At 38.4% G+C, this 72,089-nt stretch overlaps 2 protein-coding genes across 4 annotated transcripts; both read right to left on the bottom strand.

Moving 5' to 3' along the window:
* Window positions 1–22,472: 22,472 nt before the first annotated feature.
* LOC121985942 lies at window positions 22,473–37,081 on the bottom strand. 3 transcript variants are annotated; one of them, XM_042539679.1, is made up of 8 exons: window positions 36,259–37,081; window positions 36,118–36,173; window positions 35,500–35,662; window positions 34,981–35,069; window positions 31,416–31,548; window positions 30,757–30,849; window positions 30,535–30,637; window positions 22,473–22,903 (listed from the first exon to the last, which is right to left on the bottom strand). In XM_042539679.1, exons 1-8 carry the CDS (start codon window positions 36,442–36,444, stop codon window positions 22,542–22,544), a joined length of 1,185 nt encoding a protein of 394 aa, XP_042395613.1. In that variant the 5' UTR covers window positions 36,445–37,081; the 3' UTR covers window positions 22,473–22,541. The 3 variants fall into 3 exon arrangements, with proteins under 3 accessions (XP_042395613.1, XP_042395614.1, XP_042395615.1); XM_042539680.1 differs by having other exon boundaries at window positions 22,760–22,920; window positions 36,259–37,078; XM_042539681.1 differs by lacking the exon at window positions 22,473–22,903 and adding an exon at window positions 24,602–24,624 and having other exon boundaries at window positions 36,259–37,078.
* A 231-nt stretch (window positions 37,082–37,312) lies between these two features.
* Window positions 37,313–39,583, bottom strand: LOC121985944 (serine/arginine repetitive matrix protein 1-like). The gene has a single exon (XM_042539682.1). The coding sequence runs from the start codon at window positions 39,436–39,438 to the stop codon at window positions 37,570–37,572; it is 1,869 nt and encodes a 622-aa protein (XP_042395616.1). The 5' UTR covers window positions 39,439–39,583; the 3' UTR covers window positions 37,313–37,569.
* Between the last annotated feature and the right edge of the window lie 32,506 nt (window positions 39,584–72,089).

A 72,089-nucleotide genomic window follows, 5' to 3' on the forward strand; every position in this document is an offset into this window, starting at 1 on the left:
TTAAAAGAGATTTTAATTTTTAGAGATAACTTTCTTTTTATCCACATGTTTAAAAGAAAGATTTTAATTTATTAAATTTCTTTTTTATAAACCAATCATGAAGGGATTAAATTATTGGAGAAATTTTATAAATTTCTGGAGACAAATTAGGAAGTTTTAATTAATTAAAACTCTCCTTGTTTATAGCTTGATGGTGGCCGGCCATGTAAATTGAGAAAAGGAAAATTATTTTTAATTAAATAAATTTTTCCTTTTCATGGCAAAAGAATTAAGGAAGTTTTTAATTAAATTTCCTTATTTGTCAAGACCAAGGATTATAAAAGAGGGGGTAGAGAAGGCTTCATAGAGAACAACCTCTATTATTTCTCTCCCTCTTTTCCTTGGTGTTGTGGTCGGCCAACCTCTCTTCCTTTCTTCCTCTTGGTGGTGGCCGAACCTTCTTTTTTGGCTTGGTGCTCTTGTGGTGGCCGGATACTACTTGGAGAAGAAGAAGAAGAAGGAGAGAAAGCTTGTATCCCTTGGAGCTTGGTTGGTGGAAAAAGATCTTCATCTTTTGGAAGCTTTGTGCTTGGCCGAAACTTGAAGAAAGGAGAAGAAGGTGCTTTGGTAGATTCTCATCTCGGAAGATCGTTGCCCACACAACGTCCGAGGTTAGAAGAGGAATACGGTAGAAGATCAAGAGGTCTTTCTAAAAGGTATAACTAGTAATTTTTCTTTCCGCATCATGCTAGTTATTTATGGAAATAATACCAAATACAAGAGGCTTACGATTCTAGTATTTCGAAAATGTTTTTCGAAGTTGTGTTCTTTTGTTTTATTTTTCCTTGTGATTTGATTGTTCTTTTCGGTTAACCTAAAGTTATTTTAGGAAATTAAATATTAGATTTCTATAAAAGGTTTTGTCTAGTCGGTGGTGGTTGCTCCCATATCCAAGAAGGCCATGTGCCTCGCCACGTCAGTACTGGGAACCAATTATGGAAATTAATATTTAATGGAATTAATAACTTAAGGTGATTTGGGTCGAACGTGTTAAGTTCCGCAGGAGATCCAAGTCAAAACCTAAAAGAACAAATAGATTAAGTTTTGGATCAAACGTGTTAAGTTCCGCAGGCGATCCAAAATTTAATTTAAAAGAACACATGGTAGCTAGGAAAAGGTTCAGACCTTTGTACAAAATTTTTGTACAGTGGAACCTCTAGGCTTTCCGAGTAGCAACCAACACCTTGGTAGGCGTGTACGATGTGTTCTACGTGTCTATGTTAAGCAGATACCTACTCGACCCGACACATGCACTGACAGATATCTCGGTTCTTTTCAGCTTGACATCACTTATGAGGAGGTTCCGGTACGGATACTGGACCGGAAAGAGCGTCGGGTGTGGAACAAGACTATCCGGCTGGTTGATGTCGGATGACAGCATCATATAGACGAGGAGGCAACTTGGAAGCTCGAGGATATTATGAGAGCACGATACCCCATCTTTTCACTTGAGGTGTGTGATATTATTTACCGTTCAGCATTTATACTCTTTACCTGTTGTTAGTATTTGCTGATGGTAGATAACAAAATTTGGGGACCAAATTTTTATTAGTGGGGGAGAATGTAAAATACTGAAAATTAGCGAATAATGATAAGGGATTTTTCCGAAATTTTTAGAAATTTTTCTGGAATTTTTCGGAGACTGTATGACTTCGGTTACGGGGATAAAAATGGGGCACCGGGAAAACCTGTTTAAGCTACCCCATTGTAACGAGGAAAAGTTTTCTTTTCCTTTTTCTTTTCTTTCTTTTGTTTTCCCCGCGTGCCCGAGTTCTTTTTCCCCCGATCCCGATTCTCTTCTTCCTTTCTTCTCTGCCCTAACTGCTCCACCAACCGGCGCCACTCCTCTTCTCCTCTGCGCGCCGACACCGATCCAGCGCCCACGCCGGTCGAGCCACCTTTCCGATCCTTCCTCCCTCACCTCTCGCGACGCCGACCATGTTCTGCTACCCTATCCCTTCCTCTATTCCGGCCGAGCAGCGCCGAAAGTTTTCTTTTCTTCGCGTTGCCCGATCGCCGGAAGGAAGGGCCAATGTCAGTCGGCCAAGCTTCTTCCTCCCTCGGAGTCACCTTCGGCCAAGGAGAGGTACTGTGCTGAGCCTTGCTCCGACTGCCACGACCTGATCTCTTTGCGTGCCGACACCGTGTGTCCATCGCGTTGTTGCTCTAGTTCCCGATTCGTGGTCGCCGCCGCACGGAGCACCGCCGACTATCTCTGGAGATTTTCTATTCGCGTGACCTAGATTGCTTCTTGCTACCGAATCCGAACAAAGCAGCAATGATTGTATCAGGAAGGTGCCACAATCCTGATCGGTTGGTGTCACTGTTGTTTGCTGTCATTGCTAGAGAAAAAGGTCAGCAGCAACTCCTAGTTCCGGTCACTATATTCCCAAGGCACGTGTCTCCGGCAGTGACTCAACAGCCGAATATACAGATTTGGGTAAGTTATGCTCTTGATCTCTAAGGTTTCAAAACCCTAATTGCCTACTGGTTAGATGTATAAGCAACTCATGGATATGTTTGGTATCAACAAGATGAAACTGTTGTGGAGATGATCATTATTCATATACTTAGGTGAGCATGCTCAGTGATTTTCTTTAGATTTCTGTAGAGGATGGTTTGTTCTGTACAGATTTTGTATAGGTTATTAGATTTCATCTGAGTTGATCCAATTGGAAATCTTCATTGGAACGAGGATTTGAATTGGTTATTAGGAGGATACATTGATGGTAGATCCTTAAATTTTGTTTCGTATCCTGTTCTTGAAGGATTCATGCAGAATGTGATTTAGATATGTATAACATATGTAATTGATAAGTTACATATGTGATATAGGACAGTGATTGGGGGATTTGATTTGGCTAATTAATTTATACGTAATTAGCTAAATTTATATATGCCATGTTGTTACAGGACTGTGATTTGAGACGGACATCTCAACGTTGGATTTGATTGGATTGGACCGGATACGATCCTCTTATTGGAGGCGGGTACCTCTTGACTTATCTTTTATGATATTGTCATTTGGATATGCATAGTATTTTATAACTACAAGCAATGAACATGTTTGCCTTTGGTATGTCACTGTTTGATATCCATATCATGTTAGGTTTGTCGCCTGTGATGTATCCGTGCTTATATCTCGTGATTTGTTGCCATGAGTATCTTATTGCCATGAGTATCTTAGTTTCTAGAGTGACATACCATGCTTTACTGAGGTTAGGGTTAGGCTCTGGATTTTTTGTTTCTGGCATGTGTATCCAAATTATCTGATACTTAGGTTTTTATGCCATGCTTGGATTGTGTATTTCTATTGGTATATCGTATATGATTCATGTACCACTATGGTTGAGCACATCGCCAGTTACATGTACTACACACACCACCACTCATGGGTTAGTGGTATATCAGACAGGTGTGTGGCGGTTCTGCTGTTTGGCTCCGTTGGTCTGAGGACTCAGCGTTGTAGCCGGCAGACAATTCCGCTCTGTTTGGCTCCGCTGGCATTTAGTGTAGCAGCGTAGTAGCCGGCAGACGGTGGACTCTGTTTGGCTCCGTTGGTCAGGTGACTCAGCGTGGTAGCCGGCAGAGATACCTCCCCGCCATCGTGTACCGGGAGTTGAGAGCATTGAGCTCCCCCATTTATGATTTTGGGTCACAGGACAGGAGTACTCCGACAGCATCCCGTCCACTCGGTCACTCATCAGGAGCAGTGACGACAGAGTGCACGGTTGTCACAACTCTATCCACTCGGTCTTGCCTTTTGTGTGTGAGAGGACTGACTGGCGTCAGGGGTGACCAGGACACATCATTAGCATCATATGCATTGATGTATTTATATTCTTATGATTGTGTTTGCTGCATTTGGTTGCTGCATTTTGGTTGGATGCATTACTTTTGACCTCCATACAGGATTATTGACACTTTCGGTTTGACGACCCTTTTGTCTGGATAGGAGTTCCTGGTGAGTACAGCTTCCTCAGTTACCTTTCAGTTTTGCATATTCCCTATATATGATTAGGAAGCTGTATTCCATGTTTGTTGCTGTTAGATATATCTTACTACTCATGTCCATTGGTATTCGCTGAGTTGTTGAACTCACCCCCGTTGACACTATCTTTTTCAGGTAGCAGGTTGTTTATGGAGTCGCTTGGAGTATCCTGACTGCCGGTCCCCACATCACATTAGAAGACCAGTCTTCGCGTTTTGTTTATGTTTATCGTGGCGTATGGTATGTGTGTAGTTGACTTTGTGTTCCGATTTTGTTTCCCGGAGTATTGTGATGTTGTGTGGTGTAAGCCTAGCCGGCTAGCAGTCATGTATTTTGGATTTCTATCGTTCTTTTGCTGTGTTTTTTATATTTTGTTCCAGCCGAGTGGGCTGATGATATATATATAACTGCGTGGTTGTGTGTATATTCCAGCCGCCTGTGGCTGATGTATATTGTGTATGTAGAAAGTTTCAGATTGTCCGCCGTACAGGGGAGGTGCTGCCGAAATTTCTTCGGACAGGGACTCCTCCGGGGCGTGACAGTAATCCCCTTGGACTATTAGAGGTACATGAAAAAACACATCAAAAATCCTAAAACTACTCTTTCTTGTTTCTACTTCTTCCACCACCACCGCCAAAAACTAACTTGAGTGCCGAAGTGGTTGCACCGGGGAACCCAGTGACTATCATTGTAACTCTTTTTCTTTGGTCTTCTTCTAACCAAGCTCTAGTAGATGTCTTGCCAATACTCTTTGAAGCTAGGCGATTGGCGATAAGTTAGCACCTACACCAACTTACCGATGGTTCATCTGTAGTATTTCACGTAAGATCATGCGATATGATAACCATATCACTACTGATTGCACTAGCAGTGATCATAGAAGGATTGCTTACATTTTCTCAAAAGATATTTCCCTAACCTTAGTGCTCCCACTATCTTCAATGAATTTAACATTTCATATTTCAAAAAAGGATATGTTAGAAGAATCATAAAATTTATATCCCCTTGACTTATCATAGGAACCTATAAAATTATAGCTAACTATTCTTGAGTCCAGTTTCTTTTCATGAGACTTAAAGGCCTAGCCTTAACTGGATAACCCCAGACATGTAAATGCCTAATGCTAGACTTCTTAGTCGTTCCCATCTCAAATGTGGTTTTAGTTACTGTCTTACTAGGTACTTTGTTAAGTAAGTAAACTACAGTCTTGAGTGCTTCACCCCACAAAGATTCAGGTAAAGAAGTAAAAGTCATTATACTTCTTACCATATCTTTTAGGATACAATTGTGTCACTCAGTTACACCATTTCGATTAGAGTATCAGACATGGTATATTGAGACACAATCTCACACTTAGCAAGGTAATTCGTAAAAAAATTTTGGACGTTGTTCACCTGATCCATTATATCGATCGTAATATTTACCCCTATGATCGGATCTGACGACCTTAATTTTCTTACTAAGTTAATTTTTAACTTTGACTTTAAAAATTTTAAACATGTCTAAAGATTGTAACTTCTCGTGAATAAGGTATAAATAGTCGAATCTAGAGTAGTCATCTATGAAACTAATAAAATATGTATGTCCATTCAAGATGCCTTAGGTAATAGTCAACATATGTCTAAATGTATTAGCTCCAAAATGCCCCTATAACGACTAGCCCCCTTATTCTTTTTGTTAGAGGTCTTCCTTTTAACATACTATGCAAATATCAAAATCTAACATGTCAAGGAAATCGAGAATTTCATGTGACATTAGTTTTTCTAGACGTTATTTGGATATATATCCTAAACGCATATACCATAACATGAAACAATTCTCATCAGTTAATTTGTGTTTCATACTTATACTATGCATAATCACATTTTTATCCGGAGTTAAGGTGTTTAATTTATATAACTTATCAACCAAAGAACCATTTCTAATCAACACTAAATTTAAAAAAAATTACTAAACATTCTATTTCTAAATGAATTAAGAATAACCTGATTTGTCCATACAAGAAATTGAAATCACATTCCGTCTAAATAATAGTATAATAAATATATTTTCTAAATTCAAATAGACATCGGTTCTTAAATAAAGCTTGAAAACACCTATGAACTCAACTTTAGCTTTCTTTTCATTCCCCGTATAGATGTATCTTTCAGTATCAAGTGGAAGATGGCTCTTGAGACAACCCTGCATAGTGACATTTATGTAAGTAGTAGGGGGGCCGCTAAGGTAACGGATCTACCTTTTTTTTATGTAAGTAGTAGCACCGATATCTATCTACCATATGTAGTGGATAGAATAACAAAATTAACTTCTAAACTAATAAAGTTGAGAAATTTACCTTTCTTTATATATCAGTTGGCGTATTTGGAGGCAATCTTTTTTCACATGATCTTTCTTATTGCAAAAGAAACAGTGGACTTTTTATCCTGTTTCTTATGCTCCTTATGACCATAGACCCCAAAATCTACAATTTGTTTACCCTTTGTTTTATTGTTGATCTTCTTTCACTTCTTGCTCGAGCCTTGAGAACCAGATGTTAGGTGACTCTCCTCCTCTTGCACGCATATACTATAAGCTTATTCAATGTCAATTTTTCTTTTTGAGTATTGTAAGAAATCTTAAACTTAGTAAATTGTGCAGTAGAGACATCAAGATGAAATGCACTAACATACTCTCAGACATTTTGACTTTTAGTACTTTCAGACTTGTGGTGATATTGGACATTTTCATAATGTACTCCCTGATGTTTCCTTTGACATTATACCATATAAACACTAACTTCGAAAGAAGTGTGGTAGTCTCAACCTTTGCGTTTGCAATGATGGTTTGCTAATTAGCTTAGGAAACTCCTAGTTGTAGGGAATCTAGTGTGGCCGGTTAGAAGGGGGGTTGAATAGACGGCACCCCCAAAACGATTGCTTCCTACATATTCGTTAGTGCGCAAGCGGAAATCCAATACTAATATGAATTCAAAGATAGCTAAAGACAAAGAAAACAAGCAAACAACTAACACGATGATTTACATGGTTCGGAGATAACTCGATCCTACTTCACGGTTACTCGTATCCTACTTCACGGTTACCCGTAAGGTGGACAATCCCTCAATCTATCGGTGGATTAATCCCCGAAAACTCCGGCTAACACAAACGTCCTTGTCGGTGGAGAAACCTCACCACAACTCGACCAAGAGCACTCGGATTGCTAGGGCACTAATTGACTACTAATTAGGGTTAACCACCACTAATTTCGTCAGCCTTAACCAAGCTCCCAAGACTTGGTTATATAGGTCACGGGTTAGAAAACTCCGCCTATCAGTCAACTGGTGAAAGTGCAGTCGACTACCTTCTGTGGAGATTCGATCGTTACAACCCAACGGCTCAATACCAGTAGACTGGTGAAAGTACCAGTCGACTGTTCCACACTGACCAAGCAAATAGAAGCATTCTATTCGCTCCCAGTTGACTATACCAGTCGACTGCCATTTACATCAGTCGATTGGTACCCCGAGTACAGTCTCTCAGCACTCGGGCCCTCACCCTTATGACTCACTTAACTCTTTGTTGCAACCTTGACCTCTTTCCTTCAAGCATATTTCTTTTGGCTCTCATCCCTCGGATGCACCCAAGCCCGCGGCTCATCCCAATGTCATCCTTCGCATATGCCTCGAAGTCGCTTTCCTCGGCCCTTGTCCTTGCTGTATTGTCCACGGTCCCTCGGAACCTGATTCATATGTGTATCCTGCAAACATGCACAACTCAAATACACATATCAAATACAAGGGTGAACCTAACTTAAACTGTTTGCCCAAACACCAAAACATATGGTCGCACGGACCATTGGGATTGCTCCAAACACTAGTATCTTCCCCTTCAATTATTGAGTCTTTAATTGGTGCCAGAATAGAAAATCTCATGATACTTAAACTCATATAGATTAATCGCTCACACTTTTCAAATTCAGCCCTATGTTCTATAAGGCTAGCACTAGTCAAGGGTGATGGACGATTGTGTCTTAATACATAGTCTAAGTTATTGGTGCTGGAAGCATCCGACGATCGAACCTGTGTTTTGATAATGGCAAAGGATTCAAAGTTAAGGTTATGTTGTGATCTAACAGTTTGAATGAGCTTGCAGGAAAGTCCTAAGTGTACTTAGGCAAAAGTCCTAACCGAGGTTAGGCAGGTGGAAAACCCTAGGGGGTGGTAACCCTAGGTTATAGGGGGTGGTAACCCTATGCGGAAAGTCTTGGTGGGTCGAGGGCTTCAGGTAAAAGTCCTAGGTGTTAGGACCAAAAGTAGCTAGAGGGGGGGGGGGGGGGGGGAATAGCTCGTCGCGTGCTAGTCGCTCGGCGTGGCTTGTTTCTTCAAGGATATGCAGCGGAAAATAACAGAAACAAACACACAACGCTAACAAGGTTGGTTTACTTGGTATCCACCTCACAAGAGGTGACTAGTCCAAGGATCCACACCACGCACGCACCCTCCACTATGAAAACACTCCTTTTCGGTAACTACCGAGGGCGGAGAAGCCCTACAAGACTCTCAGTACAAGAAGAAAGGAAAGGGAAACTAAATACAAGCGCAAAGCTTACAATGAGTACAGAAAACCCTAACCCTAGCTTCTCTTCTTGTCTTTGATCCGCCTCTTGACTTGGAAAGCTTCCAAGATCCTTCAAGAACTGGCGATCTGATCTTTGAGAGCGCTGTGGAGAAGTTGGCGAAAGATCTGGAGTGAATCGGAGAAGAGATACCGAAGGAATCGTGCGCCTGCGGCCTTTATCGACGCCAACGGTCGGATCCCGATCGATTCGAATGTTCCCAATCGATCGGGAGATTTCGATCGATCCACGGATCGATCCGGAGCGCCTCTGTGCTGAACGCTCGGATCGATCCACGGATCGATCCAGCGCTTATCGCGCAAAGAAGCCCCAATCGATCGGCCGATCGATTGGGACCTCGATCGATCCACCGATCGATCCGCAGGTCTGTCGGGGAAGATCTCGATCGATCCATCGATCGATCCAAAGACTTGGTTTTTGCCCAAAACCAAGTCCCGAACCTCCCAAACCAACATCCGTCAACCTTGACTTGTTGGTACATCATGCCCAGCATCCGGTCACCCCTTGACCTGCCAGACTCCCAACAAGTGTCCGGTCAATCCTTTGACCCACTTGTACTTTTCTTTCATGCCAAGTATCCGGTCCACCTCTTGACCTACTTGGACTTTTCTTTCATGCCAAGTATCCGGTCACTCTCTTGACCTACTTGGACTTTCACCAGATGTCCGATCATCCTTGATCCATCTGGATTTCCTTTGCCTGGCTTCACTCACTGTGACTTTCACCTAGCTTCACTCACTAGGATTTTCATCTGCCTAACATCCTCACTAGGACTTTCACCGGCTTCACTCACTGGGATTTTCTTCGCCTAACATCCTCACAGGACTTTCACCTGGCTTCACTCACCAGGATTTTCTTCTGCCTAACATCCCAGTCAGGACTTTCACCTGGCTTCACTCACCAGGATTTCCTTCTGCCTAATATCCCAGTCAGGACTTTCACCTAGCTTCACTCATCAGGATTTCCTTCTGCCTAACATCCCAGTCAGGACTTTCACCTGGCTTCACTCACCAGGAATTCCTTCTGCCTAACATCCCAGTCAGGACTTCCCAGTCAAGTATCCGGTCAACCTTGACCTACTTGACTCTCCTTCAATCAGTATCTTATTGTCAAACATCTAAACCCAAACCAAGACTCAGCTTGGTTAACCAGGTCAACCTTGACCTGAGGGATATTGCACCAACACTAGGGGGTGGTAACCCTAGGTGGAAAGTCCTGGTGTCGCGAACCAGGTGGAAGACTGGACGGGTCGGGGAGCGAGCGTCCAGTAGAAAGTCCGGAAGCATTGAGCACTGAGCAAAAGTCCAGTCGATCTGGAGGATCGCATTAGCAACAGGTAACTCTCTTTAGAGGAGTAGGTGAGGACGCGTTCCCTGCAGAGGGAACAGTAGGCGTCGGGTCGACCTATGGTTTCCGGTTGAAAATCCGAAGTCAGACCCGGACAGTCTAGAGACTGTCAAACACCTTTCTTATCATATTTATGTGTGCTAACCTTGTCTTGCAGGGTAAATGTGTATTTTATGGACTAACACATTGTGCAGGGACAAAAGAGCATACTTCACCTCAGATGAACAGTGTCTGAGGCGCCTCCATGGAGCTTGGAGGTGCCTCGAGTGCAAGCCGAAGCCAGCTGTGCAGAGGAACTGGAGGCGCCTTCATGGGGACTGAAAGCGCCTTGGACCGCGGCTTGGAGGCGCCTTGGAGTAGCATTGAAGGCGCCTTCAGGTGGATAACGAGCAGCGGTCAAATCCTGATCGACAGCGGCTGAGTCGGGATAAAACCTTGGGTTGGAGGCGCCTTGGAGCTTAATGGAGGCGCCTTGAACACCCTTTATAAGGGGGATTCGACCAGTAGTCTAGAAGAACAACAACTAAGTAATCCTTACGGCACAAGTTGCTGACGAGACGACCCCGAAGTGCTATAGCGGCATCTCGACGACCCGGAGCTTCAGTTTCAATCTAGTTGTTGTCGGTATAAAGTTTATTTCAGTTCATAATTGTACTTAGTTTGTAATACTTTTCATGATTATAGTTGTTGCCCAACGTAAATGCTCAACGAGCGTGGGCCTTGGAGTAGGAGTCGTCATAAGCTACGAACCAAGTAAACAAGCTTGTGTTTGTGTGTTGCTTGTTTTCATTATTTCCGCTGTGTTACTCGATTATTTTCCGATTCCGAAACTAGTGAAAGCCACGAGCGCTATTCACCCCCCTCTAGCGCTTCTCGATCCAACAATTGGTATCAGAGCGGGGTCGCTTCGATTTGGTGCAACCACCAATCAAGCAATTTTGTCGTGGCATTTTCAGTTTTCTCGGAGTCGATCAGAATTAGCATAATTACTATTTTCTGATCAAGTTTTCTTCGTTCAAATCGGCTTTGCTCGAAGCTGGTGCAACATCACTCGAGTTCATTTTTTTTATATATTATACCCGCACTACTAATCCAAGACCAAGTCTTGGAATAGATTTTATTATTTTTGTCGTGCAAGATATCAATGGCCCAATAAGAGGGTTACAGTACAGTTCGTCCTCCGCTCTTCACCAGAGAAGATTTCGGGTACTAGAAAGGACGGATGGAAACTTTCCTAAAAATCCAGTTCGAGACGTGGATGATCATCAGGACTGGATTACAACTGCCAACTGACGAAGACGACAATCCTACACCCTGCGAGAACTGGGAAACAACTCTAATCAAGAAGGTGGAAGCCAATGCCAGAGTGACCTGCACCTTCCAGTGTGGACTGACCAAGGAGGAGCTCAATAGAGTTGGACCATTCTCCAGCGCAAAAGAGCTATGGGAGAAACTGATTAAACTCCACGAGGGTACCTCCGACACCAAGGTGAGTAAAAGAGATTTACTGTTTAATAAACTATACAATCTCAAAATGCAGGATGGAGAGACAGCAAGTCAACTCCACGCACGCATACAAAATATTCTCAACTCTCTCCATGCAATCGGGCAGAAAGTCGAGAATCGGGACGTCATAAGGTACGCACTCAACTCTTTTCTGAGGAACACATTGTGGGCATCAATGGTAGATGCCTACAAAGTTTCCAAGGATTTATCTTGCATAAAATTAGATGAATTATTTTCTGAGTTTGAATTACATGAGCAGACTAATGCGCAGCCAATCGAGAAAGGTGTAGCTTTGCTTACAGGTACCAGTAGAACTCGCGAACCGAGATCACGATGAAGAACCGAACCAGAATCTGAAGAAGAACCCGACTCAGACGATGAAGACGACGAACTAACAACAGAACTTGTGAACCTTGTGAAGAAGCTCTACAAGAAGAAGAAGGGCTTCAACAAAAGAGGCCTAAAGAAGGCAGTACAATCCAAGGAGGTTCAACCTAGTTCAAAAGTCAAGTTCGAGGTGATCTGCTACAGGTGCAACCAGAAGGGGCACATCAAGGTCAACTGCCCAAATCAAAAGGAAGCAAAGAAACAGAAAAAGAAGAAGGTGCTGAAAGCAACTTTTGAGGAATCTTCAGAAGAAGATACCGACGATGAGCTCAACCAGACGAGCCTCCTCGCGCTGATGACCCGTGATCAAATCAACATGTCCAAGAGCGAGAGCGAATCGGAAGCTGAATGGCAAAGAAGCCACAGATCCGTATCCGTTTCCGAAGGGTCCGATCCCTCTGTAAGTATTCCTCGATTAAATAATTTAGTGAATTATTTATTATGCAAATTAGCAAAATCAAACATTAGGGTCAAATCACTTCTAAAGGAAATAACGATCCTTAAAGAAGTAACTAACTCCAAAACCTTGCCTAAACTAGTTCAGATTGGAAATTCAACTCAAGTCCAAAAGCTTGAGGAAGAAAATTCTAGTCTGAAAACTCAGGTCAAGGATTTGGAGAAGACCCTAGAACAGTTTTCTTTGGGGGTCCAAGAACCTTGACCTAATTCTTGGGACTCAAAGAGCCGTTTACAATAGAATTGGGCTAGGTTTTAAATTCGAAAGGAAATATCGATCTTATCTATCCTTAGTCAACAAACCAAATAGTAAACTAGTCCAAGCATGGGTACCCAAGTCCAACTTGGTTAATCAAGTTGGATTTGATCAATATTGGGTCCCCAAGGATCAAGTACATTACCTTGATAGACCTTATCGATACTATGATCCAGGGAAGCAAAAAGAAAAAGCATTTTGATTAATAAATAAATAAAAATTATCTTAACAAATAAATAATTAAATAAATAAAAAAAATTATCTTAACAAATAAATAATTAAATAATTAAATAAAAATTATCCTAACAAATAAATTTAAAGGAATATAATTCAAAAATAAAACTTTAAAAACAAGTTAAAAGGAAAATCAATAATGGAGGCTCCAGAATAGCTGGCACCTCCAAAAGGAATCTACCCGACAGGGTAACCAAATGCAACCTACCCGGCAGGGTAATTAGGGCTAGAATAAAAAAGGGCTAAGTTTAACTTGACATACGGTACTGGTGAAGTATTGGATGATAGTACGTTAGGAAAGCTTAGTCTATGCATGTCTAGGAAGATATGACTTCGACTTGGTGCATTTGGCTAAGTGGAACTGACCGAAGCTACCCTTTATGGATCCTAACTAGTTAGACCAAGGTTTTGTACTAAGTTCAGTGGATAGGACTATTTGAAAAACCTCGAAGGTATGGTTACTTTAATCATGTCCAAGTGACTCACCATAGCCCAGAAATTTATCCAAAGAATGTCTATTTGTTGAGCCCAAAGTTAAAACTGAATCTAACATAAAGTTAAACCAAACCCTATAATTGAACATAATTCATCTCACAAAATTATAGGATCCCTTGATTAAAAAATCTAGATCGGGTGAGATGACTAAGGACAAAACTTAAATAAAATTAAATTAAATTAAATTTAAATAAAAAATAAAATAAAATAAAATAAAATAAAAATTAAATTAAATTAAATTTAAATAAAAATTAAATTAAATTAAAAATTTTTCAAATTTAATTAACTTAATATTTTTTCAAATTTAAATAACTTAATATTTTTCAAATTAATTAATTTAATACTTTTCAAATTTAAATAACTTAATAATTTTTCAAATTTAATTAACTTAATATTTTTTAAAATTTAATTAACTTAATATTTTAATTATTCAACCATCTCACAATCACCCATAGGAATAATTGATCGCTAAAATCTAGATTGGGTGAGATGGAAAATTAAGGAGCTTATTTCAATCAAACTATCTTTTAATTCATTAAAAAGAATCCAATTCAAATACCTTGTGTGTAGGAATTGGATCAATGGATGTTGGATAGTGGATACTCCAGACATATGACTGGAGATAGGTTGAAGTTCACAAAGCTCAAATATAAGAACCTAGGATCAGTTGCATTCGGCAACAACGGTAAACTTAAGGTAATCGGAAAAGGTAATATCGAACTTAATTCCGATTTCATTATTCGAAACGTTTTATTAGTTGAAAATTTTAACTTTAATTTACTGAGTATAAGTCAATTGTGTGATAATAACTACTTAGTTATTTTTAATAATTCTGAGTGTTTAGTTAAAAATATTGATAACCCCGAAGTCATACTTAAGGAACTTAGGAAAAATAACATCTACACAATTGACCTATCCTCAATAAAGTGTATTTTAACACAACAAGAGGAAACCAACCTATGGCACAGAAGACTGGGTCACACTCATGTCAAACTCATTTAAAAAATGAGTCAAAATGGCTTAGTTAGAGGGCTACCCAAATTAAAGAACCTAGAAAATATAATTTGTCAGGCTTGCCAACAAGGTAAGCAAACCAAATCAACTCACAAGTCAACCAACCTAGATAGAACTGACTTCTTACCTGAGCTCCTACATTTACACCTATTTGACTCACATGGAGCCAAGTCACTAAGCAAGAATCAGTACTGCTTAGTAATAATTGATGATTACTCTAGGTACACTTGGGTAAAATTTCTAAAAACAAAAGATGAAACCTTTGAAGCTTTTAATAATTTTTGCAAATTAATAGAAAATGAAAAAGATACCAAAATTAAAAGAATAAGGAGTGATCATGGGGGTGAATTTGAAAATCATAGGTTTACCCAATTTTGTAAAATTAATGGATACAAATATGAATTTTCATGTCCTAGAACTTCCCAACAGAACGGTTTGGTGGAACGCAAAATAGAACCCTACAAGAGGCCGCCATAACCATGCTAAATGAGTACAACTTAAATCATCAATTTTGGGCCGAAGCTATAAATACAGCAAACTACATTCAAAATAGAATTCTGATTAACAAATTATACAATAAAACACCCTATGAAATATATTATAATAAAATTCCCAACTTGAACTTTTTAAAAGTGTTTGGATGTAAAGTTCACATTTTAAACACTAAAGATTACTTAGGAAAAGTCACACTCAAATTAGTCCAAGGAATATTCTTAGGGTACTCCACAACCAGTAGGGCTTATAGAGTCTATAACCAAAATACCCTAAAAGTTGAAGAAACAACTAATGTAATCTTTGATGAAGAAAATAACCTACCTAATATAAATGAAAATGTTGACATTAACCCAAGAATTATAGAAATGAAGAAATTCAACCTAACACTAGACCAGAGGAACCAACTACTAACTCAAGTATAAGACCAACCAGAATAAGTACTTCTCACCCACCGGACCAAATTTTGGGTGACCCAAACCTAGGAGTTAGAACTAGAGCTTCTTATAGAAACCCGAGTCAGATTGCACTTATCTCTAAAATCGAGCCTAAGACTATAGAAGAAGCTCTACCTGACCCAGACTGGATCATTGCTATGCAGGAAGAGTTAGCCCAATTTGATAGAAACCAAGTCTGAGAACTTGTACCTAAACCCTTAGATAAGTTCATAATTGACACCAAATGGGTATTTATGAATAAATTGAATGATCAGGGTGATATAGTAAGAAATAAGGTCAGACTAGTAGCCAAAGGGTTTAGCCAGGTTGAAGGTTTAGACTATGACGAAACTTATGCTCCAGTAGCTAGACTTGAATCCATTAGGATGCTGTTGGCATATGCAGCACATAAAGGATTTAAGTTATACGAAATGAATGTCAAGTCGGCCTTCTTAAATGGGTTCATTAAGGAAGAGGTCTATGTAGCCCCGAATTTGAGGACATAGACAAATCAAACCATGTATTCAGATTGAAAAAGACCTTATATGGCCTAAAACAAGCACCTAGGGCATGGTATGAACGGTTATCTAATTACCTAATATCCAAGGGCTTTAACAAAGATCAAATAGATCAGACCTTATTTGTCAAAACCTTAGAGAAAGACATCTTCATAGCCCAAATCTATGTTGATGATATAATTTTTTGCTCAACCAACACTAAACTTTTAAAAGAATTTGTTAAATTAATGGAAAATGAATTTGAAATGAGTTTAGTAGGGGAACTCAATTTTTTCTTAGGCTTACAAATTAAACAAACCAAAGATGGAATTTATATTTATCAAACTAAATATGCTAAGGAACTAATTAAAAAATTTGGCATGGAAAATTCAAAAATTATAAATACACCAATGACAACTAATATCAACATTGATTCTGACCCTGAAGGAAAACCAGTAGATCCAAAATACTATAGAAGTGTAATAGGTAGCTTACTCTACCTAACTGCAAGTCGACCCGATATACTATTTACAGTAGGTATGTGCGCAAGATACCAATCCTTTGCAAAAGAGTCACATCTAATATATGCTAAAAGAATATTTAGGTACATTAAGGGCACCCTAAATGCAGGACTCTGGTATCCTAGAACTTGCACCTTTGACCTTTTTGGCTATTCTGATTCAGACTATGTCGGGTGCAAACTAGATAGAAAAAGCACAAGTGGTAGCTGCCAAATTCTAGGTCAGTGCCTAGTAAGTTGGTCAAGCAGAAAGCAACACTGCGTTGCTTTATCCACTACTGAAGCTGAATACATAGCCCTAGAAGAATGTGCTTCTCAACTTTTGTGGATGATGCATACAATAAAAGACTATCAACTAGAATATAAAAATATAAAAATTTTAATTGATAATATAAGTTCAATTAATCTGACCAAAAATCTAATTCACCACTCTAGGACTAAACACATAGAGGTAAAACACCATTTTGTAAGAGATCATGTAGCTAGAGGTGAAATTGTACTTAACTATGTTGAGTCCAAATCAAACATAGCTGACATCTTCACAAAACCCTTACCTGAACTCGAGTTCAGTGCACTTAGAAGACAAATAAGAATGTGTTGGGTAGAATGGATCTTGATTTACAAACCAACTTCTTACATCTAATTTTTTTAAAAAAATTTGGTGTTCAAAATTACTTAATCTTAAAATTATCCTTTAAAATTCTAGGAAAAACAATGTTTTCAAAATCCCAATCTTATTAGTTTTTCAAAATTTGGACTCAGCCTAGGATCTTCCCCCTAGAAATCATGTTCCCCTAGTTTCAGCCAGAGCATCTCACAAATACACTAGGCATAACTTGTTTGTATTTGAAAGAAACTTAGAACGACGTGAGATACATAGGTACAGCCTGGACTCCAGAATGCTTATTTCTGTGCATCATAGTGAGTTTGGACGTTAAAAACTAACTTTACATTAATCAAGTTAAATGATCCAGCCCTAGACAAATCTAACTGGATCTTGAATTTAACTTGACTAACCAAGTGAAAATTGTTGCCATCTAGATATTCAGCCAGTAGCTAAATGTTAGACAGTTGGTTAAAGATATTAAAATTTCAAGTTGACTCATACTTGCACTTTAGGGCTTTGATACCTCACTAAAGGAAATTGGTTAATTTGAAATCCGTTTAACTTAACTCATGCTTGGACATTAGGTTCTTAAATAATTTCTCCTCCTTTGCCTTAATTTAAAATTCCTTATTCGTCTAAATATTTTATGGCTTCTAATCAAAAGATTTTTTTTAATCTACTATTATTTCCTTCCAAATTAACTAACTATTTTCTAAAATGTTCTGTTCAAGCATTTTACAAAAAGCTCAGTTTATTTTTTTTAAAGCTTTTAAAAACTATTCGAAAGGCTTTTCGAAAGTAATGTCTTTTAAAAAGGCTTTAAAATTTTTTAACGAAATATTTTTCAACAAAGCCTTTCGAAACTAGCCAAGTCATTTTTTCATTACAAAACTTAAGCTTACCATTTTCAAAACTTGCCTTTCGAAAATCATTTGTTTTAATTTTTTCCTAAATTTGCACAAAATTTGGCTAAGTAAAAGGAGTTGTTCAAAATAGTAATCTTAATTTAGCTATGTTCCGGTTCAAAGAAAAATCTTTTTAGCTAAATTAGTTACTAAACTTAGTTTTCTTAAAACCAACTTCTTGCTTAAAATATTTCTTAGGTTTTAATTTGTTTATTTCAAAGACAAGTTTTCCCTTAGCAAATTTCACTTACAAGAAATCTTGCTTGAAAGTGTTTTAAAATATAACTTTTTAAGCTGAAAATGTAAGGTGTTAAAAACTTAATCCTTTCACGTTGTCTTTTTACTATAGTTCTCCATACAAAAGTTTTTTGATATATGACAAAGGGGGAGAGTAAAATAAATTCAATTCAAATTATTCAAAATTCAAATCAAGGATAAAAGAAAGAGAGCTCTTATTAAGGGGGAGCCTTATACATTTAGCTTGCTTACGTTCTTACTTGAACTTTTTACTTAAAAAGCTTGCTTATCTTTATTGATACATTCGTTTACTTATGTTTGTTTTACTTAACTTTGAATTTAAGTTGTCATAATCAAAAATGGGGAGATTGTTGGTGCTGGAAGCATCCGACGATCGAACCTCTGTTTTGATAATGGCAAAGGATTCAAAGTTAAGGTTATGTTGTGATCTAACAGTTTGAATGAGCTTGCAGAAAAGTCCTAAGTGTACTTAGGCAAAAGTCCTAACCGAGGTTAGGCAGGTGGAAAACCCTAGGGGGTGGTAACCCTAGGTCATAGGGGGTGGTAACCCTATGCGGAAAGTCTTGGTGGGTCGAGGATTTCAGGCAAAAGTTCTAGGGGGTGGTAACCCTAGGTGGAAAGTCCTGGTGTCGCGAACCAGGTGGAAGACTGGACGGGTCAGGGAGCGGGCGTCCAGTAGAAAGTCCGGAAGCATCGAGCACTGAGCAAAAGTCCATTCGATCTGGAGGATCGCACTAGCAATAGGTAACTCTCCTTAGAGGAGTAGGTGAGGACGCGTTCTCCGCATAGGGAACAGTAGGCGTCGGGTCGACATAGGGTTTCCGGTTAGAAATCCGAAGTCAGACCCGGACAGTCCAGAGACTGTCAAACACCTTTCTTATCATATTTATGTGTGCTAACCTTGTCTTGCAGGGTAAATGTGTATTTTGTGGACTAACACATTGTGCAGGGACAAAAGAGCACACTTCACCTTGGATGAACAGTGTCCGAGGCGCCTTCATGGAGCTTGGAGGCGCCTCGGGTGCAAGCCGAAGTCAGCTGTGCAGAGGAGCTGGAGGCGCCTTCATAGGGACTGAAGGCGCCTTGGACCGCGGCTTGGAGGCGCCTTGGAGTAGCATTGAAGGCGCCTTCAGGTGGATAACGAGCAGCGATCAAAGCCTGATCGACAGCGGCTGAGTCGGGATAAAACCTTGGGTTGGAGGCGCCTTGGAGCTTAATGGAAGCGCCTTGAACACCCTTTATAAGGGGGATTCGACCAGCAGTCTAGAAGAACAACAACTAAGCAATCCTTATGCCACAAGCTGCTAACGAGACGATCCCGAAGTGCTATTGCAACATCCCGACGACCCAGAGCTTCAGTTTCAATCTAGTTGTTGTCGGTATAAAGTTTATTTCAGTTCATAATTGTACTTAGTTTGTAATACTTTTCATGATTATAGTTGTTGCCCAACGTAAACGCTCAACGAGCGTGGGCCTTGGAGTAGGAGTCGTCACAGGCTCCGAACCAAGTAAACAAGCTTGTGTTTGTGTGTTGCTTGTTTTCATTATTTCCACTGTGTTACTCGATTGTTTTCCGATTCCGAAACGAGTGAAAGCCACGAGCGTTATTCACCCCCCCCCCCCTCTCCTCTCTAGCGCTTCTCGATCCAACAAGTTCATGCAATGTAAGACTATGATTATGTTATCTTTCCATTTAGCAAAGTTAGAATTTGTTAGTGTGGGAATGTTATTAATATTGACAGTTACTTATTACACTAAAAATACTGTTAGCTCACGATTTAATTAAAGCCAAAAAAAATATAAGTTAGATAATAAACGTAAGATTATGCAAATAAAAAAAATAAATAATATGAATTAATTTTTATGACATACCAAATGCAACATTACATTTACATTTTGGATTAAAATATAATTTGTTAGTGGTACTTTTTGATCTAGCTCAAACTTTAGTTGATCACATAATGTGTCTTCCTTTGGCTGATCTATTGTGCATATAATTTGACACTTTATGTGAGTTATATATTTGTTCATAGCTCATAACAACCTTTATCAGTGACGTAATGTCATTTTTTTGGACTGATATATTTTATGCATGATCTGAATAAAAATATTTTGCTTCTTAATTGTAAGCTATTGTGAACATATATTTGGTATAAAAGTAATTTTTCTTTGGACCAATTACTTTTAGTATAGATATACGTTTATTTATATAAAATGCACTAAACCTACCTAAATGTCTTCCTTTGGGTCGACACAATAATTTAATTTAGTAGCACATGTATATATAGACCCAAGAAATCCCTATGAACATTAATCGAATAGATAAGTACTTAATCAGCCTTAATAGCTCGAGTTTAGGTTTATCAATCGATTGATACTATACAACAATCAATTGGGTACTACCAATCGATTGCCCTAATCGACTTGAAAGCCTACTATATCTGAATTTACGACCATCAATCGATTGATGTTGTGTTAATCGATTGGTGGCACCCAATCGATGCTGCTAGTCGATCACTGAACCTTCTGTGATCGACAATACACTTATCAATCGATTGTTGATCCTTGGCAATGGATTGGTAATTAGCAATGGATCAGCTAGTTGATCCCAGAATCTTCTGTGCTTGACTTCTGAATTGACAATCGATTGCTGAAAAAACTAGCAATCGATTACCTCAAACAGTCGATCTAGCTAATCAATTTAAGTCGATTTTGTGTTTGGTTTTAAGGCTGTCAATTGATTGGCATAAATTGGTAGCTTCAATTAATTGGACTGATCGATTCAAATCACTACTATGTCCACCCCAAGACCGTCAATCGATTGGTGAAAAGGTGATAGTAGTCGCACTACGTAATCAATTAAAAATGATCCTGCATTCAATCTAGTTGTGTCAATCAATTATTAATTAAAGCAATCGATTGATGCCTGCTAATCAAACCGGCCAATCAATTCTCATCTATTCTATTCGCTAATTTTGGTTTAGTAATTGATTGTCCGACCAAGACAATCAATTACACCATTGCGATTTTGTCCACAATGACATGATATTGTCCACTTTGGGTCTAGACCCTCATGACTTTGCTCTTGGGCTCTACCCAAAAGGCCTAATGTCAATGGAGATATCTTTCTCTTATAAACCCATGATTTGTAAACTTGCAACCCCAACAATCTCTCAGTCCACCCGACCTACTAGGACTTCTTGCCTGGTGTCTGGTCCTCTTGATCCGAACATAGGAACCCCTCACTTCCTTTGTTCGAGGTCAATATTGTACCCACATGGTTCAATTAGACCATAGCTCTTGTGCACAGTCAGCGTCAATATTGTACCCACATGGTTCAATTAAACCATAACTCTTGTGCACAGTCGGCGGTTAAACCTTCTGGCATTCCGGGCTCTGATACCAATTGTTGAATCGAAAAGAATTTAGATATCTGTACAATGGCATGATATTGTCCACTTTGGATCTAGACCCTTATGACTTTGCTCTTGGACTCTACCCAAAAAGTATCATGCCAATGGAGATATCTTTCTCTTATAAACTCATGATTTATCCCATATATTTTCAATGTGGGACTATGTTTGTAACCTTACAACCCCAACATGTTCTCCCTGAAGAGAGCTTCGGTTTATCACTATTCTTCATGTTCTTCATGAAATACGAAAAACTTAACAAAAAAAAAACAAGCCTATCCTATGATTTATGTTCAAGAGTTTTCGATGATCAAAGATGATTTCATACTAGCAAAACCTAATCTAACATTAAAATAACAAATCGACAAAAAAAATCATAACTTTATTACCATGAAAATAATGAAACAATATGACTTTGATACCAATTGATGAAAATTGTAATTCCCTAGTCCACATCAATTCAAGAAATTGAAAAGAAATTCGGAATGAAATACATAATCCTAAGCATGAGACCTAGTTTCAACAGAAAGCATGTCATAACATAATTATATGCAGCAAGCATACCATAACATAATTATATGCAACAACGATAATGGAACCTGATTGTAACGGAAGAGTCCTTGTCGTATAGCATCGTCTTCTCAATCTTGAGATTCTGTAGGAAGAGGAGAGGCCTTTCAGAGGAATTAGGGAGATGACACCCAAAAAACTCTTGCCAATGGAGAATGAAGAGTTATGTTAGATGTCCTAATCCAACAGGGACGGGGATATGATCCGTTATCAGCTCATAAATAATAACAGATCGGATTAATGAATTCTACACATCTAATCCACATCCAATAATCCCAAACCAAATAAACTAGAATTAGATCACTTAAACGGGTTCAATTTGTATTCACATATGCAAATTGCAAGTATGCCCCCAACAGGTAATTCTCCTTTTGTTATTTATATGACCCAAAATATTTAGACGAATGGTAGCTTTCTCAAGAAGCTCAACGATAAGAGTATATAAACAATATTTGTTTGGTTAGAAAGGAACAACCGATCAGTGTCACATGGTAGTTTGGCTTTTAAATGCCCTTTCTTCGAGGGCATGTTCTTCTGTTGTGTCCTTTTCCAAAGCAAAACTTACATGAATAAGTTCTTTTAGAGATAAAAACCAGTGGGCTTTCAGCGAGAGAATATCTGGCTTCGATGCATGTTCTACGATTATGTCCACTTCCGCCACATAACTTACAGTGTCGCAACACATTGTGACTCTTTTCCTGTGCTTCTGAATCCAATTTTGATCTACCACAAGTACGACGATTGTGGCCTCTTCCACCACAATTGCTGCATCTGAATGGCATTGGACCTGAATTTTCCCTTGAAATCGAGCAATAATGTCTCCGGTGCCCTTCCTCCCCACAGTTACTGCAGTAAAACTTCACTCCTGCATGCCGTGAAAGACTATCACAGGGAATATAAGAAGAATTCCACACAATATGTAGGCGTGCAATTAGCTACCAACATTTTGAAATTACAATGAATCAGTGGAAATTCATGTTACTGGTTTCGGTTATTTCTATAGTCATTTCGTTCCAATTTAACATTAAGCTAAATTTCTAATCAATTTTTTGTAAGAAGCAAACTGTTCTAAAATAAATAAATAAATAATCAATTTAATACAGGATTGTATTATTACAATTACAGTCAATTTTTTTTGTGAAATAGGGGCTCTTCCTGTGTGCTACATCGACTTTAGAGAGTAGGAATAGTCTCCATTTCTTCTTCAATCCTAGCACTTAGGGACAGTTCACATTTCTTCTTCTTCATCATCACATTCTATTAAATTTGTGAGTTGCATATGCACCGCCAGAAAGTCAATGACGACATCAACCGAGAGAGAAGACATGAACGGAGACAAAAAAAGGTCTAATTTTCAATTTCATCTCCCTGGCAAACTATCGAGTCGTGCTATTCATTTTTAGTTGAGACCTAAATAGTAAAGCTATTTTGATCTCACTTTATTATGTCCAACACAAAGGATTGAGCTGTATTCTCTACCCTTCCTCTAAGATCCTCAAGTACTTTCCCTCAATCTATCGAACACAGTTTTATTCACTACTTCAAGGACAAGCCCACTCGAGAGATTAGTTCTTCTCTCTTCATTGATGTTTCATTTCATCCTCTCTCCCTATCATCTCTCTTTGTCAAACAATGTATTTGAGACCAAAAGGGAGATCATTGCCTCCATCAACTATTTTTAGAGTTTTGCTAATTTGAGGTAGAAGGTGTAGGACCGTTGCGGCCGGCTAGAAGGGGGGGGGGGGGGGGGGTTGGATAGCCGGTAAAAAAACAAAGACCCTTCCCGACTTTTCAAACTAACACTTGTAAAATAATTAAATTAGCAGTAAATAAAAAGCAGAAAGAAGAGGCTCACAACTTGACTTGGTTACAACCAAGGAAGTTGTTAATCCAAGGAATGAACGTGCACTAAAATATCTCCTTCAGGCGGAGAAGCCTCTTACAGTAGTGAAAGTACAAAAGACAGAAGCTAAACTAGAACAGAAGCGCACAAGTGTTTGGAATGTAAATTTTTGAGTTCGTTGAAAAGCTTCTGGACCAAGGTTATATTTATAGCCTTGGTCGGGGCGCTTGGAAGGGTTCCGGGCGCCCTGGGGGGATAAAACTTTATCCCCCAACGTTCAGAACGCATTAGACGCGTTCTGGTCAAAATTCAAGTTCCGGGCGCCCGGAACCCTAAGTCAACTCCGGTTGACTTCTTTCGCCTCGATCCGGGTCTTCAACTCCGGTTCCGCTCGCTTGAGTGATCTCTGTCATCCGGAATAGGGCTCACCCGAACCCAACTTCCGGTCTTCTCGAGCGGACTTCCCTTCGGCTTCTCGTCCCTCGGAATCACCACGTGTTCCCTTCTCGTCCGCCGGCGTACTCATCCGCAGTCTTCGTCCCTCGGACGCACCGCGTGTCGTCCTTCTCGCTAGTTGCGTCTCTTGCTCCCCGAGCAATCTTCCGCTCCGGCTTTCGTCCCTCGGAACCACCGCGCGCTTCCTTCTCGTCCGCCGATGTACTCTTCCGCAGCACCTCGTCCCTCGGACTGCCGTCCTTCTCGCTAGCTGCGTCTTCCGCTCGACTACCTGTGCTCCTAAGCTCCTGCACACTTAGATACAAGGTTAGAAACAACGCAGGACCTAACTTAACTTGTTGATCACACCAAAACAATCTTGGGGTTCCAACAATCTCCCCCTTTTTGGTGTGATCAACCCAAGTTAAGCTAGGGTCAAAACTAGACATAAAATTAAAACAAGTTATTACAATAATGTGCAACAAGATAGAAAAAATTAAATTTCGAAAATTTTCAATTCTCAATTTCTTTCAATTCTCAATTTCTACCTCCCCCTAGACTTATACTTTCCTTCTCCCCTTTTGATAAAAAAAAAATGGGGTTCAAAGCCAGATCTAAAGGTTGATATAATGAAAATATATTTCAATGATTTTCAAGGAAAATATTTCCAAGTCAAGGAAAAATTAAAAAAATAACTTTTGAAAAATTTCTTAATTTTTGCCATAAAAATCTTTCTAAGCCCGAAACTTTATGCAAGAAAGTTTAAGAAAATTGATAACATTAAAAAATTTCTATGCATTTATTTATTTACTTTATTCTAATGCTTTTATCAGAAAGTTTTAAATTTATATTTTAATTTATCATAATTTCTTAACTTTGAAGCGAGAAAATTTGAACATGTAGAAATTTGTAACAATTATAACATGTCATTTTCTATTGTATTTTGAATTCCTAATTCGCAAAAATATTTTGATAGTATAAATTCTAACTTAATAAAAAATTTCGCCAATACTTCTAATTTGCAAACTTCGTTCGACAAAAAATTTTGTAATTTGCAAAAGTATTTTGACAACATAAATTTTAATTTGCAAAAATCTGTGGATAATAAATTTTCTACTCCGAAAAACTCTTTTGATATTATCTCTAATTTGCAAGCTTTGTTCGAAAAAATATTTCGTAATTTGCAAGATTCTTTCGTCAAAACATTTTGTAATTCAAAAAATTCTTTAGATGATTCAAATTCTGGTTCGTAAATATCTTCAGGCAATTTTTTGATTGATTGAACCAATTGATCAGAGGTTCGAGTCCATACCTTACTTACCTCGTCAGTTGTTGGTTCTCCCCCTGTTGAATTACTTTCTTCCGAAGATTCTCCCCCTTCATCGATCTCGGGATGTACTTCGACTGTTGGAGTTGTCTCGGTAATTTCTTCCGTCTCGGATTCTGATGACGGCTCGATGTCTATTGAGGGGACGGCTTCAATCGGTTCTTCGTAGAGTTTTAAGAACTTTTCCCAAAGTTCTTTTGAGCTGTTGTATTCGCCGATTCTTTTGAGATCTTCATTTGGTATCACGGTTAGGAGATGAAATTCTGCCCGTCTGTTTGCCATCGATTCGTTACGTTGCTTTTTATTCCAAAGGCGTAGATCGAGTCTTTCTCCGTTCGTGTTCTTCGGTTCTTCATAACCAGATTTTAAAATTAAAGAAATACCAAGGTCTGAGTTAAGGTATACCTCCATTTGTTTCTTCCATGAAGAAAACTCCCCCTCGAATGTTGGTGGATATTCGCTAGCTCCGACCATCGTTTTGTTGCTTCAGACGGCGATTAGTCCTTCTGAGGCGTCTCGGCTCTGATACCACTTGTAGGACTGTTGCGGCCGGCTAAAAGGGGGGGGGGGGGTTGGATAGCCTGTAAAAAAAATAAAGACCCTTCCCGACTTTTCAAACTAACACTTGTAAAATAATTAAATTAGCAGTAAATAAAAAGCAGAAAGAAGAGGCTCACAACTTGACTTGGTTACAACCAAGGAGGTTGTTAATCCAAGGAATGAACGTGCACTAAAATATCTCCTTCAGGCGGAGAAGCCTCTTACAGCAGTGAAAGCACAAAAGACAGAAGCTAAACTAGAACAAAAGCGCACAAGTGTTTGGAATGTAAATTTCTGAGTTTGTTGAAAAGCTTCTGGACCAAGGCTATATTTATAGCCTTGGTCGGGGCGCCTGGAAGGGTTCTGGGCGCCCTGGGGGATAAAACTTTATCCCCCAATGTTCAAAACGCATTAGACGCGTTCTGGTCAAAATTCAAGTTCCGGACGCCTGGAAGGGTTCCGGGCGCCCCGGGCTGCTCAGGGCGCCCCGGACTGCTCCGGGCACCCCGGACAGTTCCGGGCGCCCCGGACAGTTCCGGGCGCCCCAGACCCTAAGTTAACTCCGGTTGACTTCTTTCGCCTCGGTCCGGGTCTTCAACTCCGGTTCCACTCGCTTGGGTGATCTCTGCCATCCGAAATAGGGCTCACCCGAACCCAACTTCCGGTCTTCTCGAGCGGACTTCCCTCTGGCTTCTCGTCCCTCGGAATCGCCGCGTGTTCCCTTCTCATCCGCCGGCGTACTCATCCGCAGTCTTCGTCCCTCGGACGCACCGCGTGTCGTCCTTCTCGCTAGCTACGTCTCTTGCTCCCCGAGCAATCTTCCGTTCCGGCTTTCGTCCCTCGGAACCACCGCGCGCTTCTTTCTCGTACGCCGGTGTACTCTTCCGCAGCACCTCGTCCCTCGGACTGCCGTCCTTCTCGCTAGCTGCGTCTTCCGCTCGACTACCTGTGCTCCTAAGTTCCTGCACACTTAGACACAAGGTTAAAAACAACGCAGGACCTAACTTAACTTGTTGATCACATCAAAACAACCTTGGGGTTCCAACAGAAGGGATATTTCTATATATACTTCATTAATTCAAGTTTTGTTTCACTACATGCAAATTCATTTCGTTGTCATCATATCCGAGTCTATATTTTCTACTTTATGTAAACTGTGCATATATATTATCTATGCTCCAACCTAAGGGGTAGTGTTATAGACGTTGGGTTAATAAGGTTATTTAGTCCAACACTAGTATTCTAGATTTAGGCTTGTGTCCTTAGTGCCACATATATCCATGTGTTTTCCCTTTACAATGTAGGCAACAAAATATTTTCCTTTTCCCAAACTTATACAGTATACTTTGGCAACAAAAGGTAAAACCATCGCATCGACGACCCCTCCAGGGTGGCCCTCCACTATCTGGAAGAGAGGTAAATCACGGGAGCTTCGTCCAGCAACAACAATGCATGCAAAGAGGGGTTGAGGGAACCAGTGGGGCATTCCACACCAGTTGGAAATCGACCCTATTGCCAGCAATACCCTTGCATGAACCAACTTCAACAGTATATTTGATCTCAATCGATGTTGCAAGAGAAGACAAAGGATGCAACTAATGACAATCTGATGTGGACGCCGAGGTGGACGCCTTCGCTGAACATCGCTATAGTTGGAAGCAAATTAATTACTACCTAATTAGTTATTAGAAATAAATTAGCTATTGCCTAATTAGTAGAAAATAAATAATGACCTAATTTAACTACTGCTATAGTAGAAAACAAATAATGGCCTAATTAGCTTTTCTATTTTTGATTATTTGTTTTCCTTTATGGTTGGTCTTTCCTAATCTTGTCATGTTTGACTCCTTATATAAGGAGTGTCATTATTAATAAAGGAGGGGAGAAAAATTAAACAATTAGGACTCTGTCTAGGACGAGTCTTCCCCCTTGAGTGATTTGGACTCTGTCTAGGACGAGTTTTTTTCCTCCTCCCTTCCCCCCTTACGTGTTGCATGACCAAGTACGGATCCGGATCTCAACCTGTGACTCGATCCTATACTCGAGACCATATCAACTTAGTATCAGAGTCGGTCATGGGTGACACGGATCCTATCACATCCAAACTCAAGGTCTTTATGAAAAGATTGATCTCACAACAACAAGTTTTCATGGAGCAGATCACTCCCGCCAACAAGGACTAGAGGAGCAGATTGCCGAGATTTCCCGTACTGTTCAAGATGCTAGACGACGACCTTTGCACACTGCAGACAGCCCTACCAGCGTAGAGTATGACCCTTCTAAAGGCTCAGAGATCAGACCTGATCTGCCAACCAGCGGCACCATGGCTCCGCGATACTCAAAGATGGAGTTCCCGGTCATGGGTGACACGGATCCTATCACATCCAAACTCAAGGTCTTCATGAAAAGATTGATCTCACAACAACAAGTTTTCATGGAGCAGATCACTCCCGCCAACAAGGACTAGAGGAGCAGATTGCCGAGATTTCTCGTACTGTTCAAGATGCTAGACAACGACCTTTGCACACTGCAGACAGCCCTACCAGCGTAGAGTATGACCCTTCTAAAGGCTCAGAGATCAGACCTGATCTGCCAACCAGCGGCACCATGGCTCCGCGATACTCAAAGATGGAGTTCCCCACCTATTCTGGAGAAGGGGATCCGCTGAGCTGGGTTAAAAGGTACGAAAAATTCTTTACCAACCAAAGGACCATAGAGGCTGGCAAGGTTGGCCTTGCTGCCTTCCACTTGGTAGGGGAAGCCCAACTTTGGTTTGATCAGGTAGAGCAAGAAGAGCTAGAGATGACTTGGAAGCAGTTCAGAGACCACTGTCATATCCGCTTTGGCCCGCCCCTAAGCAACAACCCTTTAGGAGAGCTAGCAAATCTGAAGCAGACATGCTCTGTAGAAGACTACCAGCGCCAATTTCAATCTCACCTCGCTCGGACCTCGGACCTCGGACCTCCGACCACAACAACAAGTTGACTTATTCACTGCAGGGCTAGTCGAAGATCTCCGTATCGACATCGAACTGCAGAAGCCTGAAAACCTAGGCATTACAATGAATATGGCCAGGGCACTAGAACGGAAGCAGTGCTTCCATCAAGGTGGGGGGCTGCTGCGCACGAATTGAGGTGGGACCACAACCAACAGTGGAGGCTCTCCTATGGCGAAGACCAGGACCCCGGACATCAGCAAGGAGACTCCACCTGTTTCATTTTTCAAACGTCTGACTCGCGCCAAGATGGCAGAACGGAGAGCCAAGGGTCTTTGTTTTAACTGTGATGAATCCTACTCCACGGGTCACAAGTGTAAACGTCTGTTTTGGATTGAAGTGCCTGATGAAGACAGGGAAGGTGAGGAAGAGGGGGAAATGAATTCAGAAATTTCCCTTCATGCTATTAGTGGCGTTATACACCGCTTTCGAGCTTGAGGACAAGCTCAATATCGAGGAGGGGAGTGTGATGTGGACGCCGAGGTGGACGCCTTTGCTGAACATCGCTATAGTTGGAAGCAAATTAATTACTGCCTAATTAGCTATTAGAAATAAATTAGCTATTGCTTAATTAGTAGAAAATAAATAATGGCCTAATTTAACTACTAGTATAATAGAAAACAAATAATGGCCTAATTAGCTTTTCTATTTTTGATTCCTTGTTTTCCTTTATGATTGGTCTTTCCTAATCTTGTCATGTTTGACTCCTTATATAAGGAGTGTCATTATTAATAAAGGAGGGGAGAAAAATTGAGCAATTAGGACTCTGTCTAGGACAAGTCTTCCCCCTTGAGTGATTTGGACTCTGTCTAGGACGAGTCTTTTTCCTCCTCCCTTCCCCCCTTACGTGTTGCATGACCAAGTACGGATCCGGATCTTGACCTATGACTCAATCCTATACTCGAGACCATATCACAATCTCAATCAGCTATCTCAATCGTTTCATCCTACTAAACAGTAGGGCACACCCTCCACTATTAATACCAATCTTTATTGATAGTGTGGCTTGTGGTTCAACTGTCTAAGAAAAACAGGCAAGCAATCATTTATTCCACATTTTTTTCTCAATCTCTCTAAGCTAGTATACATCTTCAGTTATAAATCACACCTTACTGCAAAATCGACTTCCTGATTAACTCATTCTTACTCATGTTTTATATTGATAACTCAATAAGTAATGATTGTTTTGTTTGTTGGAGACATTATGAACAGAACTGTGTAATTGAATAGCTAGCCTATTCCATCGAAATCTGTAGGTAATTACATAAATAGCAGCAACATTTTGAATGTTCCATGATATAAAATGTCATAGATGTTGTATACGCTTAACCTGATTTGATTAGTGGAAAAACTAACCTTTCATAGCTATACTTCTCTTGGCCCGATTCTCTGGATTGTTGAAGAACACTTTCATAGCTTCAGAAGCCTGCTTCCTTGCTTCAGGAGTTCCTTTTGTTTTCTAAAGACGCAGATTTAAGACAAAGGAAATGAATTGGTAACAGTGCAAATCTAGTACTTTACTGTGCACACTATAGAGTTTACGATAACTGATAACTCTGATGCGAGATAAGTTATTACCTTAATTGCAGCAACCCTTTGAGCATGCAGCTTAGGGTCTTGGTGTATAATCTTCATTCGCTTACTAAAAAGTCCTGTTTTAGCATTAAGACTCTGCAAACAATGGAATTTAATAATAAGCAAGAAATACAATTCAAAAAAAAAAAAAAAAAGAGAGGTTTAAACAGCAGCCACGAACAAGAAATTTGATGGATAACCAAGGTTTAGAAACACATGTCCGAACAAGTAAGGATGCATCAATTAACAAATTAACTGGTACCAACAGGATCAATTGAAGCCAACTAGCAGGCACTCATCAGAGTTTGAACAGCAATCGAAATACTTCAGGCAGCAATTAGCTAGTCCCTGGAAATTATTTATCTTGACAATGGATAATACATTGTCTACAGTTATTTAAACTTCATTTCAGAAGACAAGAAAATACAAGAAATAGAAGGGATAGTAAAGAGACACAGCAAATTGACGATATTATATGACATCAAAGGTCATTTATTCATATGTTATACTAGTTGACTAGTTGTACTAATTTATGAGAATTTAATCTTGTAGATGGAAGAACATCCAGAATGAGAAAAATCAAAACCAAATAACAAGAATTGGCACTTGATTTCCAAAATAAAGGCAAACTACAAATTATAAAATCAGAAAGATAATTTTACTCGTAATGATCTGCTGATCTTTAAGCTGACTTCAGGTGATGGTGACTGGTATGTTCGTTTAGATTTTCTTGCCACATTGACCTTTATGTCTAATTTGTCAACTTCATCATCTTCCTTCACTCTCAAAGGGGAGCTGCATAAATAAAAGACATGTTTCAGAAAACTGTAATCGTCGTATTTTGTGGTAAAGCAGCAACTCGGGTACATTTCAATCCCTAGGTAAAATCAACATAGCCAATCCAAAGTAGTTGTGAGTAGACCCGACCCCGGGCCGGGTCTGGCCCGGACCCGGCCCGGGCCCGTAACCGGGTCAACGGGCCGGTTGCCCGTTGACCCGGTTCGCCGGGTCGAACCGGAACCGGCCCGGCAAGTTGCCGGGCCGGTTCCGGTTCATTGGATGTAAAACCGGCGAACCGCCGGTTAACCGGCGAACCGCCGGTTAACCGGCGGGTTGAACCGGCGAACCGCCGGTTAACCGGCGGGTTGAACCGGCGGTTCAGCCGCAAATTTTTTTTTTTTAAACCGCCAGTTAACCGGCGGTTCATAGCCGTTGGAACCGCCGGTTAACTGGCGGTTCGTAGCCGTTGGGAGGGTTTTTTAGGTATTTTTTTTTCAACGGTTAGGATCATTTGACCGTTTTTTTATCAATGGCTATGATTTAGTGTCCGTTACTATCAAAACTCTATAAATAGAGAGCTTATTTCATCATTTTTCACACCCATCTTCTCTACTCTTAATCTCATTTTCGTATTCTCTAATCTCTACACGCTTTCGTTTTCAATTTTCAATTACAATGGAAGGAGGCCGCGGAGGTGCATCATCTCGAGCTCGGAAGGGAAAGCAAATAATGAATCCGCGGGAGGAGGACCCCAACATTCAATCCACCGATGATGAGATCGAGCATCTTCCGAATCCGACACCCGACACACAAGGAAGTACCGATGCAATTACTTCTAAGGTTCGGGAACTTCCTCCTCTAAAGTCTTCTATTTTTACTAAACATTTTGAGAAGGTCACTCTTCCGTCGAGAGAAATGCGTGCAAAATGTAAGCACTGCAATGCTTCCTACAAATTCCAAGCCGGCGGAAAACGACATGTAGAAACGAAGCACCCGACGGAATATGGACTCGACCGTTCTCAAACACAATTATCAAGATTTTCTTCAACTAGCGGTAGTACCGATTCCGGTTTATTTTTATATTCGGATAATAAATTAAGAGAATCATTAGCTAAATTTGTTTCCGTAGAACATCTTTCTTTTAGTTTTGGATCTAAATGCACATTTGAAGATTTTTGTAAAGAATCTCTTAATCCATGTGCTAAACGTGTTCCTAGGACTACACTTACTCGTACAATTAAAAAATTAGTAAAACAAGGAAAAAAGAATTTAATTGATGAATTTAGTAAATTAGATAATAAAGTTTCTTTATGTTCCGATATTTGGAGTGATCATTGGCAAACACATTCGTATATGGGTGTGACTTGTCATTGGATCGATAACTCTTGGAACCTCCAAAAAAGATTATTAGCTTATAGAGTTTTTGATGAATCACATAATGCTCATAATATCGCACAATTATTATGTTTAATTTTAGAAGAATATGGTTTAACTCATAAAATATTTTCAATATCATTAGATAATGCTAGTTCTAATACCGCTTGTATAGATGATCTAAAATTTGTTTGTCAACCTATTATTGGAGGTTTATTTTTTCATATTCGTTGTGTATGTCATGTTTTAAATTTATGTGTTCAAGATGGTTTAAAAATTTTAGAAAGTTATATTAAACCAATTAGAATTGCAATTTCTTATTTATGGTCTCATCCATCTCTAATGAAACAATGGGGTAGGTTTTGTAAAATTAATGGAATGAGACCTAAAAAATTTCCACGTGATGTACCAACACGTTGGAATTCAACATACCAATTATTACAAGATTCATTTCAATATAAAGAATTATTATGTTCATTTTTTGCACAAAACACTAATACTAATATATATTTATTTTCACAACAATGGAATATTTGTAGTAGTATTTGTGAAATTTTAAAAGTATTTAATGATGCAACCGAACAACTTTCCGGTGTTTATTATCCCACTGCTCAATTAGTTTTAGAAAATTTTTCTAATATAGTATTAGTTTTAAATGAACATATTAATAATGAATCTTTATCTCCTTGCATCTTAGCTATGAAAACTAAATGGGAAAAATATTTTTATTTAATTCCTGAAATTTATTTAATTGCATTTGCTTTAGATCCTAGATTTAAATTAGAAGTTTTACAAGAAATGTTAACTTTATATTATGATGCTTTAATTCCAATTAAAGATTCTTCTTCCCCTGATCCAACTAATATTATATATAATGTTAGAATTTATTTATATGATATTTATAATCAATATTATGCAAAATATGGAACACAAATTAATATTTCTGAAATTCAACAAACTACTAGTAGTAATTTAAAACTTACAAAAGCACAACTCTTATTAAAAGAACGGACAAAACGTCCACGGGGATCCTCAAGTTCCACACAGGAACTTGAGAATTATTTTACAACTTCTTTTGATTTTAATGAAGCAGATAGCGAAAACTTCGATATCTTAAAGGGGTGGTCACAGAAGGCTCAAAGCTTTCCCGTTCTCTCCGTGATCGCAAAAGAAATTTTAGCTTGTCCAGTGTCAACTGTTGCTGTGGAGCAGACGTTCAGTGCCGACGGCAACATATTAGATGAACGACGATCAACTTTGTCTCCCGACTCATTGGAAGCCCAAGCATTACTGGACGATTGGACCAGAGCGGAGAAAAGAATCCAAGGAATGCAACTTTCAGATGACGAAGTTGAAGATTTTGATACTGAAGGAACAAATACGACAGGAACAGAAAATGGAAGTGAATGAAAATGTAAAAGGATAAAAATGTAAAAGAACTACGTGGGCTTTGATTCCCCTAAAGGGATACGTAGGCAACTTAAATAAGTGCAAGCCCTTTTTTTAATAAATTTTAATTTCTAATTTTTAATGTTTAATGTTTAATTTTTAATTTTTAATTTTTAATTTTTATTAACATATTAATCTTGAACCGTGACGAACCGTGACGAACCGTGACGAACCGTGAACCGGCTGAACCGTGAATCGTAACCGTCTTGGGCGGTTAAGGTTAAGGGTCGACCTGCCTGGAACCGTCGAACCGGCGGTTCCGAACCGTCGAACCGTCGGTTCCGAACCGTCGAACCGTCGGTTCCGAACCGTCGAACCGTCGGTTCCGAACCGTCGAACCGTCGGTTCCGAACCGTGGTCAGGTCTAGTTGTGAGCTATGTCTGATTGGTGTCATTGAAGCAAATCTGGTACGTTTAATGCACTCAACTTATCAACCAATAGAGTCAACCAAATTCAATGTTGTGGCCATCAGTATTCAATGACCTTGTACCCTATACTTAAAGCAAGGCTTGGATGTGGAACTTAACAGACAAAAAGTAAAATACTAAACATAGTTCATCACAAGTAATGTGATTATAGGGATTTTCAAGGGAAAGCATAAGTTGTATTGCGAGGAGCATTACCTAGATCGAGCTTTCTCCCAAGGTTGCTCATCAATAGACTCTTCCCATATCACACAATCCCCAAAGCAATGCTTGCAGATTCTAATTCCCTGCATCACATAAGATATTGTCAAGGCTCCAGACATGATTGGTTGTGTAATATGAACTAAAAGTTTGTGGCTTTAAATTGGGTGAATGTGACGTCACGTTAATATGCAGTAAAACACAGAAATGACATCTATAAATAAGAAAATTGTAATTATAAGATTTCTGGTCAATACAATTGAAGTTCTACATACCACAAAATGACTTATGTAAGAAGAACTAAGAAGATGGAAAAAAAAATCCAACTGTAGTAATACTAATACAATTGATAATAAAATTGTAACATAGTCAAAATAGTTCAAGCAAAGAACTTCAGGTCTTTTATCTCTAGCACTGTAAATATGTATGGCACTGTAAATATTTTCCATACTAAATACAACTAAAAGTGAATTAATGCTAACAAAAAAACTACAGATGGAAAGAAGCAGCAGTCACCTTCCCATTGCATTGGGAACAATCCAACCTTGACCTCTCTATATCACACTCTGTGCATGGTGTGTAACCCCTCCCCCTACAACTAGGGCATGGCAACTCCCTGATGTATTGCCCATTTGGACCAAACCAGGACCTAAGTTTTTGTGTACCAGGATTAACATTCCTGAAGAAACAAATTTAGATCAGCATGAAAGAAAACAACTAGCATACACTCCTGGAGCAAAACAGAAAAATTGTAAAGAAACACTTTAGATATAATATCATGAGATTTATCAAATATTTTGCAGCTCTGGAAATCTTTTGGATGTTAATACCAACTGGTTACTATTGAAATATTGGGTAAAATCGATGCAATTGGTCTATGTTTAAAATAAATTGAGAACTGATTTTTATGCTCAGTTAGATCCTCTCCACAATTAAGTTTTGCTGTGCTGACACAATTAAATTTCTACTGACATACTCCAAGATTGTTAATTTATCATTTTGCTTTCCAATTCATCGTACATCACTTGTATATTTTATTCTGCCTGAGAAATTTGCGTAATTTTTCAGAAGCCCTGATAAAAATCCACAAAAAAATTGAGCAAAGCAACAGAACTACAAAAAAGAATGGCGAACCTTGGCACCGGGTCGACATCTATTCCCAACAATTCTCGTGACGGATCGTAATCCAGCTGCAAGAACCAGACTGAAGAATATAAGAAAATTAAATGGATTTTTTTTATAAAAAAAATGCAATTTTATATCAACACTGCCTACCGGAGGGGAATCTTGGTTCATGGAAGACGATCTTCGCCAGCGGAGCAGAAAGCTGACCATTGGATTGGGCCAGAGAAAGGCAGGGACACACCTCTCATTCTTCTTCTGCTTCCATCTCTCTGGTGGAAGGAGCATCGAGATACGAAGTGACACAAAGTGCTTCGACGACAACATTGTCAGTGACATATGAGCAAAATAGAGAACTTTGTTCCTCCTAAGGAAGAGGGAAAGAAAGGCAGGTAACAAGGGTAAAGGAAAGAAAGGGAGAGGAAACGAATTCCTTTGAGAAGTTTATTTGGACGGAAGCGAGGAATGGAGGGAGGAGGAGGAGCGTCAGACATCCACCCAATCTGCCGGCGGAGACGACTGGACCGACCCTACCGTCCTCTGCACCCGTTTCATTCGCACCTACAAGGCGCTGGTAGAGGAAGACACGGGCGTCTCTGTGCTTCTCAGTATCTTCACAAGCTTCGACAGCTTCGCCGAACAGACGCGGGGAGCCGCAGGTACTCACCGGAGCAGATGAACCCGGCGAGGGAGTGGGGCTCGCCAAAACCAATCTGGTCGTCTTAGGCGACCGCCTCTGTCCTGGTCAGCGGCGACGAAGATGAGGGAATCGAAGTCCTGATTTGGGATTGGGAGCTACGACTTAGGGGTGAAGGGGGTGTCACCGAGGAGATCGCTCGAGATCTTGTAAGTATCGGCGGTGGCAATTGGAGCCGGCGGGGCCGCAGAGCATTTCGGCCGACGTATTATCCACTTCTCGAGTTTCTCTTCTTCCCTTCCTCAATAAAACAGATTTTTTTTTTAGAAAAAATATTTCACCTTCAAATTGGTCTCCTCTCCTCTCACACTTCATTTACATTTTTTTTCTAAGGCATTTTATTCAGGTAAAAAAACATTTTTTGGCTTTTAATTTTATGATAAGTACAAAATTTTAAATTTTAGATTTTTTTTTTCAAAAAAAAAAAACATACTAGTGGGCTAATGGAGATTTCTGATTTTCCCAAATCTCGTTGAGCCAATATTCAATTGGTAAAATGGTACAAATGGGTAAACTAATTTCCATTTGCATTAACTCTACCAAGAACAACTTTAGCACAATGTTTCAAACTTGTCATTTGATCAAAAGAATTTATCTAAACAATTTCACTGGGATTGCTGTACCTTCTTGTGCGGGAATTGTAGCCCAAATGACATTTTGCAGCTTCGAATTTTAGTCAATGGTAGAATGATCCGGTTGTTCAGCTATCGACGACCAAGTTGTATGCACCTGGTCCGAGACCACGTCGCCGGCGGCGGAATTAGAGGTTAAACGCGTCTCAATTCGGATTCCTGTCGCCTTTGCTGTTTGCGGCGCTCCTTCTCGCGCATGGAGTTCTGCTTCTCGAGCTTCCAGTTCGCATGGCATCGAGCGATGAAGAGGTCGGCCTTGTTGTCCACGTCCGGGCTCGGGCAGGACACCGCCGCGTTCTCTCTTTCCTTCAGTTTCATCGCTTGTCCTTCGATGACTCTCCTGTTGAGGTCGTGGTTAGCCGCCACCTCCTCGTCGGCGACGGTTTGATGGGAATGAGAAGGCCTTCGCGGAGGCGGAGACCGCGGAGGTATCGGCGACATGGAAGACGAAGCCTGGAGAGTGGGCTTCGAAAGATTGGATTTTTCTAGCCGTGATGGCCGAGCAGGAGGCGGCGACAGAGGTGACTCGTAAAGATAGACCTTTTCCTTTCCCTTATGATGCCGGTTAAGAGACGGAGGAGCTGGCGCCGGAACTGGCGGTTGTATCGCTTGCTGTGTGGATTGTTGTTCTGGCGGCGGAGGCATCGGCGGCGGCGGCGGAGGTGCTGCTGACTCTGAGTGGATCTGCCGGGCCTTGTTTCCCCCTTTCTTTTGGTAGAAGAGGTGGTGGAAGACCGAGGAGGGAAGAGGAGGGGGTGGCGGCGCAGCGGAGGAGGCAGGTTCCGCCGATACAACTGCTGTGTCGTTGGAAGATTTCTTCGTCTTGCTTCCTTTCTTCTTCGGATACAACAAAGCTATAGCTGCAGCGATGTCCTTCGCTCCGCCGCTTCTTCGCTTCTTATGGTTCGTCTTTTCCACCAATTCCTCCTCCTCTTCTGCTTCCTCCTGATGCTCAGGCGGAGACGGCGAGGGGTCCAGCGGCGACGTAGGAGGCTTTTCAACAAGAACATTAGGATTTTGTTCTACCTCCCACTGTGGAACATCGCCTACGCTTCTCCTCCTCTGATGCCGCGACTTCGCCGGTTCTGGCAGCGGAATGTCGGTCGTCTTTGGCTCGCATTTTGCATTTTGTCCGACGTCCCTCTCCCGAAACTTCTCAATGCTCCTCCTCCTCGGCTGGCGTTGCCTCGGAGTCGGAGACGGCGACGACGACAACGAATGGTTGTTCTCCTGCCCAAAGATCTCATTTTTCTCCACCTCCTTTTCCTCAGCAACCTTCTCAGCTCTCCTCCGCCTCGTCATCCGCGATTGGCATTGAGGCGGCTGTGGCGGCGAGGGCGGATGGGGGGCTTCTGGTTCAAAGATCTCACCTTTCTTCACCTGCCCCTCGGGAAGTTCGTATAACGCCCTACTTTCCATCAACCTCTGAGTCGGCGGCGGCAGACTGAACGGAGATCTAGATCTCGCTAGAGGGCTGCTTCTCTCAGCATATGCGTCCACGGCAATCATTTTTGCCTCGGAATCCCCAAGCCTTTCCCTTTCCCACACGCCAGACTCCGATCCCTGCCGATAATGCTCCACGTCACTGTAGAAACGCCACTCCTCGGCGGCGGCATCCAGCGTTGGCCTCAGAACAGGGTAGGAACCACCGCCACTACGCATCCGAAGGCCTCCCGCCTCCGGAGCGGCCTCTCCAAGGTGGGGGTAGCTAGAGTGGGCTCGGCGCCAGTCTCCGTGGTCCACCTGGCGGGGGAGCCTGTCGCCGTCGTCGGTGCCGTGGCGGCGGCTGAGCACGCCACAGAGAATGGCGAAGAGGACCAAGAGGATGTTGAGGGTGTCCCAGCCGTTCCTGATGGCGAAGGGGCGGAAGCCGCGGAAGGAGGAGGGGAGGACGAGGAGAATGAGAAGGGAGAAGAGAAGAATAAGGGCCCATGGCCGGAATCCAACAGGTGCAGCAGTAGCAGCAGCAGAAGAAGAAGAGGACGATTCTCTTTCCCTATCCATTTTGAAGGAGGAGGACAAAGATTAGGATTTTCTTCTTCTTTTATCCTTTTTCTTCTTTCTACTTTTCTTTCCTGCTCTCTGCTTCGCTACTGTCTGCTGCTTAAAACTTGTTTGCTTGCTTTGTTCTGCTGGCTTTGTGGCTTTTACTTTGTGCGATGCTCGTGCTTTTATAGCCAGCTTCTTCTTCTTCTTCTTATTATTATTATTATTATTAATCAGAAAAATCCAATTGAAAATCTCCCTTATCAGATATTGAGCCTCTTCGCAACAGTGTAAGGTACGGGACCGATGTCCTCACGCAATGTCCAATGGATTACACAATGTCGACGGACACATGAAAATAAATTTCTTCCACCCTAGTTAACTAAGCTAACTCTCTTTATCTCCCTTATCTTTCTTTATAAAATATGAGGACGGATTATCAAAACTATATGAGATGAGTATAATTATTATTATTATTATTATTTATTTTTTTTAACTAAAAAACATAAGAGAATGATATCCAATTTGTTAGAGATGATAAATTTATTATAATAAGATAAGAGATCAATTCTTCGCGGATACATATCTTCGGAGAAAAAAGTCTCTTTCACTCTTAGTCAATTTGATGGTCGATTATAATATGAGAAAGTTTGAAATGAATATAATCATCTTTTATTATAATAAAAAGTAAGATAACAATTACCCCCGAAGTAATAGTTCAACCCTAAACCCTTCTCAATGTCTTATATAATCAAACTCTACTTTCAATAAATTAAAGAATGAATTTTTTTTAATTGGAGATTGATTTAAGAATACTAAGTTAGATGGATCATTCATTACGAGTACTTTCTGATTTATCTTTATAATAAGTGAAAATTTTTCGTGGATGTAATCAATCATCTCAAAATTAATTATAACTTGATTCCTTATCCCAACTAAAAAAGATAAGATAGTGATAAATGAGACATTTAAAATTTAAATCTAAATTAAGACGAATATTTTCTTAGATAATAAATTTAAGAGAGTTAGTCATTTCATATGGACAACTATAAACTTTTTCTAATTGATATGGATAGGATGACGGATGGAAAATTTTCATAGAATTAAAATTTTTAAATGAATGTTTAACTGAACCAATATAATAATATATTTAAAATTATAAAATATTTATGTGATAATATAAAGGTAAATTGCTCAAAAATCTCCACCCCAGTTCTCTCATAATGTAATTTCAAATTCTAATGTCATCTCAGTATGATTTTCTCGCACATTAAACCAAAATTATAATAAGAATTACCCAAAGACAAGTAGAATTGAGAATTGACCAACAGATTAGAGGTAAAAGCAAAAGTCAGTATCATAAAAATTATAGAACTAATTTATCTTATCTTTTTCTTTCTGCTCCTTCCGCCAAACTTGATTTTTTACACTCTTTCCTCACTCATTTATATTAACTTTCCTCTCTCTTTGATTAAACAATTTTTTATCTCCTCGGATGGGTCTAGTAACTAACGTATGAGGTGTTACCATAATGAAATTTGGGATTCGAATTTCAGTAAAGTCGAGGTAAATATATTCCTTATGTGCTAGTCACTATTCCAAAGGCTAGTAGTCGCCCATGATTTACCTCATTCGTGTTGGTCTTGGGACGGGTTGGCGGGGGCGCTGGGCGAGCGTATTCGCCTTTTGCCACAACGGAAGTTTAATTTTGGATCCTCTCGAGATAATCTAGTCTACACATGAAGTATTACCATCATGAGGTTCAGGGTTCAAATTTCGACAAAGTCGAAATAAATATCTCCCTTATGTGTTAGTCAATATTCCAAAAATTAGTAGTTGTCCATGATTTACCTCCTCCGTATTAGTTCTGGACGGGTTGGCAGGGGTACTGAGGGCGAGCGTATTCACCTTTTACCACCACGGAAGTTTAATTCTGGAGCACATATGAGAAGCTCGAAATAAGTCATAGAGGGCATGTTTAGACATTTTGCAACCTAAAAAATCTATAGAACCTAAAATAAATGCAATCTGAACTCTCTAAGTTGATTAATGAATTTTGAGTAAAACTCACTGATAGATCTAGGCTATTTAGGGTTGAGTTAGAATAAGGTGGATATGTGTCAAACCTTGGTGTTGGTGCAATCGACCTCTAGAGTTTCAATGTTTGATAATGTACCTAACTCTGGTCAGTTTGACCAAGGGTTGATCCAAACAGAACTTGATGTTTGGAAGAGAAAAGTCTAGTCATGACTAGATGACTAGTAAGGGTAAATTCTAACTGAATGATAGGCAAGGGGAAGTCATGGTGAGTGAAACTAAGTAGTAGAAGTCTTGGTGAGTGAAACTAGGTAGTAGAAGTCTTGGTGAGTGAAGCTACACCCTAATGAGTGAAGCTAGGTAATGGAAGTTCGGGTAAATGAAGTCGAGCCCTAGTGAGTGAAGCTGAATAGTGGAAGTCATGATAAGTGAAGTCGAGCCCTAGTGAGTGAAGCTAAGTAGTGGAAGTCCTGGTAAGTGAAGCTAGGTGGTGGAAGTCCTAGTGAGTGAAGCTAAACCAATAAATTATTAATAATGTTAACATTGTTTTCTTTACTATTTTATATATATTGTGCTAACTCAGTGTTGCAGGCAAGTCTTAATAGATCAGCTTGGTCAGATACTAAGCAAGGCCAGAGAAAGTCCAAACAAGTCCGAAGGACCAGATGTTTGGCAGATAAGTGGAGGTAAGTTATTGGAGGAGAGTAACTAAGTGAGGACGAATCCTGGTTGAGGGGACAGTAGATATCAGTCCAATTTAGGTTTATTTTGAAAATCTAAATTGAGACTCTAACTAGATCTTAGTATGGAGGATAGGATCTAAGTCATAATTGGATCATATTCTTATTGTGCTAACTCTGTTTTACATGTAGGGTAATTTTATGCCTAGATTAACTCTTTTTTGTAGATAAGAAGTTGCTAAAAAAGAGGTTTGAGCACCTGGAAGGGATTCGGGTGCTCGGAGTCCGAGCACTCGGACCAGCTTCACCGGGTGGTCCGGTCGCTCGGAGCTAGTCCAGGTGCTTGGACTAGAAAATTCATCCTAAAGCTGAATTGGAGCACGATGACTGGCCGAACTCACGTCAACTATCCAGGCGCCCAAAGATGGATAAACTTGACGGATCAAATTTTGACGAGAGATTGCCACGTCAGCAACGGTTCAGGCGCCCGGAGGGGTTATAGACTCCCAGAATGAGCATATATAAAGGCATTCGACCATCAACTTCACAACTACATCTACTACGACTTTCATATTCGCACGTTGCTCCGAAAAGGCTCCGACGACATCGAAAGGCTGCTCCGAAATTCGAAGAACGAAAACTTCTTCAAATTTCCTTTCTATTTGTTGGTAACATTTACATTTCAATTCTTATACTTAAATATTTGTAACTCATTTTTGAACTGATAGTATTGCCCATCGAAAGCATTCTCACATGTGGGTCTTGGAGTAGGAGTCGTCGAAAACTCTGAACCAAGTAAAAAATTATTTATGTTAACATTTTTACTTTCGTGTTTCTTTTCCGTTGTGTATTCTTGATTTCAAAAAGGCAACAAACGCTATTTAGCCCCCCTAGCGTCTTTATAATCTAACGTTATGATCAAAGGAAAACTGTGAGCATGGTGTGGGAAGACCAAGACCATGTTGGGGCTCATATCAAACCCAACGTGGTCATGGTCTTCCCACACCATGCTCATAGTGTTCCTTTGATCATAACCCAGGTTTGACACTATATCTATTTTCCTCTCGCTTAACTTTAGTACAAGTTTATAGAAATTTAAATAACCTAGGTCTATCAATAAGTTTTGATTTAAATTTACTGATCGACATAAAAAACTCAAATTACATCTATTTCAAGTCCTATAAATTTCTAAGATTATTTACTTATTTCAGGCTCCCAAGAGGTACTTCAGTATTACTTATTTTGGACTTCCAACAGTATTACTTATTTCACACTCCAAGAGGTGTTCCAGTACCTCTAAACCTTTTGATAATAATAGCTCATGTAATTACCATTTATCTATCCCATGAGAACCATTAGTGCATCTTTTTATAATTATTAAAGTATGATGTACTGGTTGATCAATTCACAACTCTTCCGTGCCTTTTAGGTCATTTCAGAAGCTAAAATATATTTATTTATCTCTAAAAAATTTTCATCTGTGAAAAAAATATGTTTTTAAGAAATAAAAAATTCGCACGCATTCTGATGGTTATATATCGAGAAAAATAAATAACTTCCCACCAAATTTAAAATATAAATATGTATAGATAATTTTTGAGAGAGCATAACTTATTATAATAATTAAAGCAATCAAATTATTCATGAGTTGGGATTACATATAATAAAAGCTTACATGACAAATAATAATTTTCTTAAAAAATTGTAATAAATTAGTATCAATATAGCAATTTCTAAGACAGGTAAAAAAAATCACGGTTCAGACGTATACGTGTTTACTCTATAAATAGAAAATACCTTGCTGATATGTGATCATTTAGATACGTGTTTACTCTATAAATAGAAAATATCTTGCTGATATGTGATCATTTAGATACGTGTTTACTCTATAAATAGAAAATACCTTGCTGATATGTGATCATTTAGATACGTGTTTACTCTATAAATAGAAAATATCTTGTTGATATCTGATCTCACCGTTGTGTTAAGATAAAATATCCTTTGTTATTAATATTATATTTAAATGTTAATTAATGAAAAATTATTAAATTATTTTATAAGACAATTTCATCTGCCTCATATATATATAACTTGGAAGACAAAATATAAACAAATACAAAAAAACACTCATGAGAATATAAATAAAACAATACTGATTTAGTAAAAAAAGACTTTTATATTTATTAAATACTTTTTGATAAAAATATTTGACAATGACTAACCAACTAAAATCACATTTAATTGATTACAATCACTTTAAATTGATTTTATACACGCTAAATACTTTTTAATAAAAAAAATGCACGACAACATCAATCTACACCGAAGTAAGTCAGCTAGATCGTATGACTACAACACAAGCTAGACCGTAGGGCTACAACATCAATCGACAAGCACTTTAGATAAAGTGTTTGGCTATGATAAACCAATTGATTAATCGATTGGTATCATTTTCAGTCTATTGATCAGTTAATTGTCACTATTATTAATCAACTAACTAATTGTTTAGGTAAAATAGATTCAATTAAGTAGGTTAGATGACAGATATGTTTTAAAAATCGATGGCAAATTTAAAGGTGCACCTTTGAATATTCTTCAATTTTAAGTAAGCCCTTTAATAAAATGCTAATTGAAAGGCACATATTCTGTCATCCCTTTTTCCCAAAAACAAAAGAAAAGAAAGACCATATCTGTGTCTTTATATATTCAACTATAGTTTTGACCAAAATTGCAATATAAAATAATTCTTTTAGAAAATAATATATTTGTGTTTCTAAAACTGTGGAGAATTAAAATACGATTTTATTTTAAAAAATACTTCGATTCTTTTGTTCAAAACTACATAAATAAATAGACTGAACATTTTGAATAAAAATATAATGTTCAAAGATATGCTCTTATTTTGCCCCCACTAAAATTTTTCATTGGGCATCAAATAAGTTTGACATCCCATTAATGGAGAAAAATACCTTGAAACGTCATTGCCCCTGTACCGTAGTCTAGTGGGCTTCCACATTACCTTCGGGTTTACGCACTCAATTAATCGATGTGCCTACTCATCCAAAGAGTCTTAATCATCTAATCTTAATCAGCAATGGACTGCACATCATCTCTCTTTACTACAAGCTTAAATTCCAAAGATATGTCCATGCAAGCTTTTGCATTTGGATCTTGCTGTTTTCGGTGTTATTCCTCAATAATAATGAATAGGTTGGGCAGTGCACTGTGCATATAAGCATATAAACGTTTCGATCAAGAGTAGTTTTAATATCTATCCATGTATCTCGCTGAAAGAAGCCGAGGTTGCTTATGTTCGACTAAAACTTAGCTCCTTAGCTTGCACACAAACTGTTATGTATCCTTCTGTCCACGTCAATCTGGGAATATGGCAATTTGCATAGAGATCGATCGCTTCCATTAGCAGAGTCACAAGGATGAATTATTAGATCATAAGTCGCCATTACGATCCGGACGTATGTTTCTGCGAGACTTAATTAGTTCACTTCCACTAATAATGTCTGCAATTAGGATCTAGTCAATGTTTTCGGAGATATGATAAAAATTTGCACTTATTTTTTTAATAGTAATTGAGATATATAATTTTTCGAATGGATTAATTCTGAAAATGATTAGTCTAATCCTATGAAAGCTCTTTTATCATTAGAGTAAATCAGGAAGCGCAAGTGATGAGCGGCTTAGCACCCAAGGAGGAAAATATTCTACAATGCGTTATAGCAAAATTTGCACTCTTTCGTGGTCCTTGTAAGAGAAAGGAATAGGAAGAGGGTAAAAAGAACAAGAGAACAATAATAAATCTTATTGTTCGTTAATGTTCGTCCCTAAGGATAACACAATATATAATGTATATAAAGTACTTGGTCAATTGACCAATTAATAAATAATAAAATTATTTTAATAAATATTAATCTTAATACTAATTTGATTTGATTCGATGATCACTTGATCCGATATAATCTAGTTATATTAAATGATTTTCTTTTACCCCTGACAAATTTAACGAGAGATCTTTGACGTTGAGTTTGTTTGTTAGCTTATTGAAACGTTGTCTGGATGTGGTTTAGTAAAGATATCAGAAATTCGATCTTCAACAAAAATATAAGAGACGGATAACTGTTGAGTTATCACACGTTAACGAATAAAATAAAAATTAATTTCTATATGTTTTGTACGAACATAAAAGATTAGATTAGTTGTAAGATATGTTGCTCCAATACTGTCACACCAAATTTTTGGTGCATTATTTGATGTAAGATGAAGTTAACAAAGAAATGATTAAAGCTAAATAATTTCAGACATTGTATTGACTATAACTTTATATTCAACCTCAGTGCTTTAATGAGATATCGTAGGTCATTTTTTTCGAATTCCATGAGATAAGATTTCATCTAAGAAATATTGCATATCCACTTGTAGGTCATCTGTCTTCAGGAGAGCTTGCCCAATCTGTATCGCTATATGCATGTAAATCTCGAGATGATTAATGATATAAAAAAAGACCATGCAAAATAGTACCTTTAAGATAGAGAAATATTCTTTTTATATTATCCCAAGTTTGTTCAGTTAGAGCATGCATAAATTGATAAGCATGGTTTACTATTAAAATAATATCAAGTCATGTGATAGCGACATATTGTAAGACTCCAACAATACTTCGATAAATCTATGGATCAGATAGAGCAGGAGAGGATGGAGTTGTAGAGTTGTTTATAGTAATTGGTGTAGAAACTGGACATGCTGCATCCATTTTGGCTCTTTGGAGAAGCTCAGTAATATATTTGCTCTGAAAGAAGAGATAACCTTCCTCATGTGGTATAAGTTCAATACCAAGAAAAATGAGCATTACCCATATCTTGAGTAGAAAATTCTTGATTGAGAAGACTTAATAAAATTATGATATCCTAGTGATTGTTGTTCGTTATTAGGATGTCATCCACATAAATAAAAAAATATTATAGATCTAATATTATATTTATGAAATAAAGACGAGCCAGTTTTTGATCCAGAACATTCTTGAGCTCGTAATCAATTAGAAAATCGATAAAACCATACACGAGAAGCTTATCGAAGATCATATGAGGATTTCTTGAGTTGACAAACATGACATGAAAATTATTAATGAATAAACCTAGGTGGTTGCTCCATAAATATAGTTTTCTTAAGATGACCATGAAAAAATACTAACACATTTGAAATGTCTAATTGTCGTACAGGCCAATTAGAACTAACAGCTACCGATAACAATAGTTTGATAAATATAATTTTGATGGCGGGATTAAAAGTGACATTGAAGTCAATCCCTAATTGTTGACTAAATCCTTTGATTACAAGTCAAGCTTTATGTCATTCAAGAGAATCATCAACTCGATGCTTAAGGCGGAATACTCATTTAGAGCCCACAACATTCATGGGGGGAGTGCACAAAACTAGGTTTTATGTTCCATTGTGATAAATTACATCAAATTCTATAGTCATTGCACTACGCCAATTCGGATCCTTGTTTGCTTGTGTAAAATAAGTTGGTTCAATAGACTTTGAAGAGACCACTATGTTGGCGCAATCGGTGTGATCTTAGGTTTTGATATTTAGGCAAAAGTTTAAGTTAGGTTATTGTTATATTTGATATGCGCTTGTGAGTATGCAGGATGCAGGCACAACAAGGCAAAGTCCAAGTGCGATCTTGGCAAAGGCAAAGTCCAAGTGTGGAGGCTTGGCGATGTAAGTCCAAGTGTGTAGTTTTGGCAACATAAGTCAAAGTGTGACTTGGCATGGATGAAGTCCTTTAGCGACGAGCTCTTAGCAAGGTTGAAGTCCCGGAGCAAGGATCTCTTGGCAGGGTTGAAGTCTCAGAGGTGAGGAGTCTCTTGGCAATGGAAGACCCGACAACAAGGATAAAACAGAAGGAAGCTCTTAAAGGCAAAGCGTGAAGGATGAGGAAGCATCTGAGGGATGCAAGACTTATGGAGGAGGATAAAAGGTAATATCAAGTTGTGCAGGTGAGGACGAGTGCTGAGTAATTGTACTCAGGAAAAAATCCTAGCGGTAGAGTTTACCAGTCGACTAGTAGTCGACTGGTGTTTGAGAAATAACAAGTGTGAGTTTCTGTTTGCTCAACCTAGGGTGACCAGTTGACTGGTATGTTCATCAGTTGACTGATTCCAATCGATTGGTCAGTCGACTGGGAGAGAATAGAATGTTTCCGTTCTCTCAACCGAAGTGGACCAGTCGACTGGTGTCTTCATTAGTTGACTGGTAACCAGTCAATTAGTTCTAGTACCAATCAATTAGTCCTGACACCAGTCGACTGGTATCAAGTCGTTGGGATATAACAGTTAATTTTCTATAGAGGTTAGTCGATTGGTGACTTTACTAGTCGAGTAGGAGTGGGAAAATACCTTGGATGTTTTCCCCCAAGCTCTATATAATGGAGCTTGGGATGACTGGCTTGGGTGACAAAATTAAAGGTGGTTAACCCCTAATTAGAGTATCCAAGTTCTCATGATCCAAGTACGTGTGATTGAGTTTGTGGTGAGGTTTCTCCACCGAAAAGGAGTCGTTCACTAGACGGAGTTTACCTGGGATTGATCCATCGACGGATTGAAAGATCGTCTACCTTATGGACACGTTGTGGAGTAGGAGCATCATCTTCGAACCAAGTTAAACAAATGCATAATTATGATTTGTTTTTCTTCTTCTTGTCTTTATTGTTTATAGGGTTAACTTTCTACTTGTTTTATATTCCGCTGCACTAACAAGTATAGGAAGCGAACGAAATAGGTGACCGCCTATTCACCCCCCCTCTAGTCGGTGATCAAGGTCCCAGCAATTGGTATCAGAACGAGGAGCGCTCTTGAAAGACTAACCACTTATAGGAGCAAGTGCTAGAGGGAGATAATGGAGTCGGAAGGACCGCTAGGATGGGATATCTGAATCCCACCTCCATACGATCGAGAAGATTTTGAGTATTGGAGGAAGCATTTGGAGACTTGGTTTCAAATAGATTGAGACCATTGGACCGCGTTAGAAGTTTCTTTTGAAACTCTAATAAATAAGAAGGGAAAGCGTCTCTGACCATGATATTAAATCGAGGAGTAAAAGCTACAATCAAAGGCTGACAAGAAGGTAATTAGAATTGTATTGAATCTATTACCTTCTAATATTGTGTCATATGTAGGTGAGTACAAGTGTGCTCATGAGCTATGGAGCAAAGTGATTGCTCTTCATAAAGATCCTACACAGGCACAAGAAGTGGAGAAGCCCAAGGAGAATGACTCATTGGTCCAAGAGAAGGAAAAGGACCAATCGGATGTGGAGACAACCTCAACATCCGAAGAGGAGAAAGAATTAGAACCATCCACATCTTCAAATAAGGACGAAGAGTCCAAGACAAATGAAAAAGAGGTCTTGGAAGTTCAATTTTCAACCGCATCTACCGAGAAGAGCACTAAAGCCCACATCAAGTGCTTTGAGTACGGGGAGATAGAAAACTACAAGAATAGATGTCCCTTGCTCAAGAAAGTAACTCCTAAACTCAATTCAATTCATTTAGAATCTAATATGAGTTGTAGGAAGAAGAAGGAAAAGATGCACATAATTTGTTTCACGTGTGGTGAGCGGGGTCATTACTACACAAAGTGTCCAAGGAAGGGAACACTTATGAAGATAGAGTGATTGAAGCAAAGGAGGAGAATGAAGTCATGTGGATGTTCATGATAAGGGGGAGCTCCAATGGTAGGTAGGAAGATAATTTCTAACTTGATTTTTAATTCTAATATTAATTCAAGTTATAGGGACATGCATGCTAGAGATAACAATGTAGGTTTTTTACCCATGCATAATTATTGATTTAGATATAATGATTGAAATAGGGTTAACATAGTTGATAACCCTAGGAAGTGAAACTTGAAGGTTAGACTTAACAAGAACCAAACTACCATACCTAAGGAGAGGAAGGTAGTGAAGGATCTAGGTATTAATCCTAAAAAGAAAAGACATATGCCTAGGAAGGGTAGGTCTAAGAATGCCCATGGTGGACAAGTTAATTCTAGGATTAGGAACCTAGAAGTGGAGAATCAAGATTTAAGAGAAAAGCTTGATAGGTTAGAGAAATCTCTTGAGAGATTCAACATTGGATTTAAGAGATTAGGTATGATGTGTAGGACTGTAGCGTGCGTGAGAGAGAGGGGGGGGGGTGATCATGTGGTTTTTAAAAACTCTAATTTTTAAGACAAGTATACAGTGAAAAACTAAGTATGATGGAAAAATAGAAAGCTCGGTCAGTTACTTGGTTCTGAGCTTTCGGTGACTTCTACTCCAAGACCCACGATCCCTCAGACTGTATCGATAGGCAATCAAATTCTTACTTGTGAAAATAGTTACTTGTTCTTAACTTGTTTGAAATATTATGTACTTACTTAATTTAACTTTGAACTATGATGTTATACTAAAAAAAGGGAGATTTTTTGTATAAGGAGCGCCAGATGATTGAACCTGAGCTTTAACAATGGTAAAGAGTTCTAAGTTAAGGGTTATTATTATTCTAATAAGTTGAATTGAGTGTGCAGGAAAGTCCTAAGTGATCTTAGGCAAAGGAAAGTGCTAGTTGAGGCTAGGCAGGTGGAGAGCCCTAGCTGTGGTTAAACAACGAAGTCTTGGTCCGGAAGACTATTGGGATATCGATGCGGGTGCATGCTAGAACACGTTTCGTAAATATGCACAGTGAAAAATAAAATAATAATCATTCCTAATTATTACATCACACACACCACATGCATATAAGGATACAACATACCAAACATGATCACATAATTAAAATTTTATGGAAAGTAAATTTACGCTAGGTATACCTTATAGATGACCTATAATGAGAAGAGCATCAACCGTAGCGACGTTGTCAAACCTCGCCTCTATTCATATCCACGCTGAACTCCTTAAGACAACTCCTTGAGTACAAGTCTCTCCTTCAGAAGTTACTAGCCACAAGCGAAGAAGAGAGATCAAGAGAAAGAAAAATGAAGCACACAAGAGAGAGTTTTTCTCCCTTGTGATGGTCACGACAACAAGAGGGAGAGCGAGGAGAGGGAGAGGAGGATTAAGTTTCCAAAAGCAAATCAACCAAATAATGAAACTTATATCTAATTCTCTCCCAATTACATTTATATATAATCCTCTTTAATGAGTTGGATTAGAAAGCCCAAATCCAACCCATTATCCCTTAACAAAAAATTAGCTCATTAACCCCTTGGTTTGATTCACAACTAAACTAAGTTGGTTCATGACTAATTCATAATTAAACCAAATATAGTCCAACTCTACCATAAGAGATGTAGCCTATCCGCGCTTTCATTATGATAAATATTTCTATATTTATCTTATGTATGGTCCAACCAAATATTTATCTCTTGATCTAAGAATCCTATTCTTTAACTTATTTTACGTCTTTTAGAGACTCGTTAGTATGTGTGACCCAATAAGTTCTCGGTTTATCTTGGTCGTCCATAATTAATTACTTAATAATAGAACGATCATGAATGATGCCTAGTGATACATCATGATCTCCAATTAGGCAAAAAATCATAGGTGATTTTAGAACTAATTCTAAATAATCCTTCAGCAACTATAGTAAGTCATACCTTGTTCCTTTCACTCGTCTTATATCCACTTGGTTCAAGAAATGGTTTATGTGTCTTCCCCCACTAGACTGACTACATCACACGTATCCAAAGTAATACTTTCTCATTCTATGGATTCAAATTACTTATACATGTGTCTAAGAGTCTCGTACTCTTAACATGTGATGCTTTGGCCAAAGACTTTGAGTAATAATCCTAATGAGTAGCTATAGGGTATACATCTTCTCGCAAGGAACGGTAAATCCTTTGTGGGTTATTCAAATATCTTTTGGCATTTTGATTTATACCCAATAATCACGTTTAACTCTCGGCATCCCAATGTCTCCAGCTAGTGAGAAAACAGCTGCTTAGCGAACCATGGAGTATAACCCGTACTAGTTTTACAGAATTGATAATATCCTAATACATCAATTCGACGAGTAGGAAAATTATAATACGTTCATAATTACACATATAGAGATAATCATTAGTTGTGATCCAATCACAATTTCTCTCATGCTATGAATTGTATTAAAGGTATTCAGTAAATGAGTTTAAGATAATTAAACATATAATATGCACTCAAATAGTGAATCTATATTTAGTAAAAACTATAAGGTGATTTCCTTAGGGCATCCCTCAAAATCTAACACTCCTACTTGGCCTAATGCCAATCGCCATGGTATCCTAAATCGTAAGCATGGGCATGACTCTCAAACTTACTTTGTGGTAGAACCTTTGTCAGAGGATTCGTTAGATTCCTTTTAGTTGGAATTTTCTCGAGTTGTATCTTTTTCCTACTAATGATCTCCCTGATCAGATGATAGCGGCGAAACACGTGTTTTGATCGTTGATGAGACCTTGACTCCTTTACTTGTGCAATAGCTCTGGTATTGTCGTAATAAACAGGTAATGCTTCAACAGCGGATGGAACCACTCTAAGTTTAGTAACAAACTTCCTGATCTAAATTGCTTCGTTTGTTGCTTCCAAAGCTGTAATGTATTCCGCCTCACAGGTAGAATATGCAACAGTGTCTTGCTTAGAACTTTTCCAATTAACTACGCCTCCATTTAATATAAATATAAATATAAACTGTGACTTGAAGTCATCCTTATCTGTCTGCAAACTAGCATCCGTATATCCGCGTATGATTATATCACTATCTCCATAAACTAAGAACATATCCTTAGTTCTTCTTAAGTACTTAAGGATCGTCTTGGCAGTCGTCCAGTAATCCATTCCTGGATAAGATTAGTATCTTCTCGTAACACTCAGAGCATACGATACATCAGGCCTAGTACATAATATAACATACATGATAAATTCTATTACAAACGCATAAGGTATCTTATCTATAAAAATCCTCTCGTCTTCTGTATGTGGGCATATAGACTTCAAAATGTGAATTCCATGTCTCATAGGTATGAAATCTTTCTTGTATTCAGACATGCTAAATCATTTTAGCACTCTTTCTATATATGTCGACTGTGAAAAACCAAGCAACGTTTTCGATCTATCTCTAGAGATTTTCATCTCGAGGATGTAAGTTGTTTCTGTTGGAGTTGCAAGATTACAAATATAGTCCTACATTGAAAACATATGAGAAAGATCATGGGTTTATAAGAAAAAGATATCTCTATTAGCATGAGGCCTTTTAGATAGAGTCCAAAAATAAAACCATGAGGGTTTAGATCCAAAGTAGACAATATCATACCATTATGGGGATATCTAAATTCTTTTCAATCCTTTACCTTCTCCACATGTCTTTCATGAAGAATGTTTTGGACAACCAAACTTTAACTGATTATAAAACTAACACATCATTTCCTATGAGCAATATATCATCAATATATAATATTAGGAATACGACCACACTCCCACTGACCTTTTGATACACACAAGATTCATCTGGATTTTGTGAGAAATCAAATTCTTTGATCGCTTCATCAAAATGGATATTCCAACTCCTGGATGCTTGCTTCAGTCCATAAATGGATCGTTGAAGCTTGCATACTTTATTCTTGTTAATATATGTGAAACCTTCGGGTTGTGTCATATACACGTCATCGATCATATTTCCATTAAGGAAAGTTGTTTTCACATCCATTTGTCATATTTCATAATCATGATGAGCTGATATAGCCAGGAGTATCCGAATGAATTTAAGCATGGCTACATGTGAGAAAGTTTCGTCATAGTTAATGTCTTGCCTTTGACGATAACCTTTCACTACCAACCTTGCCTTGTAAGTAATTACATTACCATCCATGTCAATTTTCTTCTTGAAACTCCACTTGCACCCTATAGGCATAATGCCTTTAGGTGGATTCACCAAATTCCAAACTTAATTTTCATACATAGAATCCATTTCCGATTTCATGGTTGTAAGCCAATTGTCCTTTTCTTAACTATTCAGAGCCTTTTTGTAATCAGCAGGTTCCTTATCCTCAATGAGTAATACGTCATTCGATTCTCTAATAAGAGATCTATATCTCTTAGAAATATTACGTGTCCTACCTGATCTACGAGGAGGTTGTGTCATAATTGGTTGTGGTTCTTTACTAGACATCTCGTTAGTATTTATTGGAGTCTCTTAAACTCATCAAGTTTAACCATACTCCCACTTGCTTCCTGTAAGAGAAATTTTTTTCTCTAAGAATGTAGCATGCCTTGAAACAAGCACCTTTTGTCCCAATGGGTGATAGAATTAGTAACCCTTAGTTTCCTTAGGGTATTTAATAAATAAACACTTATTAGACTTATCACCCAACTTGTCTGATATAGTCCTCTTCACATAAGCAGGACATCCTCATATCTTCAAATAAGATATGAGGGGTTTTTTACTAGTTCATACCTCATATGGAGTAGTTGAGATTGTCTTCGTCGGGACTTTGTTTAGTAAGTAAACAGCTATCATAAGTGCATAACCCCAAAATGTTTTGGGAAGATTTGTACAATCCATCATTGACCTAACCATGTCCAACAAGATTCAGTTATACTTTTCTGATACACCATTATGTTGTGGCATATATGCGGATTCTATTGAGATAATATACCATTGTCCCTTAGATAATCTTGAAACTATTGACTTAAATACTCACCACCTCGATCGGATTGAAGTATCTTGATATCTTTTACCAAGTTATTTCTCTACTTCATTTCTGAATTCTTTAAACTTTTCAAAGGCTTCAGACTTGTGTTTCATTAGATACACATACCCATAATGAGAGTGATCATTAATAAAAGTAATGAAGTAGCTATAACCTCCAAGTGCATGAATTGACATTAGTCCGCATACATCGGTACGTACAAGCCCAAGCAACTCATCAACTCATTTACCCTTTTCAGAAAAAGATAACTTTGTTATCTTGCCTTTTAAACATATATAAATCACATGTATCAAATGTATCTAATTCAAATGATTTGAGAACTGTAATCTTTTGCAATTCGGACATGCATTTCTTACTTATATGGCTAAGGCGACAATGCCACGAGTAAGAGGTTAATTGATTATCTAATCGGGCTTGATTATTACTCGTATCGATATTGAATGCGTCACTAGATATATCTAACGCATAGATGTCATTGCATAAAGTTCCAATGTCATAAAGAGCATTATTCAACGTTATATAACAACAATTGTTACTAAAAGTCAAATGAAAACCTTTTCTATTTAAGCAAGAAATAGAAACAATATTATTTATTAATACGGCCATAAAATAATAATTATCTAATTTTAAGACAAGTCCACTAGGAAGTTGTAACAAGTATGTTCTGATGGCGACTGCAACAACCTTTGCTCCATTCCCAACTCGCAAACTTGTTTCTCCCTTGACGAGTCTTTTGTTATTCCATAGCCCTTGTATGTCATTACATATATGTGAGTCACACCCAGTATCTAATATTCAAGTGTCTAAGGAAATAGCATGATAATCAATAACAAAAATACCTGAAGAGAATGGGGCATCAGATGCCTTATTCTTCTTCACGAACTCAAGATAGATCTTGTAGTTTCTTCGCCAGTGTCCTATGTTGCCGCAATGATGGCATGAGCCCTTTTATGCCGGTTCTACTATTTTGGCCTTTTTACTCTTCTCCTTAGCCAGATGTTTTAGTTTCCTCTTAGAATCTTTCTTGGAGGAGTTTACTAACATCACAGTTTTCTGCTCACCTTTAACATATGACTTTACAATATTGTGCATATTAATCATCTTGAAAATAGTCGATTCTAAATTGTTCATCCGATAGTTCATCACAAATTGTAAATGAGTTTTGGTAAACTATGTAGAATTAGTCAATACTTAACTCATGATCTATTGTAAAATCGAGTGATCATAAACGCTCTATGTAGCCGTTCATCTTTAGTACATATTGTACTGCAGACGAACCCTCCTGCATCTTTGAGCAAAAGAGAAGCTTAAAGACCTTAAACTTTTCGAATCTAGCTTACTCATCAAATAGCTCACGAAGATGATAGACAATATCATAAGCATCCAAATGTTTATGTTGTTTCTATAGTTCAGGAGTCATAGCAGCTAACATGATACAACTTACAAGTACATAATCATCCTTATATTTATAAAGGGCCAACGATTGGTCCGCAGTTACATCGGTATCAAGACTTGTGAGAAGAGGTTGATCAAGGACATAAGCTAGTTTCTTAGCTTTGAGAACAATTCTCAAATTTTGAAATCAGTCCAAGAAGTTCGGCTCAATATCAGTTTATTCGAGTCCAAAATTGAATGCAGATTAATAGAAGTCATAATTAAATGATTAACCTAGAAATACAAAAATGAGAATGTATGAGAGACATGATATTATTTATGTAAACAATTTATATAAAAGCCCGCTTATTTATCAAATTCAAATATTCTTATTTTTAAATTCATGAGATGGTACGTTTTCTTTAAGTGAGTTGATATCCACTACAGATAAGAATAATCCTGACTTTGGCTAACAAGTCATTCTTAGCTATAGCGGCAGGTAACAAGTTTATCGATTGCATATTATTTATATGCAACTATCACATTATGCTAGCAACTGATTGATCTTCACATAAGCATCAGGTTGTTAACACATTAACAAGTATACATCAAATGCATATCACCCAACTTCACCTCTATCCACATTGATCATGGCTTTGGCACAACAAATCAACGCTTCAAGTTTAAAACCGACACGTTAATCATGAGATTGTATCTCTATTGTTTGAACATATTTAATTTAAAGTTTGAACTTGACTTTGGCTAACAACTTAAACAAGAATATAAACTCTGGTTCTTACCATATTAACGGAAGGTGCATGTTTTAATATTAAGTAAGGGATTTGGTCTCATCTACATCATGTAAATATTTTATCTACATGACATTACACGCATGACATAAATAATAACATGACACATTGCACGCATGGTATAAATGATGACATGACACATCGTGCGCATGACATGGCATAACACATCATACATATGGTAAGATCTAATCACATCACGCGCATGGTAAAATTTGATCATGTCATAATTAATGCATCTACATTGCATACAATATAGTATGAAAATAACATAAATTTACATATATTATAATTCTATTTTGTAAATAAAAATACGTTATAAATATGATTTTAATAAATTAAGATTTATCTAATCAAATTAGAAATCAATTTTCAAATTTAATTAACATATTAATCTTTCTATCGATCAAGAATCTTTAATTATTTTGGAAACAAATTTCTAAATTAATTTTCTAATAATTTAAGAAATAAATAATTAATATTTCTTAATTTATTACAAAATAATTCAAATATGGATTTTTTATGATTTTCTAAATTTGGTATTTCTTAACAATTTAGGAAACTTTTCAAAAATAGAATATTTTAATAAATCTAAAAATTTCAGAAAAATTAATTCTATAATTTAATTTAGAATATCTCAAATCAGGATTTTTTAAATATTTCTAAATTTGGTATTTTCTAATAATTTAGAAAATTTTCTAAAAATAGAATATTTTAATAAATCTAAAAATTCTAGAAATGATTGTTTCTATTATTCAATTTAGAATATCTTAGATCTATATTTTTTTTTATAATTTCATAATATTTCCATATCTGGTATTACCTAATAAATTAGAAAATTTTCTAAATTTTTTTTTAAAATTTCAGAAAATTCTAGAAATAATAATTTCTAAATTAATAGAATATTTCTAAATTTAATTTTCCAAAATTATATCATAAACTTTCCAAAAATAGAATTTTCTAATAATTTAGGAAACTTCCAAAAATAAAAAAATCTTAATAATTCCAGAAAAATTCTAAAATTAATTAGAACACTAATTACGAACCGTAAAATAATTTTATGATTATGTCGAAGCATGATCAGACTCTGATACCATTATTGGGATATGCCCGATGCGAGTGTGTGCTAGAATACATTTCGTAAACATGCGTAGTGGGAAATAAAATAATAATAATTCTTAATTATTACATCATACACACACCACACGCATATAAGGATACAACATACCAAACATGATCACATAATTAAAATTTTATGGAAAATAAATTTACGCTAGGTATACCTTACGGATGACCTATAATGAGAAAGACATCAACCGTAGCGACGTTGTCGAACCTCGCCTCTATTCATATTCACGCTGAGCTCCTCAAGACAACTCCTTGAGTACAAGTCTCTCATTCGGAAGTTACTAGCCACGAGCAAAGAAGAGGGATCAAGAGAAAGAAAAATGAAGCACACAAGAGAGAGTTTTTCTCCCTTGTGATGGTCACGACAACAAGAGGGAGAGCGAGGAGAGGGAGAGGAGGATTAAGTTTCCAAAAGCAAATCAACCAAATAATGAAACTTATATCTAATTCTCTCCCAATTACATTTATATATAATCCTCTTTAATGAGTTGGATTAAAAAGCCCAAGTCCAACCCATTATCCCTTAACCAAAAATTAGCTCATTAACCCCTTGGTTTGGTTCACAACTAAACTAAGTTGGTTCATGACTAATTCATGATTAAACCAAATATGGTCCAACTCTATCATAAGAGATGTAGCCTATCCATGCTTCCATTATGATAAATATTTCCATATTTGTCTTATGTATAGTCCAACCAAATATTTATCTCTTGATCTAAGAATCCTATTCTTTAACTTATTTTACGTCTTTTAGAGACTTGTTAGTACGTGTGACCCAATAAGTTCTCGTTTTATCTTGGTCGCCCATAATTAACTACTTAATAATAGAACGATCATGAGTGACACCTAGTGGTACATCATGATCTCCAATTAGGCAGAAAATTATAGGTGATTTTAGAACTAATTCTAAATCCTTCAGCAGCTATAGTAAGCCATACCTTGTTCCTTTCACTCGTCTTATACCCACTTGGTTCAAGACATGGTTTATGTGTATGTCCCTACTAGACTGACTACGTCACACATAGTCCAAGTAATACTTCCTCGTTCTACGGATTCAAATTACTTATACATGTGTCTAAGAGTCTCGCACTCTTAACATATGATGCTTTGGCCAAAGACTTTGAGTAATAATCCTAACGAGTGGCCATAGGGTATACGTCTCCTCGTAAGAAGTGGTGAATTCTTTGTGGGTTATTTAAACATCTTCGAACATTTTGACTTATACCCAATTATTCCGGGTCCACATCTCAATGAGGTGCTTACTTAAGATGTCAAAGTATAAGTCTCCATGACCTAGATGACTTGTATACCTCAAGTCGAAGGAAATTTACACTCGAGTTGCAGTAAGAGCTTCACAGATATATCTATATATATAGATAACCATATAAAGTTTTACAGCGAGTCACTCCAATGAACTAGTTACCATAACTAGCATTTACGTTTAACTCTCGACATCCTAATATCTTTAGCCAGTGAGAAAACATTTGCTTGGCGAACCAAGGAGTATAACCCATGCTAGTCTTATAGAATTGATGATGTTCGAATTCATCAATTCGATGACTAATATATTCATAATTACACATATAGAGATAATTACTAGTTGTGATCTAATCACAATTTCTCTCATGCTATGAATTGTATTGTGAACATTCAGTAAATGAATTTAAGATAATTAAACATATAATATGCACTCAAATAGTGAATCTATATTAAGTAAAAACCATAAGATGATTGTCATAGGAAATCCCTCACAATCTAATAGGGACTGAGCAAAGTCTTGGTGGGTCGAGAATGTTGGGCAAAATCCTAGGGTCGAGAACGCTAGGTAAAAATCCTGAGGGTTACGGACACCAGGTAGAAGACTAGACAAGTCGGAGATCGAATGTCCAGTAGAAAGTCCTAACATCTCTAACGTTAAACAAAAATTCATATGGTCTGGAGGACTGGTCTGACAAAAGGTAAACTCTCCTGAGAGGAGTAGGTGAGGACACTTTTCCCATTGAGGAAACAGTAGGAATCGGTTCGACCTAGGGTTTCTGGGAAATCTGAAAGTCAGAACAGAACAGTCCGGAGATTGTCAAATATTTTATTTCCATATTATTTTATCATGTTAACTTTATTTTACAAGGTGTATTTGGTATTGTGAACTAACATGTCTTGTAGGAAGTGAAATGCACAAAAGAGCCTCGGATGAACAATGCTTGATGTACCTTCCATATTTCTGGAGGTGCCTCAGACACCCTAGTTGAAGGCACCTTCGAGTGCCTTGAAGGCGCCTTCGAGTGATGAACTTTGCAAAATGTGGAACTTATCGAGTCCGAGAATTTGGGGATAACATCATAGTTGGATGCGCCTTCCATGGTGTTGAAGGCGCCTTCAACACTTTATAAAAAAGGCAAGTAATATAACTTTGAACTTTGTTCCCATAATAAAAAAGGGGGAGATTGTTGGTGCAAGGAGAACTAGATGATTGAACATGAGTTTTAATAATAGCAAAGGGTCCTAAGTTAAGGGTTATTATTGGTCTAACAAGTTAAATTGAACGTACAGAAAAGTCCTAAGTGATCTTAGGCAAAGGAAATTCCTTGTTGGGGATAAACATCACAGCTGGAGGCATCTTCCATGATGTTGAAGGCCCCTTCATCACTCTATAAAAGAAGGCATCGAACAAGTGCTTGAATATAACTCATTTTTACGATTTTTCTTTTGCGTGTTGCTTCAAGGATGATCCTACGACTTCACGACGCGACTCCGATGATCGAAAGCATGACTCTCTTAATTCCAAAGTCGTCGGTATAATTTTTATAACATTCAAATTATATGTTATTGTAATCGTCTTTGTAATTGTGATTTGCAAATTAATAGTGAATTTCCCAAAGTAAATGTTGGATCGAGAAGTGCTAGAGGGGGGGGGGGGTGAATAGCGCTCGTGGCTATTTCGTTCGATTTAAAACGTATCGAGTAGATAAATGCAGCTGAAATAATGAAAAGAACAAACGTTAACACAAGTTGGTTACTTGGTTCGGAGCCTGTGGCGACTCCTACTCCAAGGCCCGCGATCGATGATCGCTTTCGGTAGGCAACAACTATAATATCGAAAGTTTGGTACAATAAAGAATTTACAATTAAGTGTACTAAAAATAAATTATACTGACAACAAGATTAGCAAAATTAACGCTCCGGGTTGTCGGGGTGTTGCTACAGCACTTCTGGGCGTCTCTTGAGCAGTAGGATGTAGAAAGGTTGCTTTGAAATCGAATAATTAATTTGCTGCTCGAGAGCTTCTTTTATGCAGTGCTGGAGGTGCCTCCAACACCATCTAAGGCACCTCTAACAAGCCAAGTCAGCCGCGTGGATCAAGGCTGAAAGCTTCTTTTCTTATCCTACTTGAGGCACCTCCATGGCCACTCCAAGGTGCCTCAAGTTCCGTTTGAGGCGCCTCCAAGCCTGTTGCGCAGCTACCTTCAGCCTTGCACCTGAGGTGCCTCCAAGCTCCATGGAGGCGCCTCGGGCACTATTCATCCGAGGCTTAATGTTGCTTCTTTGTTTCTACAAAATGTGTTAGTCTCAAACACATACCCTGAAAAATAAAGTTAGCACATAATAGTTATAAATAAGATATTGACAGTCTCTAGACTATCCGGGTCTGACTTCGGATTTCCTACCAGAAATCCTAGGTCGACCCGACGCCTACTGTTCCCTCTGCGGGGAACGCGTCCTCACCTACTCCACTCAAGAGATTTACCTTATGCCAACATGATCCTCCAGATCGACTGGACTTTTGCTCAGACTTTCTACTGGACACCCGCTCCCCGACCCGTCCAGTCTTCCACCTGGTTCGCGCCACCAGGACTTTCCACCTAGGGTTACCACCCCCTAGGACTTTTGCCTGAAGCTCTCGACCCGCCAAGACTTTCCGCATAGGGTTACCACCCCCTATGACCTAGGGTTACCACCCCCTAGGGTTTCCCACATGCCTAACCATAGCTAGGACTTTTGCCTAAGTACACTTAGGACTTTTCTGCAAGCTCGTTCAAACTATTAGATCACAAAACAACTTAACTTTGAACCCTTTGCCATTATCAAAACACGGGTTCGATCGTCGGATGCTTCCTGCACCAACAATCTCCCCATTTTTTATTATGGCAACCGAAATTCAAAGTTAAGTAAAAGACAGTAAAGAAAAGATAGTGATAGCACAAGTATAAACAAATTTATTCAAATTGACAGCTCAAGCATAAAGATATATAAGGCTCCCCCTATACAATAGCTCCTTAATTTAAATTTCTGAATTTTTCTTTGAATTTCTACTTGAATTTCTTCTACTCTCCCCCTTTGCCATACATCAAAAATACAAGGAGAGTAAAAAGAGAAACCAGAGTTCTTAGGTAGATTTGAAAAAGGTTTTGAAAAAGGTTTAGTCATGCCTTGAAAAATACTTAGCTTTTTAGAAGCAGTGTTCTTGTAAGATTTTTAGCTAAGTGAAATTTTTTTTTGTCATAAATTATTTCAACTTTGAAAAATAACTTAGCTAATTTTGTGATATCAAAACACTTAGTTAAATTTGAAAAGCTTTTTGCTTTTGAAAAATACTTAGTTAAATTTAGAAGTACTTAAACACAATCACTTAGGAGAAATTTTCTTTGTAAAACATTTAGCTAAGTAAATGTTAAGGATTCAGAGAAGATCTTTTAAGATAGCTTTAATGGATTAAGTAACTTTAACTAAGGAAGATTATTTTGATTTTGAAAAGTAACTTAGCAAAATTTAAAAAAGTACTTAGGTAACTTTTGAAAAGCCTTTTTGAGAAAAGTTAGTTAGATTCAAAAGACTTTATATTTGAAATAGAAATTTTATCAAAATTGGCTAAGTTAGAAGGCATTTGCTAAAAATATTTGAAAATGACTATAGAAGTTATTTAGCTAAAATTTTAATAAGCCTTTTGAAAAATAGCTTTGAAAGTGTTATTAGAAAATATAGCTAAAGTTGAAAAGGTTCTTAGCTTGATTTTGAACTGAAAAATATTGAATTTAAAAAGTTCTTAAGAAAAGATAAGTTTTGAAAATTATTTAGTTTGAAAGACTTAGTTAAATTTTAGCCGCAAAGAGGGAGGAGCTTAACTCGTAAGAATTTTAATTAAGGTCATTCATTCAGATTCAAATAGTCCTAAAGTCCAAGCACGAGTAATTTTAAAATTTAAACTTAATCATTTAATCCCCTGGGCCAAATGTCTAACCATTAGCTACTAACTGCTTACCTAGAGGGTAACAGTTTTCACTTGGTTAATCAAGTTAAGTTGAAAACCTAGTTAGATTTGACTAAGTCAGGATCACTTAACTTGATTACTATATTTTTGGTATTTAACGCCCAGACTTACTGCGATGCGCCAAAATAAGCATACTGAAGTCTAGGCTGTACCCTATGCATCTCACGCCGTTCTAGGTTTTTTTCAAACACAAGCAAGTTAAGCCTAGTGTGCTTATGAGATGCTCTGGCTGAAATCTAGGGGAACATGATGTCTAGGGTAAGCTCCTAGGCTAAGTCCAAAATTTGAAAAATCTAATAAGATTGGGATTTTGAAATCAATATTTTTCCTAGAAGTTTACAAAAATCAAGCTGAATACGTTCTATTCTACTAAACACATTCCTATTTGTCTTCTAAGTGCACTAAACTTAAGTTCAGGTAAGGGTTTTGTGAATATGTCAGCTATGTTTGATTTGGACTCAACATAATTAAGTACAATATCTCCCCTAGTTACGTGATCCCTTACAAAATGATATTTTACATCTATATGTTTAGTCCTTGAATGGTGAATTGGGTTTTTGGTTAAATTGATTGAACTATGTTGTCAATTGAGATTTTAGTATTTTGATATTCTAATTGGTAGTCTTTTAGGGTATGCATCATCCATAATAATTGAGATGCACATTCTCCTAGAGCTATGTATTCAGCTTCAGTGGTAGATAGGGCAACACAGTGTTGCTTTCTACTTGACCAACTTACTAGGCACTGACCTAGAAATTGACAGCTGCCACTTGTGCTTTTTCTATCTAGTTTGCACCTGGCATAGTCTGAGTCAGAATAGCCAGTTAGTTCAAGGGTGCAAGTCCTAGGATACTATAGGCCTACATTTAGGGTTTCCTTAATATACCTAAGTATTCTTTTAACATAAGTTAGATGTGACTCTTTTGTACAAGATTGATACCTTGCGCACATATCTACTGTAAACAGGATGTTTGGTCGACTTACAGTTAGGTACAGTAGACTTCCTATTGCACTTCTATAGTACTTTGCGTCTACTGGTTTTCCTTCTGGGTCAGAATCAATGTTAATATTAGTTGTCATTGGGGTATTTATTATTTTTGAATTTTTCATGCTAAATTTTTTAATTAGTTTCTTAGCATATTTAGTTTGATAAATATAGATTCCATCTCTGGGTTGTTTAATTTGTAAGCCTAAGAAAAAATTAAGTTCCCCCACCAAACTCATTTCAAATTCATTTTTCATTAATTTAACAAGTTCTTTTAAAAGTTTAGTGTTGGTTAAGCCAAAAATTATATCATCAACATAGATTTGGGCTATAAAAATATCTTTTTCTAAGGTTTTGACAAATATGGTCTGATCTATTTGACTTTGGTTAAAGCCCTTGGATATTAGGTAATTAGATAACCGTTCATACCATGCCCTAGGTGCTTGTTTTAGTCGATATAATGCCTTTTTCAGTTTAAATACATGGTTTGGGTTGTCTAGATCCTCAAATCCTGGCGGTTGGCTTACATATACCTCTTCTTTAATAAACCCATTTAAGAAGGTTGACTTGACATCCATTTGGTATAACCTAAATTGTATTGCATAGGCCAGCAACATCCTAATGGATTCGAGTCTAGCCACTGGTGCATAGGTTTCGTCATAATCAAACCTTTCAACCTGATTGAACCCTTTGGCTACTAGTCTGGCCTTATTTCTTACTATATCACCTTGATCATCCAATTTGTTCCTAAATACCCATTTGGTGTCAATTATGGACTTATCTATGAGTTTAGGTATAAGTTCCTAGACTTGGTTTATATCAAATTAGGCTAACTCTTCCGGCATAGCAATGATCCAGTCTGGGTCAGGAAGGGCTTCTTTTATAGTCTTTGGTTCAATCTTAGAAATAAGGGCAATTTGACTCAGGTTTCTATAGGAAGATCTAGTTCTTGTTGGAGCAATCCCAATGGTCCGCGGGACCATGTGTTTTCGTGTTTGGGCAAAGGGTTTAAGTTAGGATTACCCTCGTTATTTGATATGTGTATTTGAGTTGTGCAGGACTACAGGTGACACATGTGACTCAGGTTGACGACTTCGGGTCCGGTGAAGGATGGAACATCCAAGGGACCGTGGACAAGGCAGCAAGGACAAGAGCCGATGGAAGCGACTTCGAGGCATACGCGAAGGATGGCATTGGGGACGAGCCGCGGGCTTGGATGCATCCGAGGGACGAGAGCCAAAGGAAGTAGACTTGAAGGCAATAGGTAAAAGCTGCAAAGAAGAGTCAAGTGAGTCGTGAGGGTCCGAGTGCTGAGAAAAATGTACTCGGGATGGGAGGGATCAGTCGACTGGTGGTGAGCACAGAAGCTCTCTGTGCCCGAAATGGCTGGGATCAGTCGACTGGTCCTGTGACCAGTCGACTGGTAGATAGTCGTTGAGCTGGCACCATTCGACTGGTGCAAGGATCAGTCGACTGGTAACGGGCAAATCAGCAAGGCTGAATTCCTCAAGCTCTATAAGAAGGAGCTTGGGATGGCCAGCACAGGTTGACGAAATTAGACTTGGTTAAAGCCTAATTAGTAGTCACTAAGTGCTCAAAGGTTCCCTTATGTCCAAGTGTTTTTGGTGAGTGTTGTGGTGAGGTTTCTCCACCCACAAGGAGGTTGAGCTAGCCGGAGTTTGTCGGGGACTAATCCACCGACGGATTGAGGGATCGTCCACCTTACGGACACGCCGTGGAGTAGGAGCAAGTTATCTCCGAACCACGTAAACGAACGTATTAGCGGTTTGCATTTCCATTCTTGTATTTGGTGTTTAGATTTCTATTTGTGTTCGTTTGTATTCCGCTACGCTAACATACATAGGAAGCGAGTAATTGGGGGCGTCGTCCATTCAACCCCCCTTCTAGCCGACCGCAAGATCCCCAACAAGTGGTATCAGAACGAGGCCACTCTCCATTGGACTAACCGCCAAGGAAGCAAAAGGTGACCGGCTTGATTGAACCGCCAATGTTTGAAGGCGGAGACTTATGGGACATCACATATTGAATGATGAAGATGGAGGTCTTCTTCAACACGGATTGGGACACCATGATGGTGGTCAAAGAGCCGTTTGAAGTCCCGAAGGACAAGAAAGGAAAGAAGCTCCGATCACAACATTGGACGGAGGAGCAAACCACACGATCAAAGGCAAATTCAAAGGTAATATCAATTTTAATTGATATATTGCCTAATGATGTTGTGAGTCGTATAGGTAAATATGAGAATGCCCATGAATTATGGAGCAAAGTGAACAAATTTCCATGGGAGGAATTCTTGCCTACACAACAAGAAGAAGAAAAATCCGAAGAAAGTGACGAAGTGGTCCAAAAGGAGAAGAAGGACCAATCTGATGTGGAGCCCAAGGAGATGGGCTTAGTAGCTCAAGAAGAGGAGGTGGAGCAAACGGAAGTTGAGTCACGCTCAACATCCGAGGAGGAGAAGGAAGATGAGGCATCATCAACATCCTTAAAGGTTGAGGAGGAATCCAAGACAAGTGAAGAAGAAGTCTTGGAAGTCAACCTAGTGAGTACCTTCACCGAAGCAAAGTCAAAAGATCACATTGTGTGCTTCGGGTGTAATGAAAAGGGGCACTACAAGAGTAGATGTCCTTTGGGTAAGAAAGAGGTATATCCTAAACTCAATTCAATTCATTTTGAATCTAATTTGAGTTGTAGGAAGAAGAAAGAGAAGAAGCACATTAGATGCTTCACATGTGGAGAAATGGGTCACTACCACACCAAATGCCCAAGGAAGGGAGAGCTCAAGAAATTGGCACATTTGAAGATGTGGAAAAAGAAGTGGAGGAAGAATGGAGGCTCGAGTCAAGGGGAGCTTCAAAGGTAAAGGGTAAGGTACTAGTTTAAATTTGAAGTCAAATTTAAATTCCTTCATGCATGCTAGGAATAATTCTTATTATTTTCCCATGCAAAATTTTGGATTTAAATATCATGATAGGAATAGAGTAAGTATCGATCATAACCCTAGGAGACCTATGCATGATAGACTTAGGAAAGTTAAATTCTATTTACCTAAGGAGAAGAAGGTAATAGAGAACCAAGGCATTAATCCCAAGAAGGGGAGGCATATGCCTAGGAAGGGTAGGTCTAGGAATGTCCAAGGTGGACAAATTAACTCTAGGGTTAGGAACCTAGAGAAGGAGAATCAAGCTTTAAGGGGAAAGCTTGATAAGTTAGAACAATTCCTTAAGAGATTCAATATTGGATCTAAGGGATTAAGTATAGTGTTGGGTAGCCAAAAACCCAACAATGATAGATCGGGTTTGGGATACCGATCTAGTCCCTCCAAGGCCAAAAGGAGACCATGTGCTAGGGTGGCACATGATAAGGGCAAGGTAGAGTCATCTAAGGCTAATAAGAAGAAATATGCTAGGGTTGCATATGATTATGGCAAGGATGATGTGTCCAAGGTCAAGAAGATAAGGAGATCTTCTAAGGGACATCATTGTGGTGTAGCCACAATAGATGAGTCATCTAGGGAGGTGGTTAAGGCTAAGAGCTCTAGGGGGAGCTCAAAGAGTCAATTTGGGACCCATGGCCAATGGATCTCAGGTGGCTTTTATTTGGGAGTCTAGAGGAGCCATGAAGTGTGTCAAATGGTTTGGAGACGGACTTGAGTCTTAAACCTAGGGATTTGGCACACATAGTTTGTGTTTCATGCAAGAAAATATGACATTGGGGTCATATAGCATGATAAATGGTTTTGGATGTATAGATGCCATATAAACCAATGTTAGGGATGCATTGTGGGTTGGTATGGGCAAATACATCAAGAGGAAGCCAAAACTAGGACTTTAGGCCAAGGTTCAATTGAACCATTTAGCTAGTTTTGGATTTTGTGTCAATCTTGGGATTGGTGATAGATACATTTTGTAATGTATTTTTCCCAAGTAGATAATGGTACACTAGACTTCTCCACAAAATTTGGAGATTTTTAGAGGTCTAGGGAATTTCTGGTGTATTTCTGAAGTTGGTCTGAAAAGGTTGATTTTTTCAGAAATAGGGTGTCAGTCGACTGGTACAGATACCAGTCGACTGGTAACAGTATTTTTCGACCACAGAATGGTTCTGTAAGGTTGCGTCAAAGGGGTCAGTCGACTGGTACTTGGGGCAGTCGACTGATACCAGCCTGATGTTGTTTTTCAGTGCTGTTCTTGACCATGTCAACTCGTTTAGATGTATGGGATCCATGGGGGATAAATACATGAGTTTAGGGTCAGTTTGGATGATAAGTTTTCAACAATTGGGATATTGTTGGAGAACTTTTTGGATGTTAGTCAAAGGGGGAGAAGTAAGGTTTAGTTGGGAAAACCTTAAATGTCTTTGCATAGGGGGAGCCTTGTGATAGGTTCTTAAAAATCCCTGTGGGAAAATCCTAGCTCATTGGGGAGCTTAGGTGTAGGGGGAGCCTTGGGATAGGTTCAAATGCATGATGCATTGTTTCGGCAGTTGCCAAGTGTGTAGCCTTGGCAACGTAAGTCCATTCGGCGGTTGCCAAGTATGTAGCCTTGGCAACGTAAGTCTATTCGGCGGTTGTCAAGTGTGTAGCCTTGGCAACGTAAGTCCATTCGGCGGTGTAAGTCCAAGTGTATAGCCTTGGCAACGTAAGTTCATTCGGCGTTGTAAGTCCAAGTGTGTAGCCTTGGCATCGTAAGTCCATTGTTTTTAGCATGTTTATTTGCTATTTGTTTTCCCTAACTTAAACGTATTGTCAAACATCAAAAAGGGGGAGATTGTTGGAGCAATCCCAATGGTCCGCGGGACCATGTGTTTTGGTGTTTGGGCAAAGGGTTTAAGTTAGGATTACCCTCATTATTTGATATGTGTACTTGAGTTGTGCAGGACTGCAGGTGACACATGTGACTCAGGTTGACGACTTCGGGTCCAGTGAAGGATGGAGCATCTGAGGGACCGTGGACAAGGCAGCAAGGACAAGGGCCGATGGAAGCGACTTCGAGGCATACGCGAAGGATGGCATTGGGGACGAGCCGCGGGCTTAGATGCATCCGAGAGACGAGAGCCAAAGGAAGTAGGCTTGAAGGCAAGAGGTCAAAGCTGCAAAGAAGAGTCAAGTGAGTCATGAGGGTCCGAGTGCTGAGATAAATGTACTCGGGATGGGAACCCTAGGTATAGGGTTGTACCAGTCGACTGGTACTGGGATCAGTCGACTGGTGGTGAGCACAGAAGCTCTCTGTGCCCGAAATGGTTGGGATCAGTCGATTGGTCCTGTGACTAGTCGACTGGTAGATAGCCGTTGGGCTGGCACCAGTCGACTAGTGCAAGGACCAGTCGACTGGTAACGGGCAAATCAACAAGGCTGATTTCCTCAAGCTCTATAAGAAGGAGCTTGTGATGGCCAACACAGGTTGACGAAATTACACTTGGTTAAAGCCTAATTAGTAGTCACTAAGTGCTCAAAGGTTCCCTTGTGTCCAAGTATTTTTGGTGAGTGTGGTGGTGAGGTTTCTCCATCCACAAGGAGGTTGAGCTAGTCAGAGTTTGCCGGGGACTAATCCACCGACGGATTGAGAGATCGTCCACCTTACGGACACGCCGTGGAGTAGGAGCAAGTTATCTCCGAACCACGTAAACGAACATGTTAGCGGTTTGCATTTCCATTCTTGTATTTGGTGTTTAGCTTTCTATTTGTGTTCGTTTGTATTCCGCTGCGCTAACATACATAGGAAGCGAGTAATTGGGGGCGCCATCCATTCAACCCCCCTTCTAGCCGGCCGCAAGATCCCCAACAGTTCTAACTCCTAGGTTTGGGTCACCCAAAATTTGGTCAGGTGGGTGAGAAGTACTTATTCTTGTTGGTCTTATACTTGGGTCAGTAATTAGTTCCTCTGGTTTACTAGTGTTAGGTTGAATTTCATCATGTTCTATAATTCTTGGGTTAATATCAACATTTTCATTTATCTTAGGTAGGTTATTTTCTTCATCAAAGATTACATTAGTTGTTTCTTCAACTTTTAGGGTATTTTGGTTATAGACTCTATAGGCCCTACTGGTTGAGGAGTACCCTAGAAATATTCCTTGGACTGATTTGGGTGTAAATTTTCTTAAGTAATCTTTAGTGTTTAAAATGTGAACTTTACATCCAAATACTTTTAAATAGTTTAAGTTGGGAATTTTATTATAGTATATTTCATAGGGGGTTTTATTGTGTAATTTGGTAATCAGAATTTTATTTTGAATGTAGTTTGCTGTATTTATTGCTTCGGCCCAGAATTAATGATTTAAGTTATACTTATTTAACATGGTTCTAGCGGCCTCTTGTAGGGTTTTGTTTTTCCGTTCCACTAGACTATTCTGTTGGGGGGTTCTAGGGCATGAAAATTCATGTTTGTATCCATTGATTTTACAAAATTGGGTAAACCTATGATTTTCAAATTCACCCTCATGATCACTTCTTATTCTTTTAATTTTGGTATCTTTTTCATTTTTTGTTAACTTGCAAAAATTATTAAAAGCTTCAAAGGTTTCATCTTTTGTTTTTAGAAACTTTACCCAAGTGAATCTAGAGTAATCATCAATTATGACTAAGCAGTATTGGTTCTTGCTTAGTGACTTGGCTCCATGTGAATCAAATAGATCTAAATGTAGGAGCTCAAGTAAGAAGTCAGTTCTATCTAGATTGGTTGACTTGTGAGTTGATTTAGTTTGTTTGCCTTGTTGGCAAGCTTGACAAATTGTATTTTCTAATTTCCTTAGTTTGGGTAGCCCTCTAACTAAGCCATTTTGACTCATTTTTTAAATGAGTTTGACATGAGTGTGACCCAGTCTTCTGTGCCATAGGTTGATTTCCTCTTGTTGTGTCAAGAGACACTTTGTTGAGGATATGGGCAGATCAATTGTGTAGATGTTATTTTTCCTAAGTCCCTTAAGTATGATTTCGAGGTTATCAATATTTTTAACTAAACACCCAGAATTATCAAAAGTAACTAAGTAGCCACTATCACACAATTGACTTATGCTCAGTAAATTAAAGTTAAAATTTTCAACTAATAAAACTTTTCGAATAATAAAGTCTGAATTGAGTTCGATGTTACTTCTTCCGATTACCTTAAGTTTACCGTCGTTGCCGAATGCAACTGAGCCTAAATTCTTTAACTTGAGCTTTGTGAACTTCAATCTATCTCCATTCATATGTCTAGAGCATCCACTATCCAACATCCATTGATCCAATTCCTACACATAAAGTATCTGAATTGGAATCATTTTGATGAAAAGATAGTTCGATTGAAGTTAGCTCCCTAATGATTGATTGTGAGATTTATTGATTTAATCTAATTGAATTTAAATATGTTTTGATTAAATTGGTTAAGGTAATTTGTGAACCCAATTTAAATAATTTTTAAATGAATTATCAAGATAATTTTTAAATAAATTTTTAATACATTTTTGAATAAGTTTTTAAAATATTTTTAAATAAGTTTTTTTTTAAAAAAATAATTTTTAAATAAGTTTTTAAAATATTTTTGAATAAGTTTTTAAACCATTTTTAAATAAGTTTTTAAAAGAATTTTTACATAAGTTTTTAAAACATTTTTAAATAAGTTTTTAAAACCATTTTTAAATAAGTTTTTAAAAGAA

The sequence above is a fragment of the Zingiber officinale genome, chromosome 5B (genome assembly GCF_018446385.1).
Source record: "Zingiber officinale cultivar Zhangliang chromosome 5B, Zo_v1.1, whole genome shotgun sequence".
In the NCBI taxonomy this organism is placed as follows: domain Eukaryota; kingdom Viridiplantae; phylum Streptophyta; class Magnoliopsida; order Zingiberales; family Zingiberaceae; genus Zingiber; species Zingiber officinale.

What these genes read in the sequence shown, in the direction of transcription:
- LOC121985942 (XM_042539679.1), bottom strand. Translation starts at nt 36,444, where the DNA reads ATGTCACTGACAATGTTGTCGTCGAAGCACTTTGTGTCACTTCGTATC. An exon ending in GATGTCGACCCGGTGCCAAG is followed by an intron (nt 35,663 to 36,117) that starts GTTCGCCATTCT and finishes TTGTTTCTTCAG; the next exon opens with GAATGTTAATCCTGGTACAC. An exon ending in AAAGGGTTGCTGCAATTAAG is followed by an intron (nt 30,638 to 30,756) that starts GTAATAACTTAT and finishes CTGCGTCTTTAG; the next exon opens with AAAACAAAAGGAACTCCTGA.
- LOC121985944 (XM_042539682.1), bottom strand. Translation starts at nt 39,438, where the DNA reads ATGGATAGGGAAAGAGAATCGTCCTCTTCTTCTTCTGCTGCTGCTACT.